Raw genomic sequence first — 72,033 nt, forward strand, 5'->3', positions numbered from 1 at the left:
ACCCTGAGCTGAAGACGAAAACACTACTGAGCTGAAGACGCTGAAGACGAAAACACTCTCCTCTCCACTGCGGAAACCCTAGTCACTGTCACCATTCGCCGTCGCCGGTCGCAACGGTCATCGCAGAGATGCATTCTCTCTCTCTCTCTCTCTCTCTCTCGATAGATTTAAGTTTTCGAGCTTTGTTTGGTGCTTTGTGTGAGCGTGCGTGTGTTTTTTTGGATATTAGATGTTCATAATTTTTGGGTGATATTTTTAATTTGCACACCACAGTTTCATGGATTTTTGCATGAAATCCCTACTTTGTGTTGGGCACTTTCTCTGGATTGCAGAGTCTATTGAACTGGTTTGTGAAAAAAAACCGATATGAGGTATCTGTAGTAGGTATTTGTTGAACTTGTTTGTTGAACAATATATGTAATTGTTCCTCATAAGTTGTGATTCTTGGATTTGGTGATATGGGCACCCAAGTTTGAGCTTGTCCAGATCTAGGCTCTCGGTTCTTTGGGTTTCAGGTAAGGTATTTGTGATATGAGCATTTTTTGTTACAAACTTCTTGTACATTAAAGCGTCTACAATCATATTTCCTAACAGATGCGCTAATTAGATTATAGGTAAATTACTCTTTTGTTTATGTTGGATCTGTTACACGCCTTATGAACACGATATTTCAGAAATATGGTGGATGTGCTTATAGTTAGAGTGTTCTGAAAAAAATTAGGGACTTGGGAGAGTAAACACATTGCAGGGTGGAGTTTAGAGAACCTTTATCTGTCTGTTGGCATTTGTAGCAATCACTGTGACCCTAATTGATTATTGGGTGTATAGCTTTTTCCCAAATGCGCAATTCTCTCTCTCTCGGATTCTGCACTACATGTTTCAGACATAATAAATTGTGAAACAGATATATAAGCTGATCTTAAATTGCTGGCCGAGTAGAATTGGTATGTGTTGTGGGGGTGAAATCAAGCCTGTAACTGATTAATTCAGGTTTTCATGGAACTGAATCTTGATTCTATATTCTCTCAAGTGATAGAGAAAGCATAGGACCATGGACACAACATTTTTGCTTTGGTGTTAGCAACTAGAGTAATTTTATGCAATGTGCAGTAGGATCTTGAGAGGGTAGTCTTGGTTTTTTTCATTTTGAGAATATGGTGGCCGGAGGTGGCGCCACGGCGGTGCAGCAGCGCAAGGAGTGCCGCAGCTTGGTGATGCGCGTGGCAGCTAACGGCGGCGCGGTTGGGGCTGAGATTACAGGAGGGTGGTCGTCGGTGGCTGGGGAGGACGGTGGGCAGGGCGGTGTCGTGCACGGCGGCACGAGGCGGCGGGGCTAGGTGGATGAAGGAACGGACGGAGAGAGGGAGGGGGAGAGTCGTGCGGCGTGCGGGAGAGGAGAGGAGAAAAAGAAAAGAAAAAAAAGGAAAAGAAAAAAAAGAAGAAAAAGAAAAGAGGAAAGAGAAAATGTAGGGAAAGAAATGAGGTCCAATCCTCATATCTTGGGTCACAAAAATGATTCAACGGAAACGATTTTAAAACAGGAAGTAAAATAAAATAATTCAAACGTAATGATTAAAATGAAAATAAATAATTAAACCTAACAGTAAGTTAATTTAATATGAAAAACAATTTAAATGTATTACAATAATCAATTATAAGAAAGCACTTCAGAATAATTTTCACAAAATTAAAATCATAAAAATAAATCCACTAAAAATCCAACCAATTTTAAAACAAGATAATAAATTTTTAAATTAACAACAAATAATCTTTCAATTAAAAATACACTAAAATACGGGGTGTTACATCCTTCCCCCCTTAAAAAAATTTCGTCCTCGAAATTTGTATGGTCAAACATGACGCTAAAGCAGGATAGAATATACAACCCAAAACACGCTCGAAATGATCATACCATCAACCACTCCCAACAAGCATGAGTAATGTTCTCTCAAGTCTATTTCCATAGGCAATTCCATTATACTCGCATTAGTCTACCAATGACACATCACGTCTATTACTCCTAAGGCAGCCATGTAATCCAAAATCTCTATTTCCGTAAAAACATTAATACAACACTCAGCAAAACCCAATGATTATTAGCTCTATTCAATAATCTATACTAACCTGAATTGACTCCTACGGTATAACTTCCAAATCTTCATTGTATTCTACTTTTGGTAACCTGATGGTCACTTCCAAAGTTAATCATCAAAAAACATAATTGGTACAACTGAGTGATTAGTCTCCAATTATAAGTATCGTCTCAAAAATTCAAGTCACGACTAATTTCTCAAAATCAACACAAAATTTGAATTCCTAATTACAACCAAAATATCACGCTTCTGCTGTGCACTCTGATAATTCGCCACATGCATAAAATTTATGTCCTCATAAAAACAACACCATCGAGTACAAGGTAGCTCCATACCTAATGATCAAAAAACTCTTATCACATTTTGATAGAAAAATGCTTGATCTCCCAAAACGAAGAATTATTACACTCTTTCCTTAAACTCACCAAGAATTCATTCCTGAATCTGCACCAACTATTATCCTTAAATCTGATATGGATCTAATCCCAAAACCTGCCACTAAAATCTCGAACTAATAACAATTATTATCCAAACTGGACAAATACCTTCAATCCTCAAAGAAATAATCCCCTTGAAAATTCCCATATCAATAACTCAACTTCGATCAACCCCATAATAATGGTCACATACTAACCAGTCTCCAAAATAAATCAAGCTAGCACACCAAGCCTGCAGAATTAAAAACTTAAATCTTATTTCAATTCAGTCCTTCAAATCTATAATTCTAAAACCTTAAATTATACCAGAATCATTTTCCGAAATCTGTAAGATCGATGAACTTATATCCAATAATAAAACAATCGACTCCTGAAACTTTCAAAATCTAAAATATCAAATGATAACAATCATTTCCTGAAGTCTGCAAAACCTTAAACTTTTGGTGAAATTCCCGTAAATCTATCCTTAAAGTTTGTTGAACTTACAATCTTCTATTCTAAAGCCTCGTGTCATACATCCATGAAATCGAAAATCTCAAATATCTTACTCCCAAAAAGATCACCCAGACCATGCCGTTTCTTTCAAACCTTGATATTGTAAAAGCACACCAAGTCGATAAAAGTTCAAGCCTACTCTGCTAAATATAACAATAGCGTTCGCAGTCGTACCATCTTCCTGCCATAACTTAATCCTTAACCCGCTTTTCAGCTTCGAACGAAACGAACAAAATAAAATAAACTTAATAAATAAAATAACATAATTTCAATTCAAATAAAATAAAATCAAACAAAACCAAATAAATTCAATTTAAATAAAATAATTTAAATAATAATAATAATAATAATAATTAAACCTTTAAACTTTTTTGGTACTGCACATATGGTTTTACCCATTCTTAACCATATCTTTAACCAACTCATATAATCCTTCCTACCATCAAATATTGTAAACTCGACATCGCTCTAAACTCCAGTACCTCTTTAAAATCTAAACCACAAAAATCTAAACCTTAAATCTTAAAAAGATTATCTCTTATAGTCCACAAAGTAAGCTTGTCGGATCTAAAATCTCTAAACCTCAAAATCTCAAAACTCAATCATAAAGTCTGCAAAATTTAAAACCTTAAATATTCACAAAATTAGCTCTTATTCTATACAAATCTACACCTCAAATCTGAAGTTTCTTCCTAAACCCACGGATATCCAAAACTCAAATGTTTTTAGTCTGCAAAACCTCAAACCTATCATTCGGTCAAACTTAGGTCAACTTCAAAAGTTAAACCTTAGATCATTTCCAAGCATGTCCTGCACCCTACAGCATAAGCTTACCGGATCTAAAACCTAATATGTTATAAAAATCATTTCTTAGAATTTACAAAATCTAAATCCTCAAATCCCATCAAAATCAATCATAAGGTTTTTAGAATCTCAAACTTAAATATCCACATGATTATCCTTAAATTCCTCAAGTTCCTATACACTGAAAACTTTACATCCTATGAACCCACAGAAATCTAAACCTCCAAGGTTTATAGTATGCAGAATTCAAACCTGTCTCTAATACCAAATGTAACGCCCCAAACCCGGTTGGCTTGGAGAATCACTACCCGTCACTTGAGAACATGTTTCCCAACACAACTAAAATAAAACTTCAAAACTTAAATAGTAAAACTCAATCTCATGTACTCTAAATAACCACATTGAAAACTCTACAAAGTCATTACTGCAGCAAAATAAACTAAGGAGTCCAAAATCTCTCGGTAGTCATAACAAACCAAACTAATACTTTCATAAGTCTTACTAAAACCCAAGCCCAAGATATAATTAAATCTAAAAGACATTAAAACTAAAGGACATCAGAATTGATTCTTCTAACATCTTCTCCCAGCTTAATCATTCTCACCAACCTAATCCAGGTCCTCAGTTGGACTCTCCACATCATCTGAAAAATATTATGAAGATAGGGGGTGAGTTATCAACAACTCAGTAAGTAGAGGACATATGCTAGCGTGTAAAACATGCGCATTTACAAAGTATAGCATGCAGAACAAAATATTTTCTAGAGTTATCGTGCAGAACAGAACATATTTTCAAAAGTAACAGAGCGATGGTTTTAAGACACGTAAAACCCATAATACTTTGGCATAACATAAACTGAGTATCATCATCGGATCAAAACAGAGCATCAAACAGAGCAGAGATCATGTTTCACCCCCGTGGTAGGGTTGTACTAACCCCGGTGGCCAAACCAGGCAGAGACAGAGGTGAAATCTTTCCTTTATTCTTCTCGGAGCCTCAAGTGTGCACACAGGAAAGACCACAATAAAACCACTTTGATTCCAAAGTGGATGCACTCAGAGACAGAGAAGTTGGTACCAACCCAAACAGAGCATCGCATAACAGAGTAGAGCAGAGCAGAGTAGAGACAGAGTCAGATACAAAATCAGTACACCATGCCAAAGGTTTTCAGATGCCATATCCAAAACAAAACATAATACCAGAACATAACCAGGTCATTCTTACATACTGAAAACAAAAGTCGGAGCATCTTTATAAATAAATGTACAATTTTTCAGAATTCTCAAATATCGCTCTTTTTCAGATTTCATAGACATCATAACAAAATTTAGCTCATGTCTACACCATGCATGTCAGAAAATAATTTTCCTTTTCCACACAGATTTCATGAGTATGCAAATAAACGACCAAGGCTGGTTTTGTTTTTCCCAAGTTCTCATTTCATCACAAAATATGCAAAGTTTTCAGAAAATGAACATCAGTCTCAATAATTAGTGTAAAGCCTAGCATAGGAACCCTGCTTACTTGAAAAACTTAGTTTTTCAGAATTTTCCTAAAAAATGTCGAGTCGAATATAAATCGTCACCTATAAAAATAATCACATAATTTTCGTAAGTTTTCAATCAATCACGGATTTCGATATTTAAGCCTAAGCTTCTAAAATAACCTATTTTAATATCTCAACACTTAAAACCCTCATAATCGCACAATATATCATCACTTCCTAAAAAAATCACCAATATTTACCATGACTAACGTCAAACTCAAAACACCAATATTTAAACCCGAAACAGCCAACAAATTTCATAGCATAAACCAATCTCACACAAACAACTCCATCATCCAATCCAACAGACCCCCTTACTCCTCGGACTCAGTCCGGCACAACCAACAAATTCACAGTAAATATGAATTAGCGCAGAAATATATTTAAATCTCAAAAGTTCTTTGGAAAAATACTTACAATGCTATAACATAATTTTTGAAAGATCACGGAGGTGCTAGAAGCGGCAACGCAGCAACAAAACAGTGCCAAATGCACTGTGGCCGTGGGTCTCAAAAATCCACTTTTGAACGGGTGCAAACGAAGACCCGAGATTGATAGGGTAGGGCTTAGGGATGTTGGTGTAGCTAGTGGTGGTGGTGGTTGGCCGTGGGTGGCGGCGTAGAGGGCGGTCGAAGGCTAAAATACCCAAAACAGAAATGTTGATGGTGGGGCTTAACCGGTGACAGATCGGAGGTGGGGTTGGGTTCATTGGGTTGCTAGGAGGTCGAGGATGATGTGGTGAGAAGATGGTGGCCGGAGGTGGCGTGACGGCGGCGCAGCAGTGCAAGGAGTGCCGCAGCTTGGTGATGCGCATGGGAGCTAACGGCGGCGCGGTTGGGGCTGAGATTACAAGAGGGTGGTCACTGGTGGCTGGGGAGGACGGTGGGCCAGGCGGTGTTGTGAACGGCGACGAGAGGCGGCGGGGCTGGGTGGATGAAGGAACGGACGGAGAGAGGGAGGGGGAGAGTCGTGCGGCGCGCGGGAGAGGAGAGGAGAAAAAGAAAAGAAAAAAAGGGAAAAGAAAAAAAAGAAGAAAAAGAAAAGAGGAAAGAGAAAATGTAGGGAAAGAAATGAGGTCCAATCCTCATATCTTGGGTCACAAAAATGATCCAACGGAAACGATTTTAAAACAACAAGTAAAATAAAATAATTCAAACGTAATGATTAAAATGAAAATAAATAATTAAACCCAACAATGAGTTAATTTAATATGAAAAACAATTTAAATGTATTACAATAATCAATTATAAGAAAGCACTTCAGAATAATTTTCCCAAAATTAAAATCATAAAAATAAATCCACTAAAAATCCAACCAATTTTAAAACAAGAGAATAAATTTTTAAATTAATAACAAATAATGTTTCAATTAAAAATACACTAAAATACGGGGTGTTACAAAAGGAATGAAAAGCAGTAGCATATATATGAGAGCCAAAAGCTCAATTCATGAGATCGAAAGGCGTGGTCCTGGGGAAGGAGATGATAGTGATAGTACTGCACTTACTTGAGAACATGGAGGCGGGTCATGACGATTTTGGTTGATTTTGATCAGGAAGGAAGGAATTTCTTGTAACAATAGGAGATAGACACGGTTTGGATGTGAGAAGGTTTGATGAAACCACCACACTTTGAAGTGGTGAGTAATTTGTCATTTATAGCAATTTACATATCGTATGAAATAATTACATATCAATTACAATTAATATGAAATGTAAGAATGAAAAGTATATACAAAGCAATCTCCTAGAATTAAGGTCTGAATTAACTCACATATGTCAAGCCTTAGATTAAGGCAGAGTATCCTCAACACCCCCTAGCAAGCTGAGCGTTGGATTGGAACAGACGTGAAGCTTGGATCTGAAAATGTCAAAAAGTGGTCGAGGAATACTTTTGGTGAAGTGTCGGCAACCTGTAGGTGAGAGGGAACATACTGAGTGCGAAGTTTGCCAGCAACAACAAGTTCCCAAAGGAAGTGGTAGTCTAACTCAACATGCTTAGCCCGCTTATGAGAAACGGGGTTGGAACTCAAAAATGGCACTTTTGTTGTCGCATAAAAGAAGAGACTGTTGTGGAATGGAGACATTAAAATCATGAGGGAGATGCGTAGCCAAAGTAGTTTAACTGCAGTGTGCGCAAGAGCGTAATACTCAGATTCACAGCTAGAGCAGGAGACAGTAAGTTGCTTCTTGGCACTACAAGAAGCCAAGTTGTCACCAAGGTAGAACAACGAGTGTCAGGGCAGCTTGCCTAATCTGCATCAGAGTAAGCAACTAAAGCACTAGGAGTAGTAGATGAGCGAAAATGAAGGCCAAAATGAAGGGTGCCCTTGACATATAGTGAAGAATATGCTTAACAGCAAGAAAATGATCCTCTATTGGAGTGTGGAGAAATTGGCTAACAAAATTGACAGCATGGGCAAGGCCGGGCCGTGCAATGGTCAAATACTAGAGGGTACCGACGAGAGACCTGTAGAGAGTGGGATCCGAAAAAGGTGTACCATAAGTAGATAGGTACTGCGCAACAACCATGGAGGTGTGGACCAGTTTACTGTCAAGTAAATGAGCTCGAGTAAGAATATCTCGTGCATACTTTAGCTGACTGATGAAGAGACCATCTGCAGTTGTTGAAGCTTCAAGACCAAGAAAGTAACTGAGAGGGCCCAAATCTTTAGTGGCAAACTCATAATTGAGCTTGCAAGTGAAGCTCTTAAGAAGAGATGAGTTGTTGCCTGTAACAATAATATCATCAACATAAAGAAGCAAATAGATTATGCCAGACTGCTTATGGAAAATAAAGAGAGAAGTGTCAGCACAACTGTAGGAAAATTCAAGTTGAACAAGAAACGAGCTGAAGAGCTGAAACCAACCACGAGGTGCTTGTTTGAGACTGTAGAGGGCTTTCTTCAACTTACAGACATGATTAGGAAAGCGAGGATCAATGTACCTAGGAGGTTGCTCCATATAAACATTTTCAGTGAAAGTACCATCGCATTCTTGACACCAAGTTGGCAAAGAGGCCATTTGTTGGTGACAGTAATAGAAAGCACAACACGAACAGTGGTAGCCTTGATATAGGGCTAAAAGTGTTAGTATAATCAAGACCAGGTACCTGAGTATAGCCTTTGGCAACAAGGCGAGCTTTGATACGCTCAACGGATCTATCAGGCATATATTTGGTCCGAAACACCCATTTGGAACCCACAATGTTTGTGTTAGCGGGTCGCATGACCAAAATCCATGTGTGGTTATTTTGCAAGGCATGAACTTCGTCATCCATAGTCGTAAGCCAATCAGGATTTTTAGCAATAGATTTGAATCCTTTAGGTTTAGTAGATACAAGCAAAGCAAAAAGAAGACCAGAGGATCCCAAAATACAAATATTTTCCAGATGACGAGATTTAAAAATACCAGCTTTAGCTCGTGTGACCATAGGGTGAGAATCCAACGGGAATGCTGGAGCGGGAGTGAGATCTGTAATGTGAGGGTTGGTGGCAGACTCAACTGAAGGCGAGCTCGGGGCCGGGAGCAGTGAAGAAGGACCTACAGGAGAGTCAGTAGCCTGCAAAGACTCATCCACTAGGTTACTACAAATAGCACACGGGCTAGATCCAGATGGAGTAATGGGTGGGGAATGGTTCTCGGGAGAAGAGGGAGGTGTTTCGATATGGAGCATGCTGGGTTCCAAAAAATTGGAAAAGTGAAGAGAGGATATGGGCTGAGACTAAGATTTATCTAGAAAGGGAAAATGATTTTCATCAAACTGGCCATGTCGGGTGATATATAGCCTAGAGGTGGAGGGATCAAGGCAATGAAAACCTTTATATGAGGGACTATAACCCAGAAAAATGTATGGAATGCTACGTGGGGAAAATTTGTTAGGCATATAATCACACAAGCAAGGATAAACACGACAACCAAAGAGATTTATTAAAAGCTGAATGTCCACGCTCTAGCATATATAAGCTGCCATCTCTCTACTGGTTCTTCCCGTTTGGCGATTCTAGACGATGAAAAGATTATTAGTAAAAGTAACAGATAATGGAAAATCAGAGGTTAATTTACTAATTGACAAGAGATTTTATTGAGATGAGGAACAACCAAAACATCAAGTAAATGAAGATTTGGATTTGGAGAAATAATACCCGTATGAGTTATGGGTAGATAGGCACCATTCCCTACAATTACACAATCCTTACCCTTGTAAGTATTTGAGTGATCCAAAATAGATGGGTCGGTGGTCATGTGGGCCAAAGCCCCAGTATCCAAGTACCAATCTAGGGTTTCACTTTCAGAGACAGAGCAAAAGTGATTGAAGGCCTCGGCAATGTGAGTAGAAGACTCATGGCGTGCGTACTGCTAGTTGCAGCGATTAGTGTAGTGTCCTTCATTGTGGCAAACTTGGTAGGGGGTGCGACCCCCATGACCAGAGGAGCTGCGACCATGCACTACAACATAATTTATCTTTTGTGACAGAGGAAACCGTCACCAAAAATTTTCAAAACTTCACTAAAGATATGAGATGACGGTTTGAAACCGTCACCACGACCGTCACGTAATGTGCATCACAAAAAATAATTGGTGACGGTTTATTGTTGAACCGTTACTTTTTAGTGACGGTTGGAGGTGTTTTGTTTGGTTGAACGTTCAAATGTTCCCTTTTTTGTGACGTTTGAGAACTGTCACAGAAAATAACATTCGGATGTTCAATTGAACGTTTGAATAGAAACCCGACCGATTGGCGTTCGAATGAGAGAAGTTGACGTTCATTGATTATAGTTCGAATGTATCATATTTACGTTCGAACGTTTATCCGTCTAAACATTAATTATAATAAACGTTTGAATTTAAGTTCGAACGTTAACAGACCAATGTTTAAACGTAACGGGTTTAACATTCGGATGTTATTTCGAATGTAAGCGAAGGAGCGTTCGAATGAAAGCGGTACATTCGAAGGTTTGTTTGAACGTTAATCATCTAATCATTCAAACGTTTTGTTCGTTTGAGGGTCAATATGTTTTAACGTAGAGGCCTACATTTGAATGTTACCATACAATTTTATGTATTCACGTTCGAACGTTGATTCAAATGTGAACCAACGTTCGAACGTTTTTAATTTACATTCGAACGTACAAATCAGAAATATTAATTTCATAAAATTTAAAAACATATCAATTGTATCATATTACATACCATTAATTAACAACTGACAATGTCTTATAAAATTTTAAAATTAGCTATTAAAACTAGCCAACACTACTGTTAAAATTTATTTCTTCTTTTTTCCTTGCCCGCCACGATTCTGTTGCAATGACATAACACGCTTCATTTGCACCATCATCTCCCATTGCACTTGCTCTTCGACTTCCCTGCATATTCTTTCCTTCTGGTCTCTCTGTTGGTCTTGCAAATGCGTCTTTAAATGAGACTGACATTCTAAGAGAGACTCTAACTCTTGCTATCTCGACCTCATATCCTTATTTTCACGTTGTGTAGCTTCTAAATCTTTGGTAAGATTATTAATTTGTGAAGTCAATGAGGTTGAGGATGAACATCTATGCTTGATAGATCGTCTCAACCCTCTTGTCATACTGGACTGCGGCCCGAGCACTAAATGAATTAATACAAAGATAATGTTAGTATTTAAATAAAGGAATATTAGAAAAATAAATGAATTTTATAATTTTTTTAATTATCATTTTTTAAGCAAGACGGTGGAATGATCTTTGATTACGCCCAAAGAAAAATGTGGTAGTTGTGGCACAGCTTTAGAGTGTCGATTCCACAAAGAAACAAATTAAAAGAACTGTAGAAGGAAGAAAGAAACAAAAGAAAGAGATTAATTGATTAATGGAGAATAAAAGATTAATTTTAAATGTAAATTAAAGTGAAGCAAAGTGACTAACTAAAAAAGTAATCAAGTTTGGCAAACAGTAAAGCGTAGACAATCCTTTGCACAAATATGATTTTTTAATTATTCTTAATTCATTGAATAATTCAATTGAGAACTCAATTCCTAATATTCCCAACCGGAAGGTATAGATTTATAAACCAAGATTAAACCAAATGTAACCCTTTGAAAAATCATTCACCACTTTTAAAATACATAAATTATTATCACTATTAAGAAAATTCAACGACGACAATATACTCAGGAAGCTATATTGTAGTAAAGAATTAAATCAATATAGATAAATAATTGATCCAAACATAATCAAAGAGCTAATCCATTCAACAGAAAAAGCATGACTAAAATCATAAACATAATAAATTCTATGATTATTCAAAGAAGAAAACATCAACAATGAATTGAGAATGATAAAACAAAAGGGTTTTAGTAATTGAAAATCAAATACATAAATAAAAAATAAATTAAAAATACCATCTAATGTGCAAGCTCATCTTAGCCTTACTTGAGAATTTAGTTACCCATAAATATAATGGATAACAAAAATCTCAAGAGAAAAATAGAGCAAACGGCGGCCATGAAAATTAATTTTAGATCTTCCTCCTTCAAACTGAGCTGTCTCCTCTCTTCTAAAGTTCCCAATTTCGTGCCATTGATATGCTTAAATAGGGTAGGAAAGAAACCCTAATGTTTTCATATTCGCGCACACAAAATTACCTAAATTTTAGGAGTCAACTTGGAAGCCACGTACGCACTTCAGGAGTTCGAATTTGGAAATGCTTATTGGAGACAACTTTGTATCCCTTTAAGATAGCTTTCCAGCACATTAAGAATTGCATTAATTTGATATTTGAGCAAAAAGTTATGAGTAAAATACTAAAGTATGTCCATTCTATCTCTTAATGCTTTTTGGACTCTGATCCGAATTATTCTCAAACCCCATCATTATCCTTATTTGAAGAGTCCTACACTCGTTGAAAGTTTTTAAGTTGTTCCAACATCTTGCCCATTTGAAAGTCCTTTGAATTTGAATGGGTTTGGACTTGCTCTTTTATGAACTCTGAAATTAAACATAAAAATCTGCTTAGGAGTATCCCAAAGTAAAAAGAAACTCAATTCAAGAATACACATTAATTCCAATGATTTTTATTAACATTTTAGCATTTTAGTCTAATAATAGGGAATCCAAAACAAACTAAGAAATCCAATATCCCATCAAGATCAATCCACTTATAGCAATTCACAAAGTGTGTGTGTGTTCTCCAAGTTATATCCATCTTTTACCACTAACCTTGACACATGCAACATCAAGAACGTCTCAAACAAAAGGTTCAGCTCCATAACTCACGGGTATAGTAGTGTTTCTTTTAAGGGCTCTCTCTATGGAGTTGACAAGTGGTGTACACACAATCACATAGAGATTTCGGTAATTATGAACAAGCAACAAGTAAGCATTGATCTTATGATAGGAACACTAACAAATGAGAATTCAACCATTTTTTCCAAAAGTTTACTTAGGATCAGAACGGTCAACACAAAAGGTTATAGTGTGGCTTAGGTTCGGGGCTATATAAAAAAATGAAAAAAGATTCAAAAACTTCCAAGTACATACAAAGGGAATCGTATTAATTATCTCAGTAGACCACACTTCTCACTTGATGTACTCTCCAACCTTTCAAATCATCTAATAATGCCTCTTTTTCCTCTCCTTTTCTTTTTTCATTTTTTTATAATTTGCTGAACAATTATGTCACCCTGCTATTTTACTATTTCTACCCAACCTTGGTATTTTTAACTTTGAAGCTCACTCACTTGAACACCTTGTAACTCTTGTTCTTCCCTTTTCTCTCTCTCCTTTTTTTTTTATTCCATGCAAAAAATAATAATAATAAGAATTCCACATCTAATACACACTTGGAAATAACAAGGGTAGAAAAAACAAGTGTGAAGGTTTTACTCCAATGTGGAGAGGTAAGGATAATGTGGGCATATGAAAAGAAAAGGCTATATCTATTTATTGGCTCAAAGTTGGCTACTAGGGGTCTACGATGGAAAGGGTTGGCTTGAAAGGCTCAAACGTTGATCCTAAGTTGATGTTTGTCATATCCCTAGTATACCATCACTTACCACAAACCATGTAATGATATTCTCACAAGAAGTGCCCAATTCAACATATCAATAAACAGCTTATCACAATTTACTGCATTTCTAGGCTCTCAATCCTCTCTAAAACTCACATGAATACTTAAGCAAAAGAGTTCTCTAGCTACATGTGTCAAACCACCATCTTACCACAAACCTTAGATGAGTACATTAGAGGTTTTGTGAATGCCTCAGCAAAAATGATTATGGTGGGTTTGGTGAATTCACGAAGATGACTATGAATGAGAATAGGTACACATGTGAAAAAGATGCACGTGTGAATCAAAATTAACAAAATTTGACATATGAAAATATGCCACAGAGTTCCAACAAGCATTTTAAATACTGAATTTGTACCACCACCCCCAACTTAAATAAAGCATTATCCTTAATGTTTAAGAATCAAATTTGAATGGGGAGTAACTAAAAAGGATCGAATACACATGATGAGTGATGTGGGTAGCTCGTTAAGCACCAAAGATGGTAACCTGAAATGACAAAATGAAGCTAATCTACAAACAAAAGCAAACAAAATAACAACAAACAAAAAGGAAAAGAAAGAAAATAAGAGAAAACAAAAATAAAACAAAACAAATAAAGAAAAACATACCCGAGTGGTGTGGTCAAGGTTGATAGACCAGATCCACAAGTGGAATATCTTCCACTTCCGAAAAATGCCTATCAATTAATATTTTAAGGTGATGGCCATTTATTTTAAAGATCTGGTCATCCTTATGGTCCTCTATTTCTACCGCCCCATTTACAAAAACATTATTCACTATAAAAGGGCCGGTCCACCTAGACCTAAGTTTTATTGGGTGCTTATGGAGTCTAGAATCATACAAGAACACTCAATTATTAGGTTTAAACGTCTTCCTACCAGTATTTTTATCATGAGACGCTTTCGTTTTAGCCTTATAGATTTTAGAGTTCTTATAAACATCATTTATCAACTCTTCTAACTCGATTGACTGAAATTTTCTACACTTATCCTCATTCAATTTAGAAGAAATACTAACAGGGGACGTGTCATCTCGGTCATAATCCATGCTTAGGACCTGGGGGCAGTGGCTTCAATTGCAATTTGTGACTATCCATGCTTGACGGAGCTTTTCACTTTTCTTAGACAACTCCTCAAATTTAAATTGCCAAATATGTGGGCCATAATCCTGAGGTTCATAAAAAATAGCACAAATATTAACAACATCAGAAGAATCATTCATAGTATCAAACTCAGAATTAACAAGAAAATATTCAGGGGAATCAGAATCATGAGTTGTGTGAACTCTCTTGTCTATGAGTGTGTCAATCATGTATGTTTGGTGGCACTCATTATCCTCCCTGGGATGATTATTGATGTGGAAAATATTGATCTCTATGGTCATGTTTCCAAAAGATAGTTTCATTAGCTCATTCCTGCAGTTTATAAGTGTATTAGCAGTAGTAAAGAAAGGTCTACCTAATATGAGAGGAATCTTAGAGTCAGAGTCAACAACCGACTGAGTATCCAAAATTAAAAGATCAACAGGGTAGTAAAACTTGTCAATTTGGATCAAAACATCCTCAACTATCCATTTTGGTTTCTTAACTGAACGGTAAGCCAATTGAAGCACAATAGAAGTAGGCTTAATTTCACCCAAACCAAGCTGCAAGTAAATGGAATAACGTATCAAATTTACATTAGCTCCTAAATCTGGCAACGTTTGCCCAAACTCATGATTCCCAATATTACATATAATGGTTGGACAAACAAGATCCTTGTAGTTAGGAGAATTCACTGCTCAATTAGAGCACTAACTTGCTCTATTAGAAATGTTGTCTTCTTAACATGGTGTTTCCTCTTAACTGTACACAAATCTTTGAGAACTTTTGCATAAGTAGAAACTTGTTTAATAACATTCAAAAGAGGGAGATTGATCTTTACCTACCTGAGGTTCTCCAAGATTTCATTGCAAGAATTCAAAGTTCGCATACCAGATTTTAAAGCCTGAGGAAATGGTACCTTAACTAGGCTCTTGATTACCTCGGCTTCTTTGGGCAACTCAGCACTATCCTTGCTTTGTTCCTAATCAACATCCTCTGGCTTATCAATTGTTGGGATGTGTGAAGACTTACCACTTTGCGTCACAATGGCAATGATCTCCTTCAAATTTCCTTGAGCCATATGTTGACCTTGGGGTATGGATTGAGCTTGAGAAGGGAACTTGCCATGCTAATGCACACTCAAGTAGCTCATCAACTTGGATACTTGACTCTTTATCTCTTTGTTTTCTTCAACAACCTGCATGATCAAATATTCAAAATTTTGATTAGTTTTACCCTGTGCCTCAATAAAAGCGTGCAAAGTATCTTCTAAAGGACTCCTAGAAGATGAAGGTGCATGATATGGTGCAGGATATGATATAGGAGGTTGTGCAGGCAGCTGGTTTTTAGACTTCCAGCTAAAATTGGGGTGATTGCACCACCCCGGATTATAGGTATCAAAGTAAGGTGTAAAAGGCTTCTTGTACATACCTAAGGCATTGCATTGTTCCTCATACATCCCTCTCATCTCAGAAAGTGTGAGACACTCTTGGACAAGGTGATCTACCCTACCACACACAAAACATGGTCCAAAAGACTCTGCATGATTAGTCACTTGTGTTCGCTTCAAGTCCTTAGTCTTTAACACATCTAGCTCCCTAGTGAGCATCTCAACCTTAGCCTTTAGGCTATCCTCTTCCCTGAGATGGTAAATTCCACCACCATTTAGGTTTCCTATAGGTCGTGACCTGCTTTCAGTAGCACTAGGTCTAGTCCAAGTGTGAGTGTTTTTAGCAAGCTCATTGATGTATTCTATGGCCTCATCAGGATCTTTATGTAAGAACTCACAATTACACATCATCTCCACAAATTGACGCTTTCTAGGTGTAAGTCGCTCATAAAAATAACTCACTAAGCACCAATTCTCATACCCATGGTAAGGACACATACCCAACAACTCTTTAAATCTCTCGCAAGACTAATACAAAGTCTCATTGTCCTTTTGTGCAAAGGTGGAGATTTGTCGTTTTTAAGCATTAGTCTTATATTGGAAAAAATATTTATTAAAGAAGGCCTGAGTCATCTCATTCCATGTCCTAATAGATCGGGATCTCAGTGAGTATAGTCAACTCTTAGCTCTATCCTTCAAAGAGAAATGAAAGAACTTATGTCTTACAATGTCATCAGTTGCATTTTGACAATGAAAAGTCGCAATTACTTCCTCAAACTCCCTAATGTGCACATATGGACTTTTATTTTCCAAGCTATGAAAAGTAGGGAATAACTTTATCATCCCTGTTTTAAAATCCAGTTGGCGAGTATTAGCTGGAAACATGATACATGATGGTGTGGCTATGCGTGTAGGGTGAAGGTAATCTTGAAGGGTCCTAGTGGGTAAATCTCCGTCTTCACTCATTTATTCGGGACTAGATGGATTGTCAAATAAAGGGTTTAAAAAACTTGAGTCTGACTCTTCCACTGGCCTACAAGCAAATCTACCTAAGGTGTCTCTATATCTATGCATGTAGGTAACAAAATACTAAAAACTAAAAATACTATGAAAAGAAAGAAAAAAAATAATGCAACAAGCTAAAAGGGGGAACGAAGTTACCGTATTTACAAACTACTGAAATAAAAACCTATCTAGCAATTCTTTTACCATCTCCTCGGTAACGGCGCCAAAATTTGATCACAACTAAAAAATAAGGCAGTAGTTGTAGCACAGCTTTGGGGTGTCGATTCCACAGAGAGACAAATTAAAAGAATTGTAGAAGGAACAAAGAAACTAAAGAAAAAGATTAAATGATTAATGGAGAACAAAGATTAATTTTAAATGCAAATTAAAGTGAAGCAAGGTGACTAACTAAAAAAGTACTCAAGTTTGACAAACAGTAAAGCGTCGGGAATCTCTTGCACAAATATGGTATTTTAATTATTCGTAATTCATTGAATAACTCAATTGGGAACTCAATTCTTAATATTCCCAGCTAGAAGGTATAGATTTATAAACCAAGATTAAACCAAATATAACCCTTTGAAAAATCATTCACCTCCTTTAAAATACATAAATTATTATCACTATTTAGAAAATTCAACAACGACAATATACTCGGGAAACGATATTGCAGCAAAGAATTAAATCAATATAGATAAATAATTGATCCAAACATAATAAAAGAGCTATTCCATTCAATTGAAAAATTATAATTAAATCCATAAACATAATAAATTCTATGATCATTTGGAGAAGAAAACATTAACAATGAATTGAGATTGATAAAACAAAAGAGTTTTAGTAATTGAAAATTAAATACATAAATCAAAAATAAATTAAAATACCATCTAATGTGCAAGTTCATCCCTACTCGTACTTGAGAATTTAGTTACCCATAAATATAATGGACAACAAAAATCTCAAGAGAAAAATAGAGCAAACGACGGCCATGAAAATTAATTTCAGATCTTCCTCCTTCAAATTGAGCCGTCTCCCCTCTTCTGAACTCCTCAATTTTGTGCTAATGATATACTTAAATAGGGCAGGAAAGAAGCCCTAATGTGTTCATATTTCCGCACACAAAATCACCTAAATTTTAGAAGTCAACTTGGCAGCCACGTACGTACTTCAGGAGTTTAAATTTGGAAATCCTTGTTAGAAACAACTTTGTATCCTTTTAAGATAGCTTTCCAATGTATCTAGAATTGCATCAATCCGATATTTGAACATAAAGTTATGATTAAAATACTAAAGTGTGTCCATTTTGTCTCCTAGCACATTTTGGACTCTAATCCGAATTACTCTCAAACCTCAGCATTATCCGTATTTGAATAGTCCTACACTTGTTAAAAATTTTTAGGTTATTCCAACGTCTTGCCCACTTGAAAGTCTTTTGAATTTGAATGGGTTTGGACTTGCTCCTTTATAAACTCTGAAATTAAACATAAAAATCTACTCAAGAGTATCCCAAAGTAAATAGAAACTCAATTTAAGAATAAACATTAATTCCAATGATTTCTATTAAAATTTTAGCATTTTAGTCCAATAATAGAGTATTTAGAGTGCACTTTCATACACTCATCAACCTTGAACCGGCACGATGATGGACAGTCAGAGCGGATCTTTCATGTGCATTTATAGAACTTAAGTGCGACAAAATATATTAAGAATGTTAATTGTAATATGTATACATATAATATATAGAACGAATATAAATGTAAATAATTAAAAGATATAAATATAAAATACCTGATAATCTTGAGATGCGAAAAGATTACAACATTTTCTCCAATCATCTAACTTCATCTGCTGGAAAGGAGATTGCGTAACCTCTTCCAACGTCTCAAACTTATTGAAGTGGTCATGACATCGTCCCTTGTGATGTTGAAATAGTGTAGCCATCAATTCATTCACGGTTCTCAAATCCTCGCTACAGCCAAAGTCGAGGTCGAATTCATCCTAACAAGTGAATCAGGTCAAAAATATGATATACTAATCTAGGTGAAAAAAGATGTACTAAGAATTAAACTCACCAGCACACGACTTCGAATGTGTTCCTTAATCTTATTCGGAACATCTCATCATAAGCGCACATAAAGTGAAGCATAAGCTCAAACTACTGTGCCAATATAGGAGGAAAACGCTATTGCACTATCATCCACTCCTCCAGTGGAATTATCAGGAATTGTGATCTTGAGTTTTCTGTGCCTTCTATTTTTCTCAAGATAGATGCTACGTGTATAGCCACGACTACGATGTGTAGATACATCAACTACATGATAATAGTATAATTATACTTATATAGTTATTGAGCCAAAAGTATTAACTATATAATTAATTATCAATGACAATATTTACTTACTAGTAGGTGTCGACTGGTTGTTATTTTCTTGCGTGTTAACTTAATCTTCATGAGCGGATTCCTTGAGTGGGGAGTCCTCAATGGGTTCGGGATTTGGACTTGGCGGAGGCACATTTCTTCATTGTTATTTTGGTGACATTCTTGAAAATAATTAATTATATCAAAGAAAATTAATGAGAATAAATTATGAAAATTCAAGATATTTTATAGTCACATATATGAATAAAATAATTAGTACTTTTATTCTTCATCTTCGGATATATTTTCCATGCTTATTTCAGAATCTCCCTCTATAACATCTTCATCATCATCATGCACCTCTTCTTCATCCTCCTTATCCACCTCCTGGTCGAATTCTAATTTGTCTTCATCTGCTGGCTCTTCTTCTTTTTCTTCCTCCTCACTTACTTGAATTGAATGATCATTTAATACGAACGGGTCGAGATGGACAGGTGGGACATCATCTCTACACAAAGGGAGCAACTCGAGTGCACCGAGGTCAACAAAAAAGTTAATACCCTCTCCATCTTCTTAGTATGCCTCTACAATCGGAGTGTCATTTTCATCTCTAATATTTTCATAATCTACACTCGTTCCTGCTTCATATATATTTCGAGAGACAAATTTTTGTACGACTCGCCAAGTTATCTCTCCACTATCTTCATCAGCACTTTTCATTGGATCAATCCAGAAATAAACTTAGGTAGCTTGACAAGCCAATACGAATGGATCATCTTCATACCATTTAGATGCAGTATTAACACTCGTAAAGTGATTATCCCTATGTATCGAAACCCGACCACCGCCTAAATCTCATCAAACACATTTAAAGATATATGTTACAGATCCACCAAGATATTTCAATCCGATAATATCATGTATGACACCATAATAGTCAATATCATATGTTCCATGACTCCCCTTGACTAACACACCAGAGTTTTGAGTCTTTCTATTACGTTCAAAGTCCAGAGTATGAAATCTATAACCTCGAACCGTGTATGCAGTGTATCAAAGTGCTTTATTTGAGGGACCGCAGGCCAATGCATACAATTCAGAAGAAATTGATCCGGGATCACGAGCACATTGTTCGAAAATCTAACAATTGAAATAATATATATTTATTAAAAGTTACACAGAGTTAAAAGTTTCAAAATATAACATATATATAATTTTAGTTCAAACACGTTCTTCAAACCATCCAAGAAATTCTTTCTTGTGTCTTGCCGCTATATTTTCTACGCCTTCCATCCTAAGTTTGTCCATGTGCTCACTGTTATAGATAAATGCAAAATAAGTATATTTTGAGCACAACAACTATAGTTAAACTTCAAGAAAACTATAATTATTCGAAGCATGGAACGACATACCTGAGATAATCATCAATCTCCCGGCAATTATTTAGCACATACCACTAAACTTTACCCAACTCTCCATCAATTAAATTGTAACCCGTTTGTGCACCCAAGGGTCGTACATTCTAGGAAAACACTGATAGCTCACGAGGAGGCGGAGCAACAAGATCAGCATTTTGCTCTTGACAATTACTGTCTCAACACCACGAAGATCTAGAGAGCAAAATGTTAACCATTCATTGTGTATATAGGCCTCTGCTATTGAACCCTCAGCTCTGGCTCTATTCCCAACAATGCGCTTCAATCGACCCAAATATCTTTCAACTGGATACATCCGACGAAACTGCACCGGTCCACCGAATAGTACCTATCGCTGTAAATGTATTGCTAAATGGACGATGACATCAAAAAATGATGGTGGAAAGATCTGCTTGAATTTACATAGTATAGTAGCAATATCTTCTTCCAATTTCCGGAACACATCTCGATTTACTAGCCGAGCGCACAAATTTTTAAAAAAAATATAGAGTTTGGATATGACGACATGTACATTAGAAGTCAGCTTCCCACAAATTCCCACAAGTAATAACTTCTGCAAAAATATGTGACAGTCATAACTTTTCAATCTACTGATTTTCCAGTCATCAGGACTCACACATCTACCAATATTTGAAGCATAACCATCTAGTAACTTCACACCTTGCAACCATTTGTAGAAGTCCATCATCTCCTCCCTCGTCATAGTAAAACATGCATGCTGCATGACCACCCTATTGCCTTCCACACGCAAATGTAGATTATGTTTAATTCTCACTCTCTTAAGATCTTTTCTCGTCTTGATCGTGTCCCTTGTCTTTTTGTTAATGCTCATCAATGTACCCAATATATTATCACAAATATTATTCTCTATGTGCATTACATCCAAACTATGTCCCAACATGCAAAACAACCAGTATGACAAGTAAAAAAAAATACTACGCTTTGTCCAATTCAATTCTGTTGCTCCTCATTTTCTCTTGATCTTTCCCTGACTTTTGCCAAAATTGTTCGCTCTAACATGTACCAGTTGTTCCACTATCTCTTCCCAAACAACTATTTTGGTGCAATTCTATCCCTACTCTCCCATCAAACTTAGCACATTCTTTTCTACATGCATGATTTGTTGATAGATAACGTCGATGACCCATGGAACACAACTTCTAAGAATATTTTAACCACTCACTAGTAGTTTCTTTATTACACATCGGACACACTAACTTCCCTTACGTACTCCAGCCGGAAAGATTCGCATATGCAGGGAAGTCATTTATGGTCCACATTACCCCTACATGCATTTGAAAAGATGTCAACGTGGATGCGTCATAAGTTCTAACGCCTGTTTCCCATAACTCTTTCAGCTCTTCAATCAACGCCTATTTCCCATTTATGTCAATATCATTCCCAGGTGATCTCGGGCTGGGAAGAAGTAAAGTTAACAAAAAGTTGGGCACCTTCATGCACCTCCATGGTGGAAGATTGTACAAAATCAACACTACGGGCTAAGTGCTATAACTTTTACTCATATTCCCAAAAGGGTTGAATCCATCGGTTGTGAGTCCCAAGCGCATGTTCTGAGCTTCTACCTAAACTCTGGGTATTGATTATCGAAAGACTATCACACAAGTGAATAGGCTGGGTGCCTCATATATGCGTCATCCTTGACTCTTTTCTCCTCGTGCCACCTCATATTCTGAGTTGTTTTCTTACACATATATAGCCTTTGAAACCTAGGTCTCAAGGGAAAATACCACAACATCTTAACCTGCACATTTTTTTTACCCTTCCACCTTGACTCTCCGTATACAGGACATGCTTGTTTCTCCTCGTTCTCCTTCCAGAACAAAACACAATCATTCTTGCATACATGTATGGACTTGTACTCAAATCCTAATCCATTTCTCAACTGTTTCGCTTCATAAAAGTTTTTGGGCAATGCAAACCCTTCGGGAAGCACATCGTTAAATAAGTCTAATACCATGTTTATTGTTTTCGTCGACATCCCACACAATGACTTAATGTGAAGCAACCGTACAATAAACGACATTTTGGAATGTTTTGTATGTCTTGGATGAAGTTCACACTTTGCATCTTCCCACATTGAAGCGAAATTTTCACAATCAGTCCCTCTGCCACTTCAGGCATTGTCATCAACCTCATCCATAAACATCCCCGCTCCAATGTCACCCAGCATCTTTTCCATCTCATCCTGCTCATAATCATCATCCATATGCAGCAAATAATTGTGATGATCGACCAATACATCTGCTAACTGTTCATACAGCTCACCATGCAGTACCCATCGGGTATACTGTAGATCCAGACTATTCACAAATATATGACTTTCTACATCATCCAACCTTATTGCACATAAATTTTTACACCCTCGACATGGACACTTAATGTAACCACGACAATCAACAGAGGCCCGTGCAAAATCAAAGAAGGTTCTTACTCCACGTGCATAGGGTACGCAATCCTTTCCAAGTCTATCGCCTAGACGCATCCAATTTTTGTCCATTTCTAAAAGCATCTATCTATTAATAACACGTACATAAAAAATTCACATGCATGTCATGCTCCAATTCTCATTGTTTTTTTGATAAGGTAGTTGGTTCTATCCCATTCGAGATTATATTATCTATATTGCATAAATCTCGTCACTCTACTATTTTCCACGTTAGTAGAAATTTTGGCAACACCTCCCCATAGTTCTCTAAGTATTCATGTTCAAATAGAAGAATTGTGATTCTATGAACAGTATACCCGACGAACAGTAGAGGAAGACATCGAAATTTCATATTTAACGTGGAAAGTATGAGTAATAAAAATGTGCAATACAGATAATATAGTCCAAACTGTCCACACTAGACAATTCAAGAATTAATGGACACATAAATATATACTAATTTCGAAATGGGTCTAAGGTTATTTATGCAATGTCACACCATATCTATCAAAAAACACTACAAACAATATCTCCATGTTATTTGAATTAACAATGTCACCTTCTTGTAGTGTTATATTGTTAAACTAGAGAGAGATGGAAGATTATGTGAACAAGTTTCCTATCAGTACACAACGAGAGAATGATCTTGAAAAAATGTCTAAATTTTAGTCTAATTACTTAACCGTCACAAATTGTTCGACATTGACAACTCTCAAGGCCAGAGAAACTTTGAAAGTCAAGCAATTTAACAGACATTTCTTCAAGATCATTCTTCCTTGGGGTGTACAAGACTCGAAATTTGTTCACATATTCTTTCATCTCTCTCTAGTTTAACAATAGAACATAATAGGAACATGACATTGTTAATTTATAAAAAAACAAAAAGAAATTAATAGTTATGGAAACGAAACTTCAGATTTTTCAATAGGTAATAAAGTTTTTTATAGTGATTTTGGATTGGTTGTGGTTATCCTATACAAAATACTATAATGATTGATTTCGGATTATTATTCCTAAATTATAATTTTAATTGTTATTATATATCTTAGGACATTGTTAATTGATACTTATGTAATTTTAATTCTTATTATATAATTGTTATATATAATTTCAAAGGATATTATATAATTTTAATTATTATCATTCATAAAGTATAATTTTAATTGTTATACTTAATTGAGTGAGTTATTTATTTATATAGACAATAAATATATAATTTCTATATAAGCATTTATTTGATCCTTATTTATTTACTCTCTAGTTTATTATAAATAAGTATCTTTATTTATTCCAACTCTCTACTTATTTGGAAGGTTCAACACTTTTTTTCTTGAAGAGAATTTTACTTTATTTATATATATATATTTAATAATATAAAGGTTTGGAACCTCACAATGGTAAGAATATTTAATAAGTAATTATTAATTATAGTTATTGTATGTATATATTATACTTTATATATAGTTAAGTTATATACTTCTTTTTTCTTTTTTCTTTTTTAAATTAAATTTTATACTATAGTTATAATTTGAATAATAATAATATTCTAACTAAATTAGTATGAATATATTATATATACTTATTAAATTTTTAATATTAAGTCTCATATTAAATGTATATTAAATATTTTTAATCTTTACTTAAATTAAGATCCTAAACTTATAATTTTCTTGTTCAAGAACAAAGTGAAAAAACACAAAAAATTATTATATCAAAAAATTCACATAAAAACTGAAAACTAAACACAATATATTTCTAACCATATAAACATATTTAATAAAAATTCAAAACAATAATCACAATATTTCAAATCCATATCACAACAACAACAACAATATTCCCACAACAATATTTATACACATTAATTCATCAATGAACACCATAAACCCACAAAATTCACAAACAATAATCACAATTATTTCAAGAGTAAGCATAAAATCACAATAACATCTATAAACATATTCCTAAACTTGAGAAATATAACTAACACTCACAAATTCTTCAAAACCAAAAAATATTATATCAAATTTTTTACATAAATCCAAAACCTAAACACGATATATTTGTAACCATGTAAACATATTCAAACAAAATTCACAAATAATAATCACAATATTTCAAATCCATATCACAACATATTTACAATATTTCCATAATAATATTTATACACATATTAATTCATTATTGAATACCATAAACTCACAAACTATACAAACAATAATCACAATATTTCAAGAGTAAACATAAAATATATAAACTTATTGCTAAAATTTAGAAATATACCTAACACTCACAATATCCTCTTACAAATCAAAAGCTTCCAACTTGCCAAAACAACCAATACTTCAAAAAAATACAACACTAACTTATTAGAAATATATATAACAAAAACACAAGAAAAATATCATAAAATTCAAGAAAATATAAAAGAAAAATAGTTTTTCCTTACCAAAACTCAACTCAACTCTCACTCTAACACTCTCTCACTCTAACTCTCTCTCTCTCTAACCCACGATCCTCTCTCACTCAACTCTCTCTCTCTTTAACCCATGAAGACCCTCTCTCACGTCTCTCTCTGTTGTGAGCATGGGAGAATCACTCTAACCCTCTCTCTCACGTCTATCTCTATTGCGCGCATGGGAGAAGCAACAGAAATGAGTCTGCTTCCTCCCGTGCACGGATTCATTCAATCATAAAATTATTAGATAAAATGTTCAAACGTTAAAATTGTACGTTCGAACGTTATATTATCCCACCCAATTTTTAGATGATGTTCGAACGTTAAAAAACTCGTATAAATTTTCTGCAGTGAATGTTTGGACGTTTTCTATACACGTTCGAACATATCTTCCCACACTTTTATTTTCATATTTGAATGTTAAGAAATTTAGAGTTCAAATATTTATAAATTCCCAGTGATTTTCATTCACTAATGTTCGAACGTAAAATTTTAACGCCTGAACGTTTCAGATCATCACAGAGGTGCCTAAATCGAGTGGAAAATTTTCCACACTTTTATTTTCATGTTTGAACATTAGAAAAATTTACATTCAAATGTTTCCTCTCACGTTCGAACTTAAATTTTTAACATCCGAACATTTCAAATCATCACAGAGGTGCCTAAATCGAGCGAAAAATTTCCTGCATTTTTATTCTCTTGTTCAAACGTATTATAATTATAGGTTCGAATATGAAAATTTCCTCTCATACCTCCATTAACATTCGAACGTTAAATTGAAACGTTTAAACGTGGAAAGATCATCACAGATATGAGGAAATCGAGTGGGAATATATTATTAACGTTCGAACGTTGAAAATACACGTTCGAACGTTAAATTGAAACGTTCAAACGTGGAAAGATCATCACAGATATGAGGAAATCGAGTGGGAATCACAGATATATATTTGGGCATCATCTTCAATCACTTGTGAATATGTTGGAGAAAAATGTTCATTTTTAGGATTATGTTAGATAGATGCCAAGGTGAGTAATCTGGACTATATATAGTATATAACATGCTATATTATATACTATAGTATATAACATACTATACTATATTATATGATAGTATATATATGCTATATTTTATATATATATATAGTATGATAGAATAATACTTTAAATGAAAACATAATAATATAGTATATATACTATACAATATATATGAATCAATAATATATAATTAATAAAACTAACAACAAAATTTATATATATAATACACTATATATAATATATACTGTATATATATATTATAATCCTAAACTTATAATTCCCCGAACCTGTGTGTCAAGACTCTGCGATTTGGTGTCAAAAGATCTAGTGTCAAAATTTTGAGATTTATTCCGAGATACTGATATAAGAACAGATCTGAGTGTATGATAACTAGAAGGTGCGAAGCCAATATTTGAGTATTTCTCTGGTTGAACTTGATGACTTCAAAATGAGAGTATTCTTCATAAACAATTTGATTATTCTCTTCTTTAATCGATTGATTAGTAGATCTAAAACAATGTAAAGAAAGGTATATTAATCTGTATTTTCTCTAAATACTCATAATATTTTTCTTGAATATAATATTTTTCTATTTACGTAAAAGTTGAGAAAAATACAAATATTTTGTGACTGTGTTCTTCTTTCATATAATCTTGGTTGATATATTATTTGTTAATTTTAAATTATTCTTTATTTAGTGTATATATTTGGGCATCCATCTCCAACAACTTGTAAATATATATAGTGTATTATATACATATGCGTATTATATATAGTCTATATATAATAATGTATATAATACATTATATATATAATGCACTATATATATACTATATACTAATAATTTTCTGAAATAACATCATCTGAGGGTCATAATTTGTATGACTTTCAACTTCATCCAACCCATATTCATACCGTTCATAAATTTATGACTTTCAACTTCATTCAAACCTATCGCACACAAATTTTTACACTCTCGACATGAACACTTAATGTAACCACGACTATCAGCAGAGGCCTGTATGGCTGTGACTCACTTAATGGACACTAATATCAATGTCTGAAGATACGTACAGCTCACTTCATAGCCACAAACACAACAAATGAAGGTACGCAATTATAACGTGATCACCAAGCTAGCTAGCTAGTCAGTTCTCTATATATTTATTACTTGTTAAACAATCATGGAGGAGGTTTGAACATTACTTTGAAAACAAAAGAGATCAATCATTCCACTAAAACTGTCTTGCTATTTACTGATCCAATGGCCAGCCCCGTCTTTGATCTCATTCTATAACAAAAAAGTATTATACTTTATATATAGTTAAGTGTTTTTTCTTTCTTTTTTTAAGGTTAAGGTTTATACTATACTTATAATTTGAATAATAATCATGTTCTAACTAAATTAGTATGAATATATTATATATACTTATTAAATGTTAAATATTAATTCTCATATTAAATGTATATTAAATTTTTTTAATCTTTACTTAAATTAAGATCCTAAACTTATAATTTTCTTGTTAAACATATTTAATAAAAATTCAAAAACAAAAATCACAATATTTCAAATCCATATCACAACAACAATATTCTCACAATAATATTTGTACACATATTAATTCATCAATGAACACCATAAACTCACAAACTATTAACAAAATTTACAAACAATAATCACAATTATTTCAAGAGTAAGTATAAAATCACAATAACATGTATAAATCTATTGCTAAACTTTAGAAATATAACTAGTACTCACAAATTCAAAAAAACCATTTAATTTAATTGTCATTCATTAGGGAGAGTAATTTGATTCCAATTAAATTATTTAGGAATTTGTACACTAGAATTTTGGGTACTAGATTGTAATAATAAAGTATATTGTTTTGGGCTAATAATATGAGCTTGTGGTTCTAATGTTGTTTTCATTAGTTTATAATGGATCTTCTATATATATAATATATTATATATTATAGTATAATATATAATATAATATTAGATATATACTATACTATATATATAGTACACAATATATATAATATACTATATAATACATTATATATATAATACAAAGTATATATATATATATACTATAATATACTATATATATTATAATATAATATTATATATAGTATGCTATATGTTATAGTATACATTATAATATATAACATATATTAAAAATATAATATATTATAGTCAATATTTTGAAAAATAAATCGAAAAACGATCGAACGTACAAAGAATTAAGTTCAAACGTTCGTGTATAGAAGCCCAAAACAAAACGGCAAAACGTCATTATCACTGTTATCTAATAAACAATATGTAGTCCAAAAATATTTCTTCTCTCCCATTCTTTCTTTCTCATTTTCTATTTTATTTAAATTTAAAGTATAAGTGTTGATGCCCTTTTTCAGTAGGGCCAGAGTCCAACAATACACTCGAATGACCCATGATGATGGCTTGAGCATTAATAATAGTGTTTGGATGCTCCTCCATAAAGTAAATAATAAACAAAAGGTAAATAAAATGTAAATAAAAAAAGATAAAAATTTACGTGATTTAGCATAAAAACATACATCTATAAATTATTTGAGGTAAAATCAATTATGTTTTGTTATTATATAGTTTCTCATTACCTCGTATAACTCTCGATATAATAGAGATACTAGGGTTAAGGTGAGGTTGAATTAGACGCTGCCCTTGTAGAGATCTAGAGAGTGTCCTGCATTTGCGGAGATCCACTCTTTATAGAGAGGTATTCTTCTACTTTCTTTATAGTAACTAAGTTCTACTTACTTTAAGTCATTTTCACATTTTTATATGTTAAAGATTTAGTTTTATCTGATCTTTCTTATCTTATTTATTTCTTTTATTTTTGAAAGAATAATGATATCTATACAATACATTTCACAACACATGTTTTAAAATGAATGTCTTCTTATAAAATGATGTTAATTTTATAAGATATTTTATAAAAATGCCCCTCATTTTAAAATATAATTTTGTAAAATATTATGAAAAGTGATGTATGTTTATCCATTTTCTTCTTGAAAATAGGTTGATTTATTTCATTTTATGTCCAACACTAAGGGATGTTTGGAAATAATTTTCATCCCATCTCATCTCATTTTTTCTAAATATTACTTAAACACAAAGACTTTTAAACTAATTATTATAACTTTTTCAAATTTCGAAACAAAAAATAAAACAACTCAAATTTTTTTAAATCCCTAAACAAAAATAATATTAAAAAATTAGTAGCTCTACAGCCACCATTAGGAGCACCGCTTGTTTGTTTTGTGTTTTTTTTTTCTTTTTGCTTTTTTTTCACATGTACTTTTTTAACACATTTAAATATTAAAAAAATTACAACATTATTAAAAAACTCTTATTAAGTAAAAAAAAAAAAAACAGTAAAGATACTAGCGAAAAGAATATCATTTTCTTAAAAAATTATATTCTAACAATATTTTAATTTTATAATATTTTTATTTAACTTTTTACCTACATTTTTTAAAATTTAATAAATACTTCATTTAAATTATTTTATTACTTTTCACACAATTATTCTCCCATATCATTCCTCACAGGATTGCCTACCAATTGCGACAAAGGAAGTACAGTAGAAATTCCAACTGGCCCGTAAAGATTATGATTCCGAATACTTTATCAATGACGTTACAGGCTAAAGCACGGATAAAGATGATTTGAATGATTTATGTTCCCAATGCATTTGGAATCTCAGGGCGGCTGCTTTAATCAGAAAAAAGAAATGAGTAGACCCCAAGATTAATTCAATTATTGGGGTTATGATCATGTGAACTTCTTTTAGGCATATATATATTTGAGTGCGCAGGTCATCATTTCTGCAGGACCGATCATCGTCTTCCGGAGTCTACAACAGCCAACTGATCAGACTTACTAGTTACTAGCCGACAGATAATTTCGGAGAAAATCCCTCGCCCCCCCCCCCGTCCACCGTCGTAAGTATTAATTATCCGTTTACATGAGAGTGATGAAGTTTAAGTTTTAATCAGTTTAATTACCTCTTTTCTCAATGCAAAATGATAGACTTATAATATAATTTATATAACTATAATTTCAATAAAATATATTTTTAAAAATAATTTATAAAAATAACATTTTAAAATATGATTACAAAAATAGTTGTACGTATATATTTTATTTTTGTCATTTAACATTTCGGATCGGAGAAAATGGTTGCAGACGCATACGCAGGAGGAGAATATTAGGCGGGATAAAGAGTTACATATGGCAATTGAGGGATTGTACAAAGCTGTGCGAGACGGTGATTTGAATAAGACAAGAGAAATTCTTAACTCTCGATCTGAGGAATGCAATATGATAATCACAGATGGAAACGAAACGGCTCTTCACATTGCTCTTCACATTGCTGTTGCAAATGGACGTGTGAATATAGTGAAGGAGTTGGTGGATCATATGTTGTCAGACAGCTTGGAAATACATGATAGTAACGGTCACACAGCTCTAATCAGGGCTGTCGTGTTTGGAAATAAGCCAATGGTGGATTGCATGCTTGAAAAAAGCCCTGGTTTGATCAGTATTAGAAGTTCCAGAGGGAATAATCTTCCCATTGTTATGGCTATTGATTTCGGGCAAATAGAAATGATGCGCCATTTGTTTAAAGCTAAAGATTCTATTCCAGATCTGGAGATTCAGGACCACAATGGTGCTACGCTTCTTACTTGTGCTATCTATGCCGGGACTTTGGGTAAGAACTCGTGTTATATATACTATCTGCATGGTAAGAGGAGTGTTATAGTCACAAAGTAATCTTATAAATTGATGTAACTTTATATTATTTGTCAGATCTACAAGTTTATAATAAAAATAATTTTATAATTTGATAAACCACAACAACCTACGACAATTTATAAAATTACTTTTATATAAACTTTTTATGGCTAGAATATTTCTCATGATCTGGTAATAGAAATTTTCCATGAAATCTTATACAAGAAATTCTACACATTGACATGATTTAGTGTGATGTAAGTAGAGTTAATTTATTACATTAAGTCACATCATATAAATTTTTGAATAATGCTAGGCTGCAGTCCAGTACTGACCATCTAACATAAATTCATCTTCTTATTTTTTTTTCAATTTTTTTATTTACAATTTTTTATCATTTTTAAAAAATTTTTAAAAATATAAAAACAAATATCAATACATTAATAGTTACTTCTTTAATGATTAAGTAAAAAAAATTAAAATCTAAGAGGTGTCTAAATAGCATTTTGCTAAATTTTTCAGTGTAAAATTAAAACTTCTAGCCCATTAATTACAGTTATTATCTTGCCATATATTTCATCTGAGATCTTGGTAATATAATTATAATAATTCCTTTTTGACCATTTTTATGCATGTTCTGTACATGATACGCCTGGTACGTACGTACGAAAAAACAGATATTGCTTGGAAATTAATCCAACAGCGCCCACATTTGGCACTGGCTATTGACAACTATGGCGAGTCAGGAATCTTAGCATTGGCCTCTGTGCGTCAGTCCTTCCCAAGTGGGAGACAGCTTGGGTTTTGGAAACAATGCATCTACTCCTGTATTACCACTCTCTCCTTTTAATTCTCTTGCTTTACATTTTGTAATATTCTTCAATATTAATGGCTCATTTAAAAAAAAAACCATCAAGAATATATATTTGATTACTTTTTCTTTGTAACTAAAAAAGAAATCAAGATCCATAAGAATACTTAAAAAAAAATAGAGAAATGCTTTAGTGGCTACAAAGAGATCTCATAAATTAAACTAATAAACTAATAATTTGATTTGATTTGTTAGATCGTAAAATTATTGTTCTCGTAAAATAGATCAAATATTATATATGAATTAGCTATGTTGGGTAGGCAATTCCTTACCCAGTTCATGGCCAATCGACGTAGAAGGTGACAAGTCGTGTTCCTGCTCATGGTAAAGCAGTGAGAGGATGAGAATCTTAAGGTGACCTCACCCGGTTTAACAAGGAACACTTAACCCTAGACAACCAAGACGAGAAAATAATGTTGGCTACACTCTTGGAAGGGATATTGTCAAGGAGCCCTCTATGGCCGAGTTGACAAGGAGGACGTCTCCAACATTGCGGGAATTCATAAATTGGGTGAGCAACTTTGTTAATGTGGAGGACACATTGAAAGCACTGATCAGCCCAAAAAGATATGAGATGGAAGAGGCAGACTGAAACACGAAAGAGACCAGTAAGGGCATCAAAGGATGGGAAAAGAATGACAAACTGGAAAACGGCCACTGTGAAATGAAGAAAGACAAGGACTCCAGAACAAGGGCTTCAAAGTAACTCATTAGAGCATGCATGTAGAAGAATATGAAGAAGTCCGATCGCAACAGGACAACAGCAGCAAGCAGAGTAGTTAAGACGTCGAGCCCTACTGTACCTATCATGGAATGGTTGGCTGCTGAACCAAAAGCTACCGTGATGGCCAATGCCAAGTCAAAACAACACAAAGGGATGAGAGGTTGAGATACTTTCCTCCCAAGTCGCAAGCCCCCACCCAGACTACCGACCAGGGACGTGCCCCTAAAACCGACAGGGTGTAGCAAAATCAAGAGCCCGAGCAGAACAAAGGCTTTAAGAAGAGAAAGCTCCCCCCACCACAGTTCTTATAAGTCCAACCAGCCACTTGACGAAAATCATGACCATAGTAGGGGGTTCGTCAGATGTGGCATAATGATGTTAACCAGAAAAGTTCACACCAAAAAGGCACGGTATGTGGAGGTGTTTACTATTGATCGGCAAATGAAGCAAGTAAAGGCCGAGGTGGCAGCCTCATTAATATTCACTTAGGAAAACCGCGTGGGCGTGTTGAACTTGCACGACAAAGCTCTAGTAGTAACCTTGCTCGTCGTCAACTACACAACCTGTAGGATTTTAATTGATAATGGGAGCTCAGCTAATATGATATCTTGTTTTGGGAAGCATTCCAAGAAATGGGCTTAGGATAGGGCAAGTTGCGCCCTGCCTCAACTTCGTTGAAGGGATTCGGTGCAAGTGTGTTTGTGTGTGTGGTTAGTGTGCAGAGAGGCGCACGGAGGTCACGAGAGGGGGAGAGGCCGATGGGAAGGGAATGAAGAAAGGGAAAGAGCAAAAAGGGAAAAGGAATTAAGGTTTTGTTTATTGGTCAAAACAACGTCCTTTTATGCTGGCCGGCTGAAAGACTTATAAGGGCTTGGGCCTTAGTTTGGGCTGGGCTTTGCATAATATAAATCTAAGTAGTTTTAATAAGATTTTATTTTATTTTTTTAAAAGTATAAATGGTATCTTTCATTCATTTACTATTAAAACAATGTTAATCATTATAGTTTTTCTCCCTTAACACAGAGTTCGTAATATGCAAGGGAACCTCTTCTATCCACACTAACTCTTCATTACATTTGAGTGCCAATCTAGCAAGTAAATGAGTTCTATTATTAGCCTCTCTATAAGTAAAGACAACAACCAACTCGAATTGTCAGCAAGTAATCTTCCAGTATCTTCAATCAATATTCCATAATCTAACCATATCTCCTATTACTTTGGTATCTTTGAATATCACCTGTGAATCCCCCTCCAGAACAGTATTGGATAGACCCAACTCTAGGCATAAGACCATGGCTCTCCTCAATTCATATGCTTCAACCATTACAAGCTTCATGACAACATCTATTTTTGAACAAAGACAGGCTAAAATATCTCCTTCTGAGTTTCTAACAATTACTCCAAATTCCACTCGCTTATTCTTCACATCGATGGCTGCATCCCAGTTTACTTTATTGACTATGGTAGAAGGTTTTGCCACTTTATCACATCCATGTCCATATGACTAGGTTGTATATGAATTTTTACTACTATAAATTCATCCCTGCTCTCCTTAGTAGCACATAGCACTCTCCTCGGGTTCTCAAATTTCTTCTAAAAAATCTGTGAATTCTTTCGCAACCAAACTCACCTCATAGTACATGCCGCTAGACCTACCTCCTCTTCTTCCAAACACAGATTTATCTTTTTCCAAAGTTCCATAAACTCCACTTTTGTATTATCCCATTTATAGACTGGACTCCCATGTTCTGCCCATACATCCGTGGTAGTGGACAACACCACAGAGTATGAGTGATGGTTTCCACTTCTCTCTCACATATTGGTGTCACATATGCGCTTTTATAATAAATTTAGTCTTGTGGGGATTAAGTCATGGCAAGCCTTCCAAATGAACTGTTTTACCACCCCTATACATTCAGCTTCCATATAGAATTCCAACAAACTTCATCAACTGCCACAATTGAAGTCTCACCTTTTCCAACCTGTATCCTTGAGTGTTCTAAGTGATAAGCACTCTTAACAGAGAAGACCCCTTTATTAGTATAACCCCACATCACTTTGTCTTCTGCTCCCAGCCTATTAAGAGGATTGCTACAGATGGCATCAACTTCATCCATAAGGAAGATATCTTCAATCAACTTTGTATTCCAAGTACCAGTACTTACATCAATGAGTTGTTGGACACATGAAACTTCAGGTAGAATTTTTACAGGAGATTGCACCATATGAGTTAAGGACGATGGCAACCATCTATCCTTCCATATTTTAATTTGACTCCAATTCCCCACCCTCCATAGAAGTAATTCCTTGATCAATCCAATAGAGTGCCACAGACTCCTCCATATCAAAGAAGGCCCATATCCCAGCTTAGCTTCCAATAGTCTTCCCTCTTAAAAGTAGTTTTCTTTCATTACCCTTGCAATAAGAGAGGAAGGGTTATTGAAAATTATCTAACATGCTTAGCCAACATAGGTTTGTTGAAACTTTCATAATCCCTAAAGCGCTACCCTCCTCTCTTTTTTGAATCCCCCATTTTATACCAACTTCTCCACAGTATCCTTCTATCATTATGCATATGCCCCCACCAAAACCTTGCCATGATTGCTGATATATCTTTTCATAACCTTTACGGTAGCCTAAATACACTCATTGAGTATGTAGATATTGCATGGATGACTGCCTTTAACAAGATTTCCTTCTCAGCTCGTGAGAGGAAATTATTCTTCTAATTGTTAACTTTAAGCCATACTCTCTCCTTCAGATTTTTGAAACTGTTATACCTCGATCTCCCAACTATAGATGGTTGACAAAGATACTTCTCATAGATGCCACAAGTAGTCACTCCTACCACCTGTTGTATATGTAGTCTCTGGCATGGGGGTATTGGAACTAAAAAATATGGTTGTCTTCTGTTTATTCAAACTTTGTCCCGAGGCTTTTTCATAAGTAGTTAGCAACCCTTAACCCATTCAGAAATTTTTGCCATTCCAAAGATGACATAATCATCAGCAAAAGGTAAATGGTTTACCCTTGTACCTCCTCTTGTCCCTGCTAACCCTCTTATTTCACCTCTTCTTTCAGCTGATTCAAAAAGGGAGCTAAGTCCTTCAGCACACAATATAAACAGATATGGAGAAATTGGGTAACCTTGTCGTATTCCTCTTGAAGGCTTCATAGTTTTTCCAGGTTGACCATTCACAAGGACAAACTATGTTACTAAGGTAACACACTCCTTAATCAAGAAGATCCACTACTCCCCAAAGCCAAGCTTCCTCACCACAGCCTCCAAAAACCTCCACTCAATTCTGTCATAGGCTTTTGAAATGTCTAGCTTTAATGCCATGCTTCCTATCTTCCATCTTTGTCTTGTTTTCATGGTATGCAAGGTTTCATATGCAACCATGGCATTGTCTGTGATCAATCTGCCTGGTATAAAGGCACTTTGGCTCTGAGATGATAGTTGGAAGGACTCCCTTCAACCTATTAGCTAGCACTTTTGAAACAAGTTTGTACAGGACATTACACAGGCTAATGAGTCGAAATTCACTAGCTACTGTAGCATTTTCAACTTTAGGAAATAAAGCAATATGAGTAAAATTAAGGGAACAATCCAACCCACCCTCTCCATTCAAAAAAGAAAGAATAGCTTTACCTACCTCTTCCCCAACCACACTCCAGTAGGTTTGGTAAAAGCAGGCCCCATAACCATCAAGCCTTGGGGACTTTAAAGGACCCATTTGTCTTAATGCAGCCTCCACTTCAGCCATAACAAACACCTTTTGCAGCTCAGCATTCATAGCACTTGTAACTTTTGGTTCAACACCTCTTAAGCATTCTTTTATGGCTTCTCTTGAGGGTTTGAAGATGTACAAATGCTTTGGAAGTACTAAAAGAAGACCTCCTCAACACCTGCATGTTATATCAACCATCTATGCTGGGAGTCTTTAATTTCCTTGATCCAGCTCTTCTTTCTTCTTTGGCTGGCACACACATGGAAGTACTTGGTATTCCTATGTTGATACCAAGTTATTTTTGCCCTCTGCTTCCACTTTAAATTTTCATTCTCAAGAAGCAGTCCCAACTCCTTCTACAATGTTTCAATAGCAGTAGCATTGTGTGGACCCTCAACCTCCTGTTCATACTTTACTTTCTCAGTCATCAGCAAGATTTCCTTCTCTCCATCCCTATCTTTCTTACAGCTCCACCAAGTTAGGTCTCCACTGCACTTCTTCAGCTTACCCTGAATTTCTTTTAGGGTATTTGGTGCTACACTACTTCTTCCCCAAGCTTCTTTTATAATTCTGCCCCTTTCATCCTCCAATGCCCATTTTGCCTCAAACCTGAAGCGTCTCTTTCTAAATCTAGCATTGAAATTTTCCTCTAGCATCACCAATAATAGAGGCTTATGATTAGATTATATAGCTGTCAAAGTCTCCACCACTCTTTCTCTGAAAAGGTCAGTCCACTAGGGATTAGTAGCATCTCTATTGAGTCTTTCTTTAGTAAATGTATCATCTGAGTGTTTATTACTCCAAGTATATTTCATTCCCCTCCACCCCAAATCATACAACTCATTACCCTCTAAATATTGTCTAAAATCTTCCATTAACCCATCTGGTCTTGCTTTACCCCCTACTTTCTCATATTGAGATATGATCTCATTGAAGTCTCCAACTACAAACCATGCTTTCTCTTTGGAAGGTTTCAGAAGTGATAGCAAATTCAATGTATGTTTCCTTCTGCTAGCCTCAGGGTGGCCATAAAAGCCAGTAAACACCCATTGAGTCATCTTCTCTTGCTGCAAAATACTAGCACTAATGTGGTGCTGAGAGAAATTAATTACTTCTAACTTCACCTCCTGACTCCACAAAAGAGCTAGACCCCCACTACAACCTCTTAATTCCACAACAAAACAGGCTACACAATCCAACTTCTTTTTAATAACCTCAAACTTGCATGCTAATAGTTTTGTCTCCATGAGAAAAACTATATTGGGTTTCTTATCCTTCACCAATAGGTAAAGGTCTTGAACTCTCAAAGGGTTCCCAAGCCCCCCGCAGTTCCAACTTAGGATTTTCATAATACTTGACGGGGCTTACTTGCAACCACCGCCACTGCCTGAGAGGGCACAATGACATCAGTGACTACAATATGCCTTCCTTTTTTTAAAGGGCTTTCTTCATTGCAACTATTAGATAATCTAAGTTTACAACTATCAGACATTAAGCTCACATTAGTATTACTTGCAATTCTACCTTTTCTCTTCCACCATCCTCTACTTACTACTCCACATTCCTCTTCTTGCACAGATGCTTACTACTACAAGCCATTTGGTTGAGTTTGGACCATGGGACTTTCTTTCTACTGCTTTGTGGATCTTTGACTTTTTTCATTTATGCTCTATTTTATAAGCTTAGATACAACCTGGTCCATTATCCTCGTCCCCTCCTCTTGTCTCTCCATCCTTTCCACAAACACTTGGTTGTCCACATCCATGCCCCCTACCCGTCTCACCACTTTCTCCATAGGTGCCTCTTTTGTGTCATTAGAATTTAGCAAACACTGAGCTGAGCAGTTAGTTGATTTCCCTTTTGTGTCTTGAATCATCAACCTCTAGATCAGATCTTGCATTAGATTCTCTTTCCCTTTCCACATTTTCCTCGTAAGCCTTCCACTCACCAGGTCCATACTTGCTTCTAACATCAGGTTGTTTCCCATTTGTTCTTTTAGACATGCTAATTGCACGAAGCCAAACTCCATACTGAAGTTTCCCCCCCTAATTAACAACTGTGTTAGCTCCCAAGTTACTACATCGCTTTTCACCATGGACAATCATCCCACACTTAAAACACATCCTAGGCAATTTTTCATACCATAGTGGAACCCAAAGCTTTTCCCCAAGCAAGTTAACAGTTCTTCCCCTAGCAATTTCTTTATTTAGATTCATTCCAATTCTGACTCTCAAATAGCTCCCCCACCCAGTGACATCCTCTCTTACATCTACACCCTTCACATTGCCTATTGTTTCTCCAATTTGTTGTCCAACTTCCCAATTCATACATGCTAAAGGAAGATTATTCAATTGATCCTAGAATTCCCTCACTGTCAAAATTCATCTTATGAGGAGTAATAAATCCATCAAAAGTTTTTAGTACCAACAACCAGTTATCAAACAACCAAGGTCTCCCTTCCATCACTCTCCATTTGTCCTCCTGGCTTTCAAAACTTATAACAAACATGCTTATACTGATCTCCTGAAATTGGAATGAGCTGCCGATCTTCCAGATCTTAGCTATCGTCGATCTGATAACCTCCTTCTGTAACACCCCGTTCCTGAGGGTCCGGAGAGTTAACTCATATAACCTGATAATCAACTCTAACAAGGCTAGAGTACTTCCAAATTCAAGGATATATATATATTTTCTCAAACCTCAAATCAAACGTAAATATTTCAATTAAATAAACTATATAAACTCATCTATCTAATTTTCAATCCAGCAACTCAAATAAAAATCAACTCTTCTTCATGTCTCAAATAACAAACTAGAAATAATGAAACATTAACATAAGTCTCCATAAACCGTCTAAATCCACTGAAGCAAACTTAAGAAATATAAATAACTTCCAACATTAACATTAATACCACGAAATACCCAACAACCATTCACTGTTAATCTTCTCCATAAACTCTAATACTGATCCTCAGCTGAACCATCAATGTCATCTGAAATATTATGGAGATAAGGGGTGAGTTATCAACAACTCAGTAAGCAGAGGACATATACTAGTGTGTAAACATGAGCATTTACAGAAATCCGAATGCAGAACAAAATATTTTCTTTTAGATTGCAGAATCAAAATAATGTTTTCAAAATGCAGCGTCAGAACATATTATCAAAAATGTCAGAGCGATAGTTCGAAAATATTCATAATCAAAATCCCTTTGGCATAGCATAAACTGAAATATCACATCTTATCTTGTCATATCAGAACAAATACCATGTTTAACCCCCGTGGTAGGGTTGTGCCAACCCCGGTAGCTAACCGAGCAAAAACAGAATGTGAATCTTCCCCTTATTCATTCTCGGAGCCCCGAGTGTGCACATAGGAAAGACCACGCAGAAAACCACTTTGTTTCCAAAGTGGGTGCACCAGAAACAGAAAAGTTGGTACCAACCCGAACAGAGGCCACAATTTTACACCCGTGGTGAGGTCAGAACGGAACAGAAACAGAAACAGAATGTTATGCCAGAGGTTTTCAGAAATCACATCAGATCGTATCAGAGTACAGAAAATCTTCAGAACAGAACAAAAACCATATCACAAAATAGTTTATGCACAAATTTCATATTCGCTCTATTTTTCAAAGTTCAGAAATAGAATGTCAGAAATAAGCTCATGTCTACACCAGTCATGACAGAAAATAATTTCTTCTTAAACAGAATCTCATGAGTAATGCAGAACAAATAACTGAGGCAGTTCAAATTTCTTTTCAACATCAAATATGTCTATTTTCCAAAAATAACCTCAGCTCATTTTATTTTAAATACAAAGTCTAGCATAGGAGCCCCGCTTACCTGAACTTCTTAGCTTTTTCGAAATTCCTCAAACGTCGGACAATAATTAATCGTCACCTATAAAATAATCACGTAATTCTCATAAATTTTCAATTAATCACGTATTTCGATATTTAATCCTAAGCTTATAAAATAATCTATTTAATTCCTCAAAACCTAAAATTACCAATCATCACTTTCTAAAATCGTCAATGCTAATTTAATACTATGACTAAAACATTTAAAAGTCAGACCTATTTACTAATGAAAACAACTTATGAAGCTTAATACTAAGTAATATAATTATCCCAAAATATTTTAAAATAAACCATGACTATTTTTAAATAGACTAAATCATATCTAAAATGTAAAAACAAAATTACTCCAATATTATTTACTCTTAACATAAATCTTCACTTAATAACATATTAAAAATAGTTTTCTGTAATCATAAATAAATAATGGTGTACTAATACAGAATAAAAAAAAATAAAAGCCCATAATATAATATGCAGTGAAGGGCATTACGGTAATTCATTTTATACCTTGCAGACTAACCACAACAAAACCTACGTAACTGAAAAACATGCACGGCGGAAACTACCCAAGGGAAACCGAGGCGCGACTGGCTGGCTGGAGGGACTACAGTGGTGCGGCAGAAGAGCAGGAGCGCGGCGAAGCCTCCATCGAGCAGCGCTGGGCACGAGACAAAGAGAGGGAGAGGTGAGCGAGAGAGGGCGGAGAGAAAGGAGGGAGTAACCGAGGGAGGTACTCACCGTGAGGGTGCTACGACTGGGGTGGCCTGAGGGTGTTCGGCGCCCTTATCCGCGCGGGTGGCGACGGCCTGGAGTGGCTGGAGCGGTGCGGTGCAGTGCAGTGGTCAGTGGGTGGGACTCTGTTTCGGGAGGCCAAAAACAGGGGAATAAGTTGTTGAGTCTTCCGAGAGAGGGGTGGCTCGCGGTGGTGGCTTTCGTGGGGTGGAAACACCACGCGGTGGAGCTCTCGGTGGAGGGTGAGTTGCAGTGACTTATGGTGGTTGGACAACTGTGATTTTCGGATGTCACAAAAGGTGGAAGTCAAGGCGTGAAACAGAGGCTTCACGGGCGCTGGTGGCAGCTTCGCATGACTGGGCAGTGGGCTCGGTGGTTTCGTGTGGGTACAGCGCGGACGGTGCTTGGCGGCGTCGCGGCACGCGGATAAGCTTTGGGGTGCTGCACGACTCGGGGTGCGAGGAACCGAGGGGATGGAGGCTGAGGAGGAAAAACTGGGCTAAGGTTTCGCGTAGGAGGGCAGCGGCGGAAGCATCTTCGAATACGTACGTATATAAATATATAAGTGGAGGAACAAGAAAAATAAAACCCTAGAGAAGTAGACGTGAAAGCGGATGGAGATGCATGACATGAACGAAAAGAGAAAAAAAAAAAAAAACTTACGGGAAATAAGAGATAACACCGAAAGAGAAAGAATTAAAAATGAAACATCCGGAAAGAAATAAAAAAATAAACGGCCAAGACTTCTAAATTAAAAGAAAAGAAAAAAAAACGCTACTCAAAATCGTAAATTAAGAACTTAAAAAAAAACAATCAAGCTATAAAAAAATAAATAAGTAAAAATCTAAAGTCCAATTATACCAATTTTGGATCCGGGTGCTACACCTTCCCCATTCTACGATTAGACCACAACCTACACATCAAACTCCACTCCCCTTTTTCTGCTACTGTCTCTAAGTTCACCGATCCAATTTCAATAATAGAATTCTCATCCTCAGTAAGACTGATGAACTGATCCCATTTATCCTCCAAATCCTCCATCCCTTCAACTTTAATCACACAATCAGACTAAGGGGAAGCTCATCCTCAATTGTCCTAAGAACAACGGGACTACCACTCCACCTATTCTCTCTCGTAGAGAGAGCTTAGAGGCGACTCAACATATCATAGTTTTGATAAGAATTCGTTTCATGTATCTGACTACAAGTATCCTAAAATTTTTGGTTTCAAAGGTTTTGGTATTTTACTAGACAATATTAAAATATACTTAACTCGTAAAGTTGATGCAACCTTAATTTGTTTATTCTTTTATTTTTTTTTCCTTTTTTGTCGTTATAAGGAAAAATTGATCATTCAAAATCTAGATTATTAAAAGTTCTACCATATTGTTAATTGGATTTGTTCACTTTTTCTAAAAAGGTATGTGCATTCCATTGGCTCCTGCAATCAATGACCAAGCTGGCCAAAGCAATCGAGAAGCAATTAACAGATCATCAGGTATACTGATTTTGTCTTAGCTTACGTTCCCATAATTTTTGCTTGTAATTTGGCCAACATTTTCAGATTTTCTTTTGTGATAATCTCTGATCTATTACTTGGTATATAAAATTTTTATAGCATGGAATATTATTCCTTTGAAGCCACATCATTTATTCCTTTCAAACTAAACTTATTTAGCCTAAGAGCAATGATCGATACACCTAGCTAGCTACAATATTATTTCATTTTTACAAGTTTTTTATAATTTTTTTTTACTAAATAGAGGGCGATTATGTAAGAATTTGAAACTGAAATAAGAAAATTATTATTTTTATGAGGCAGCACTGTCACATTGGTTAATTGTAAAATAAGATTAGTGTTAATGACCCAAGAAATGAAAACACTAACGAAAAGACATCTTACAATAACTTAAGACAGCCATGCATGCATAACATGAAAATATCAATTAGTACATTATGCAGTAACTGGGTTAATTGGTTAATTGAACTAAGCATTAGGGCTTTGGGGGCATGACTAATGCCTATGACGAGGTTCATTGTATTGGTTCATTGTATATATATATTAACACCTCAAGGGATGGCCTACTATGATTTGAGCCTATATTTTAAAACGACTAATCAATAATATAATTAGAGTCTTGTTAATTGAAATCATTACAAAGAGTAAGAATTTCTCATTCTCAAGTAATGCGGGATCTCATACACCACCTACATTTATCACTTAATATGAGATATTACAAACACACACATATATAGATATATACATATTTAGATTTATATAATAAAAGTTCCTCACTAATCATCAGAAACTAACGTGAACATTCAACCACTGCGAATTAGTATGTAGAAAAAGAAATATTGTGCTAGCTTTCTTTCGGTAAAAGTTTTCTAATATCTATAAGCTGTAAACAAATGTTATTAATGTTTTATTATTTGCATTACTGTCGGCAACGTGTTGCTATCTAGTTTCAAGAGTCCTCGACTTCTTTGGTATACCCTGTCCACTCCATCAAAATCATGCACTGATTTTATTTTTAAATCTTTTTCCTTTTTATTATTAATTATTTATAATTTCATCTAGTTAACTAATTGACAATGTCTCGATAATTGTCGAAGGAATCTGCACGCAGGAGATCCATGACCAGTACTACGATAAACTTCTTTCTGAAATGCTTCAAGTGATATCAGAATCAGAAAGTCAACAACTTGAGGCTGGCCTAGTTTATGATGCCATTAGCCGGGCTGCCGAGAATGGGATGTTTGAGTTCGTTTCAAAGATGCTTGAAACAGATCGACGATTTTTATGGACTGAAGACGAAAACAAAAGGAACATATTTATGCTTGCTGTCTTGCATCGTCAAGAAAAAATCTTTGGCATTCTATACCAGCAAGATACGACGATGAACTACTGTTTGACATGTTTAGATCTCTATGAAAATAACATGTTACATATGGCAGGGATGATGAAAGAAGAATATGCCACCAGGATTAATCAAATTTCAGGGGCAGCTTTACAGATGCAAAGAGAGTTACAATGGTTCAAGGTCCCCTCTCTCTCTCTCTCTCTCTCCCCCATGTTGTCCGCCTAGCATGCAGGATCTGCTTGCATGAGGCGAAAGGAGAGGATCGAGCTTTTGCACCAGCTCCGTGTTGGCCTCCTCTTTCTTCGGCCATTTCTCTAGCTAGCCAGCTTTTAAGGTTTTTTGTTTTAGGTTTTTGTCTTTTTCCATTTAGAGGAATTTGAAGCTCAAATCTAGTTATCGCCCTATATCCATTGCATGCATGATATGCGCCCCTCAGGCAACCTTCTGATGCCATTCTCCACCGTGTGCTAGTTTGGGTTACTTATAAGGATCCCAGTATAACCCTAACTAGTTTTTTTATCTTGATTAATTTATCCATATAGGTTAATCTTACTGAAAAGAAGGCAAGGCATATATCCTTCGTTCTCTTATTAATTCATTGGTGAAGAAAACCCCATGAAATAGTTCCATGAGAAAACAAATTAGCTAAAAAAGTAGTTTATAAAATGACTAACTTGTAATCAGTAGCCTTATACCAATATTGCTTGAGATTTGTGCAGTCTGGTCGTGTCATACTCCCAGATTTGGAACAAGACTTAATTAAGATTCTCTTAAATTCTTGTTCGAACTTGAGTGCCTCAAATGAAACCGAAATAAAAATATGAAGTAGGCTTCCAACAAGCTAGACTTGACCTAAGTCTACATTAATTTTTCAGCTTCATGGTACAGATGAGAAAGAAACATGACCATTAATGCCACATTGAACGCCTATATATTACATGCAGCTGAAATATTAGTCATAATATATTCTTCGAATTCAACTTCATGGCAGCATTCTTGATCTAACAATTTCTTGCTAACAAATGCAGGAGGTAGAGACAATTGTCCTTCCCAAGTATAAGGAAAGTAAAAATAAAGGTGGTTTAACTCCCCGACAACTATTTACGAAGGACCACAAGGATATGAAGGAAAAGGGAGAGAAATGGATGAAAAATACAGCAACGTCATGTACGGTGGTGGGTACTCTCATTGTTACTATTATGTTTGCAGCTGTCTTTTCATTTCGAGATGATAACCAAGGCATGGGCTTGCCAAAGTCCTTGAACAAGTTTTTGTTCAACATCTTCATAATATCCGATGCATTGTCTCTTTTTTCTTCATCGACTTCAGTCTTGATGTTTTTGGGAATCCTCACATCACGTTATTCAGAAGAAGATTTTCTTGAGTATTTGCCGAGACAGATGATAATAGGCCTTTTGACTCTCTTTTGCTCTATTGCGTCCATGATGATAACCTTTTCAAGTGCTCTTTTAATCATCCTACATGAGCAATTATGGATTGCAATTCCTCTCATTTGTTTGGCTATTGTTCCAGTCACGTTGTTCGTATGGATTCAATTCCCAATTCTTAAAGACATGATCATTTCAACCTACGGGCCAAGCATCTTTGACAGGAAAATGAAAAGTTAATTAATATAGTTGATCCATTGTGTAATTATGGTACTGCTTGCAGCAGGAGATCATGTATATATATTTGTTGCATGAATTATTGGCATATATATTAGCCAAAACCAAATATTTGTTCCTTTTCGTTGGACCGATAAGTACTGATGGATTTCAACATGTTTATCTTGCATATATTGTGATTAATTGTGTTCGACCGATATATTATCATTCATCAATTAATTGATTATCCAACTATTGTGATATGTAAACCATTTTACATACATTGATCATGTACTATTCATTAATTTTGAGAAACAAGAAAATATGGAGTAACTAAGCCCTTAGATTGATGAATATCCATACGTCAATTAATTCAATGTCAAAAAGAAATTGTTCGTTGACTTCCGCGATAATTAGTTTCATGTGGATGTGGTTGAGAGAGAGAGACATATGCGCATGCATTCCGTAATATGCACACCACTAGTTTCATGTTAGCTGTCGCTAGCTCTCGAGCAAGAAAAGAGGGAGAAATGAAGTTACTGGTACATAAGACATTTTTATTTTTTTTTTATCTCATGAATAGAAACTTATAAATGCTCCCATAATGGGAAACCTTTATATTGTGTTTGAAGTTATTTTGGGAGATTATTTAAACCCAGAAAGGCATACTTCAACATGAAAATAAATATTCAAAATGAAGCATGTATGCTCCGTAAATTAATAAGAGGTCTTTTGCATCTTGAATTACTCTCCAAAAAGGTAGACAACTAAAGTATATATATCACTTTTACGAGCAAAGAATCCATAAGTCAAGTCTAAGCTGCAACATACCGGTAATAAATAGTATTTTCTTTGTTTTTATAGGGGCTGTTTGACTTGCTTCTGAAGAATCTGCCTGATCCATAGAACACTGTAAATTTCATGCAAAATAAACCTTGTTTACTACTCGATCTACAATGGAAAAATCTGGCAGTGGTCAACTAATTTAGATGAAATCTGAATTACAAATTATTTTCTCTCTCTCTCTCTCTTGTTTTTTTTTTTTTTTTAATCTATAGGTAATGTTGGAAATTTAAACCTTTCTTCCTTCTTTCATAGTCTCCAACTCTCCATACCAGACCGCATAGGTCAATTCCGACAAACCACGTCCAAAATAGAACTACCCAATTCCAAGTATAGATCGACCCCTTGAGAATGTCTATAAAAAAGAGATTCACAACATTAAGAACAAACAGGCAACATAAAAGAAGATCAGTACCTAACAAAATCAATGCAGCAATAATCGCTCTAACATAACAAAAGCATTCTTAATGCTTTGTTGAGCATATAATGGGCTTGTAGGCCTGGGCGCACAACGGTACCCAAACGGGATATGGTGTATGCCATCGCAACCATCACTCATGACCCATCGAAGTCTAGTAGTGTAATACCTGAGTCCTACTACGTAGGTCCTTACGTCATTTTATTAATTCTTTAAGTTAAATATTTTGAGATAAAGATTTTTATTACTTCCAATTATTTTATTTTAAGATGAGTATGTTTTATTTTAAAATATGGTTTATTAAAATAAATCAAGGGTATTATTTTTAAGACTTTGAAATATTTTTCCTTAAGTCCTTCAATTTTATTTATATAGAAAATGGCCCAATTAATCTCTACCATTGGATTGGTAGGTAAAAAGCATTCTTGAGGTGGATTCATCTCCATCATCCATCTTCCAAGCTTAGATGATAAGCTTTGATCAAGGCAAAAGTTTCCTCCACCCTTTCATCCGTATAAGGCTTCTAAGGAAAGCCATTAAGCCTTTGACTCATAAGCTTCCCAAGGAAGCTATTGAATTGACTTTACCTCACACCTATCGTCCAAAGCAACACCAAAAGGTAAGAGTTGAAAATCAATTTCCTTTCTTCCCACTTACCTGTCGATCTACACCCAAGGAAAATGGAAAACTTCATCTTCCTCTCCAAGCAAGCCATAGCCAACCTTCACCTATTTCCTTCCTCTTCTCTTTCCATCTTCAAGAAAGCAAGTTCATCTCACCACCTTCAAGCCTTGTGACTCCATAGCAAGGGAAGAAGAAAAGTATTTTCTCTCATCCTCTTCAAGCCATACGAGTATACTCCCTCCCTACTCATTTTCGGATTTTGCCTCAAACCTTGGAACTAAAATTTGATTTCGTCTTCTAAATGGTGAAATATTGAAGGTAATAGACTTTTAAATTATTCCCTAGTATGATTTACATGTGGGTTTCAAATTTCACCATTTCTTACCCATGATGTTTCGGTTTTGAGGTTTAAAACAGTGATGTTGTGTTGCTCTTCTTCCACACGGGTTTACCACTATTTGGTCCTCCATCTTGCCTCTTGAAAGGGGCTAACAGCTTAAGGTAAAATCCTAATTTGACTCATTTGATTTTAGTGTATTTTGGAAGCTTACTATGTTGTTTTAGCTTATGTTTTGATGTAGTTAATTTCCTATATTGTAAATAAATATGTATGCCCTCTTTTTGGCCCAAACCAGATGGTATTATAGTTGTTTTGCTATGTGTTTTCCTATATTTCGAAAATGCTATTTTGTTATTGAACTTGGTTTAATCATAGGAGATGATTATAGTGATTTTAAATTATATATGTTGGTATCATGTGCCTTGTGTTGAGATTTGGTTGGTAATCTATTTTAGGATGCTAGAGGTTTGATTTAAAGATTTTGCTTGGTCTTATAATTTTATATCTTGCTTTTAAAGGTATTAAGTGAGTAAATAATAAGTTTAAGTGTTTAAAGGTTTTAAAGTTTCTTAATGGGTAACTTTGCTATATTTTATGCTACTTTAATTTTAATTGGGGGTTTTATCTAAACTAATTAATATATTGCTTATGTGAATGGGTTATAGCTTAATTAATTTAGATATAAGGGATTAATTGTGCATGAGGTATTATGATATGCAAAGTTGTCCAAGTATTTCTAAGTCTATGTCATGCATTAAAAATAGCCCATTTATGTTGTCCCTCGTTTGGTTAAATTCTACCTAACTCAATAGTCCAAAATATTAATGAGTTAACCTTTTTATAATGAGGGACTACAAGTTGATTAAAGGGCATGTTCCCTAAGCTTGTTTAGCCTACTTGAATAGCCTAAATCTATTTTAAAGCCCATTGTCGAGAATTCCAGATTTTTATCTCCTAATGACCATAACCCAAAGCGAGTTTGAACCAAAGAAACCCTGCTCGAAGCCTATAAGTTCTTAACTACTTTTCATGTAAGCTTTTAAAATAGCTTTTCCATGGACAGCTAGCATGTCTTAATACTTAAGTTATTTCTCTTACAAGTTGAGGTGAGGAGTAGTCAATTGGGTTAATGTTAAGCATAGAAATGACGTTAGATTGTAATTTCGTGGCTTTCCCTTTTAAAGGAAGGGCTAAAGAATATTATACGAGTATTAACACGCTTATGTTATTTATTGGAATAGGAATATTGATGAATGAAAGTATCAAAGAGTATAGACGTAAGTAGCTATGACCATACTTCTTACACCAAGTTCTCTTTATGAAAGAATGTCTCTCTCTCTTATTGCAAATGTTCTTCCAAAGAAAAAGTAAATGAATATAGTATGTACAAGCCCTTCCTTGATAGCCCTTGTTAAGCACCCTATCGATTATAATTGTGTGTATGTATAAGGTAATGCATGCATGTAAGTTCTAAATCATGAGATTTCCATACATGCTCTCAATAAACTTATTGATTATTCTTATATATAGTATAGCATGAAAATATATCTTTTTCATAAAAATGCATGGGCATTGGAGTAAGAAAGATGATGAAAATGTTTTGATTGCAAAAAGGGAAGGAGATGAACGTCTCATGCCTTATGCTTTATGAGATGCTCTAAATGACGCGAAGAAAACGTTTTAAAATGTCCCTATGAACTGATGCTTTCAATGACACAAAGAAAGTGTTTTAAAATGTCCCTATAAACTGATGCTTTAAATGATACGAGAAAAACATTTTAAGATGTCCCTATGAACTGACACTTTATGAATGCCATGAAAAATGATGTTTAAGCTCATGCTTTAAAAATGATGTTTCTTCATGAATGCACTGTTAAATGAAAAGATGATGTTAAGTTCATACTTTTAAATAGCGTTTTCGATGAATGAACTGTCAAATGAATTGGATTGAAATGACTGATATGAATGAATGAAAGAAAGAAATGAATGAATGAATGAAATAAATGACTGAATGAATGAATGCTTTAATGTATGAAACTATGTAACGGCCATATGAATGAAAAGGGTACCAAAGGAATGGGCAGATTGGAATGCTGGGTAAGTAGTACTGGTAGTGCACCCAGTGCTACTTCTGACTGAAAAGGGATTTCCAACCTGTGGCCACGGGTGGAATCCAGGTCCAAAGGAAGATCGCTAACCCCAACACACGGGGCGTAATAGTGTGTACCGGCCAAAGAAAGTAAAACGTAAATAAAGTTATTTCTAAGAAACGTTTATGCATGAAAGCTAAGAAATGTTTATGCATGAAAGCTATGAAATGTTTATGCATGAAAGCAATGAAATGTTTATGCATGAAAGTATGACTTATTCCTTAAACTATTATGCATGAAAGCATTGTCAAGAATAGCGAAAATGTTTATGCATGCATGTTTCAAAAGAAAAGAATAGATGCCTAGTATGTTTATTGCATGGTGTACTACTTACTGAGTATTCGACTCATTTTTGTGTTAAATGTTTTAAACGTCCAGGTAATGATGAAAAGGCTGGGGAGCAAGGCATTACTGCAGAGGGAGAGGCAGACGCTTAGGACCTTCCCTAACTAGGACAGTTGTGTTACGAATGATGGGTTATGTTATGTAAAGATATTTTAATTTGGGATGGACTCTGAGAGTCTCTTACGGATGAATGTTCGAATAGACTGTCCATTAGGTGTTCCCTTTTATTAAATGAAAAATTTAGAGTGCACGTGTGTCATGTCCATGTCGATCGCATGTTATTAGAAAAAGAAAGAAAAGAACAGCCATGTAAGTCAGGATTTCATCCTTCCTGGGACGGGGTCGTGACAAGTAGATTTACATTTCTACTTTGTTGTTTAATCGCATGATTTTGTCTTCATAAAAAAATCAACTCTTCTTTGACAAATTAGGACTTGTTACATTTAAGACTGGCCAGAACCTAGGTATACTCGGACAAAACTCAGGTTTCAAACCCTGGCCGAAACCTGGACTGAGTTGGTCCGAGTCAGACCCAAGCTGGAAACCGGGTGGATCTGGGTTTTTGAAAACTAGAAATCCATTGAAACCTTTTTTTTTTTTTAAGTAAAAGGCTTTATTTTGTTAAATTTTTTTTCTATGAAGTCAAGTTCATGAAATGCATAATATTTGTGTTCTAAAAATACTAAATGCATGTAAAACAAAAAACAAATCCAATATTCATCTATGCATGCATCACAATGCAATCCACTACATATTACACTATTGGTATTTATAAATTATATTACCAAACACAAAATTACAAGAAATGAGTTACAAAATCAGCAGCACCGTCTTCCCATCAGTGATTTAATCTCACACCAAATAATAGTCCATTGTCAATTCCTACAGCCAAGAAATCAAAAAGCTCATTAACTAGTTTTGCATATAGTTATATTCAAATAGAATATTACAAGAGTATAGAAAATGAGTATAAAAATGATGGTTTTATGTATAAAGATTGCAGCACCTCAAAATGGTCTTGAAATTAATGACGATACATCAAAATAATGTCAAGAAATGCACTCAAACAGTCCTAGCTAGCTAAAGGGTAGTCATAGAAAATGTGCATATCAGATTCAATATCACCCAAAATAGTCCATTGTATGCTTGCAAATGCATGTGCTAGTGTTTGGCAATAATGTTTTATAAATACAATTGATTAGGTGCAGCAATAATGTTTGGCAAGAATCAAACATTTTATATGAGTTGAACTCAATAGTTTTCAATGAATAAAAGTATGTAACCAGGTTTAAAAGATAAAAATAAAAATAAAGTAACAAATGCATAATTCAAGCAAATGCATATAATAATAAAATTTATTCTTTATTTCAACATAGAACTTCCCAAGACTCTAGTTTTTCTGCTTTTATTAATTTAATTTTCAATTTAGAAGGCAATTAATTATGATTATCCACCATTGTTCTTCAATTATGACCATGATATCTAACACTGTTTTAATAGCTTCAATTGGGTTAATTATGATTTTCCTTCTCGAAGGACAGAAAATCCATTTGGATTCAAAGAGCTAGTTACTAGTGTGTGTGTGTGTGTGTGTATATATATATATATTGGGATTGAGGAATTCAATGAAGAAGCAACAATCTGATCTGGCAACTTCATCTTCAATGCTATCAAGGGAAAGACAAGATTTGGATATCCTATTTATAGTTGAAATTAATGTTGTAAGTGAAGGCCATGAAATTTGCTAATATATTCAGTCAACCTAATGCACTTATATATACTGCTTTACATGAAGTATAAATCCAAACAAAGAAGAAGTGGCTTTTCGGCTTTAGTAGGTTGGTCTGAAAGCTGGCTTTAGCGAAAGCGGGTATGGAAAGTTGGATTTTTTTCTAGGGAGTTGAGAATTCGAATCCAACGGCTGAGAATAATAACAGCTATGAGCAGCCCACATATATTTTTTAATGCGCACACATATATGTTGATCATACAAATAAAAGAGCTGGTTGATTATGCAAGAAGAAAGCACTTACTCTAGATTTGTTTTCAGCATGAATGGGAAGAGAGACTCACAACAGCCTCTGTTGAAGATGAAGCTCAATAATCATTTAAAAAAATATTAAAAATTGAGTTAGACAATAAACTGAGCTAGATTGGTATTAAAAAAATATTTCAAGTTACAAACTTACCTTCAAGGTCCATCGACTGTACATATTCTTCCAACTCCCAACTGTCGACAGGTTTGGTCTTTAAATAATTTTGGGTGCAAATGAGGGCTTCAATAGTCTCTGGAGATAATGAACTCTTAAAAGGATCCAATATGCTTCCTCCAGTACTGAATGCAGACTCTGAGCCAATAGTGGAAGTGGGTGAGGCTAACACATCACATGCTACCTGAACAAGGACAGGATAATTGGTGGCATTAACTCTCCACCAATCAAAAATATCAAAACTGAGTGATTTTTGTGCATACCCCTTCGACAAATACCTTTCTTGTTCTGATTTAAATTCCATAAACCCTTGCTCCTGAATGTATTTATCTAACTTGCTATCAAATATAGTCAAGGTAATAGTAGAAGTAGAAATAGTGTTTGGCCTCCTTTGAGACACATTAGAAATCCCCTCACTAACCACACGAAAATTGTTATACTGCTCAATCAAGTGACTTAAAAAGAGTTTAACCTTGGTCTCTATCCTATCCGCCAACTTATCCTCCTCCTAATGTAATCAACAGTAACTTCATTAGAAGATACGTTATCAACTGTGACGGTCAAAATCTTATTAATCTCCCAATCATGTAACCCCAAGTCTGACGATCTCCCAATAGTTTCGCCCCTATAGTTGGGAATTTGGCAAAATTTTATTATATTTTTTATGGAATATCCAGTTACAATCAATAAAATGCGCAGTAATGCACATGTAGTTCTTATTTTACACTAATGTCCAAGTATTGGTGGTTAGACAAATTCTTTAACTGTCTAACAATTTCTTTAGGTGTATATTCTCTTTGTCATACAGCTGAATCCAATCTCGTTTTAAAGTGATTCGGGATGGCAAAGTAAGTCAATACTCTAAATCAGTCACGAACTCAACAAATCTTTCGTGTTTCACTAGCTTAAAAGGCAATTCATCTAATAAAAAACTTAGCGTTTGGCACCCTAAGTTTTTCTCCATCATACTTCACAAGACCTTGTGAGCTACACACTCTTCCCTCTACATCCCTCTTAACACTAGATGATTGACTTTTTTCAACTCCTTTAAGTCTAACAAGGGAAGTTTTACATGCATTCTGGAGGTGGTGTATCATAGATGAAGTATCATTCTTGTAGTGACAACTGTATAGCTTAGCGCAATAATTGTACTTAGCTTTTTGGGTTATCGTTGTCAATAGGTTGTACTTAGTAAAGTTTTCCCAAACCACCGATTGGTTACTAGGTATTTTTTTTTTCTTGGGTAAAGGTGAATGGAACAGGTAGACTGTTGTATATATGTGAATGAATGAGTTGGAAGACTCTCATGCTCCTCCACATCTACTGGAATAGATGAGAAGTCACCACCAACCCATGGGTTATACCAACATTACAAATAACAGAATCTTCTTCTATTTGTTATTAAGTAATAAAAACCACAAAACACAATATAATACATAATCAAACACTAATAATTGTCCATATAATATGAAATTGCTCAATAAAGCCCATTTTTCAAACAGTTCAAGTTGAAATAAATAATCAAATACTAATAATTGCCCATATAATATGAAATTGCTCAATATAATATGAACTGTTCAACAACACAAAATTGCTCAATATAGAGCTAAAAAAACAGAACTAAGTATGAAATTCCAATCCAAGCGTCATTGATTTAGTGGATTACACGTTGGCATGCACATATTATAAAGACAAGAAAAGGCTCATTGATCTCTTGTTCTCTACAGAAAAAAGAATCACACAGTATATCGACCTCCCACCAGTAGTACTTATATATAGTTAGAACTTTTGGGGGGAGAAAAAAAAGAGGTCATAATAAAGTTGGATATCAAGGCAGCTATAACTCAAGACATCAGTATCACATTGCCAAGGGGGGGAGGGGAGGGCGGGGGGTGGGGGGAGAGAGAGTAAAACGTGTATGAAAGTCTCTGGTAAATTAATGTAACAAAATGCAGTAGAACTCATTGTGATCTTCCAGCAGGAAATTAATTAAGAACCAAAAGAATATCAGTACTACATCATGCCCTGGAAAGAAACGTGCCAGTACTGTATAATTTATAACCATGGGCATATATATATATATATATATATATATATGGATATGTGGTACATGCATCTTCCTTTATCCGGTGCACTCTTTTCGATTTGAAAATTATTATATAGAGTTCATGATCATATAGTACGTATTATATATAGCTATACTATATGTGACCATTAACGCTTTGTCGACTTATCACATATTAAATATAAAGATGTCAATTTTTAAGTGTACTCAAACAAGATTTTCATGTGCATGAGCATGCATGAAAAGGATCTCAACCATTACATGTTCAGATAAAGACATGATCAACTTTTTAGTGTCCATCAAAGATTTGCATGTACAGGAGCATTAGAGGATCTAAAGTACTACTCAAAGTAAGAAGCAGTATTCAGGATTCATTAGGATGATCAGTAAATAAATGCATAGGAAAAATAAAGGCAATTATCATCTATGTTTTTTCCTTAAAAAAATAAATAATTAATTGTGAGCAATAATACGTCAACATAATGGAATGAGAGAAAAATGAGTAATGTTATATATCATATTCTTATCTCACTATATAAAATTTTTTACTTTTAATCACATTTATATCGACATTTTTCTTTTAAAGAAAACGTCAAAGTTTGATATACAATATCATCACATCCTAATAGGATAAAAGTAGTATGAAAGCGTGGCATCATGTATAATTTGTGGAGCGCAATATAATAAGGGCAGTATAAAATCTAATTCTTTATATAAATATTCGGATCAAGATGCTATAGAATTTAGAGTGGAAGAAAGATAAATTTATAGATGCATGAAGTGAGTTTATTTTACTCTAAATGTAATTCAATCTGTTTCGACGATGATAAATAATCAAAAGAAGCATTTTTAACATATAGTTGTTGTCCACATTATCACAGCCTGTCCAATTCCTTATCTAAAAACATACGCAATGATCTAAAAATGTCCTGTGCAATTCCTGAACATGCAGTAATCTAAAAATGGCTTGTCAATAATTCATTAGAGCATGATAATGCTCAGGATTGATGCAACATATTTGAGCTAAACAAACAGCATCCCAAAATTTACTCATTGTGTTTATGCTAATTTCACAAATTCTGTGATCCCCCTGTATTTACGTATATTTTGATTAAGTAAATTATTACATTTATTAAGATTATGAACTTTCTTGTTTTAAATTTCAGATGATTTAAGTTATATTATTTTAAGATTTTTAATTGTTAATTCGATGTGTTTTCTTGTTATTAATTATTGTTCATTATTAAAATTGTTCTTTAATTTAAATTAGTTGTTTGTGGGTTTTAAAATTTATTGTGTTGTTGGATTTAATTATTTTATTTTACGTAGTCTTTGTGTTTGAATTATTTTATTTTACTTGCTGTTTTGAAATCGTTTCCGTTGTATCAATTTTGTGACCCAAGATGTGAGGATTGGACCTCATTTCTTTTCCTCTCTTTTTCTTTTCTTCTTCTTTTCTTTTTCTCCACTCTCTCTCTCCTCTCCCGCGCACTGCGCGACCTCTCTCACTGTGACGCTCCGACTCCCACGTACTAGAATGCGAGAATCGTGACGTCGGGATGATGACAACACGGGTCACGCATCCCAACGAAATGTGCTCAAGTGTGTGCAATATGCAAAGATGCACAAGTAAAGTCGCAGCAGATAATATAAATAAGTCAACTAAGTACCAGAATTATTTAATACAAATATCCAAAATAAATTATCTTTAAAAGTTATACAGTTATCCCAAAATATAACACCAAAGGCAAATACATAAGCAAATAATAAAGCACAACACGATACACGAGAGCAACTCCAAGTCGCTCCTCCAACGGAACCCAAGCCTAAGGTTCGTCATCCTCATCTGCATCAAAATCTGCGATACCGTAAAACGGTACTGCAGGTAAGTATAAACCAAACAACCCTCAAGATAAAAACGCATTAAAGCAACCAACTAACAAATTTCAAAACCTCATTTTTCCCGGAAACGAGTATTTTTCTAACACATGCTAAAAATCCAATTTTTAGCCAAAACGTAAAATCCAACATTTTCCCAGAAAATGATTTACACAAAAACCCAACGATTTATCAGACACTGTAGGCGAGAATCACAGGCAGGATTATACGACCATCCCTACTTACCTCCATCCCTACCGCATGCACCGTAGGCGGGAATCGCAGGCGGGACTCTACCACCATCCCTGCTTACCACCATCCCTATAGTTCCTTTCCACACAATGAATACATATCAGAGCACTGTAGGCAGGAATCACAGGCGGGACTCTACCACCATCCCTGCTTACCACCATCCCTACCGCATGCACCGTAGGTGGGAATCACAAGCGGGACACAACCACCATCCCTACTGCGTGCATCGTAGGCGGGAATCGCAGACGGGACTCTACCATCATCCCTGCTTACCACCATTCCTACCGCGTGCACCGTAGGCGGGAATCGCAGGCGGGACTCTATCACCATCCCTACAGTCTCTTTCCCTTTTTCTCAAACCAGACAATCCAAACATTTCAAACATACTCAAAAATCATTTCTCACATGAAAACTCACGAACATGAATGCAATACACGAAAAATCCAGTTTTCCTTTACACACACGATCATGCGTGAAATCATGAAATGTACATGTACTGACACTAATCAACAACCATCGACAATGTCAACACAATACAATCACACAAGCAACTTCATTCTCCAATCCATCAAACCCCCGTACTCCTCAGACTCAGTCCGGCAAAACCAACCAATAATCCAATGCAGTGTAAAGTGTTAGTATAAAAATACATTTAAATCATAAGAGTTATTTGGAAAATACTTACAGTGCTATATAATAATTTCCGGTGGATCACGGAGGTGCAAGAAGTGGAAACGCAGCTGCAGAACAGTGCAAAATGCACTGTGGCAGTGGGTCTCAGATACCCACTTTTCAACGGGTACAAACGAAGACCCCAGATTGATAGGGTAGGGCCTAGGGAGGTCGGTGAAGCTAATGGTGGTGAAGGTTGGCCGTGGGTGGTGGCGTAAATGGTGGTTGAAGACCAAAAATACCCAAAACGGAAATGGAGTTGGATGTGCTTCACCGGTGACGGATCGGAGGTGGGGTTGGGTCCAATGGGTTGCTAGGAGGTCGAGGATGATGTGGTGAAGAAATGACTGCCAATGGTAGTGCGATGGCGGCGCGCAAGCACAAGAGGTGCCACGCTTCGTGTGGCGCGTGGGGGCTAACAGCAGCGCAGTTGGGGCTGAAGCCGGAGGGTGGTGGTTGCCGGTGGCTGGGGGAGTTGGGGAGCTGGGCGGTGTCGCGCATGGCGGCGCGAGGTGGCGGGACTGGGTGGACGATGAAACTGATGGAGAGAGAGGGAGGGGCTGGGTCACGCGGGAGAGAGAACGGGGGAGAAAGAAAAGAAAGAAAAAAGAAGGAAGAAAAAGAAAAGAAGAAAAAGAAAAGAGGAAAGAGAAAAATGCAAGGAAAGAAATGAGGTCCAATCCTCATATCTTGGATAACAAAATTGATCCAACGGAAACGATTTTAAAATAGTAAATAAAATAAAATAATTCAAATGTAGTGATTAAGATGAAAATAAATAATTAAACCCAACAATAACTTAATTTAATTCGAGAATAAATTTAAATACATAACAATAATTAATTTAAAGAAAGCACTTCAAAAATAATTTTTGTAAACTAAAAATCATAAAAATAACCCAATTAAAAATCCAATAATTTTAGAACAAGAGAATAAATTTTTGAATCAATAAAAATAATTCCTTCATTAAAAATACACTAAAATACGTGGTGTTACACTCCCTCTCTCTCCCCAAGCGTTGCTTCTCCTCCACCCAGCCACTGCCGTGTGCCATTGTGTGCCTCACTGCCTAGCCCACCTCCTTCCCCACCCACCGGCGACCCCGCCCCTGTGTTTTCAGCTACTCCAGTGCCGCGAAACTCCCCCACGCGTGGCTTCAAGCCTCACGGCTTTTGGTGCTTGCGCGCCGCCGTTGCACTACTGCTGGCCACCACATTTTCACCACACCATCTTCAACCTCCCAGCTACATAATGCACCCATCCTTGGCTCTGATCTGCCATCGGTGAAGCCCATCTATCTCCATCTCCAATTTGAGCATTTTGGCCTTCAACCGCCTTCTACGCCGCCACCATTGGTTTCACTAACATCCCAAAGCCCTACCCTATCAGTCTCGGATCTTCGTTTGTACCCATTCAAAAGTGTGTTTTTGAGACCCACGGCCACAGTGCATTCGGCACTGTTCTGTTGCTGTGTTGCCACTTCGTGCAGCTCCGTGATCCTTCAAAAATTATAATAAAGCACTGTAAGTTTTTTTCCAAATAACTTTTGAGATTTAAATGTATTTTTGCGCTAACTCAATTATTTATTGTAATTGATTGGTTTTGCCAGCTGAGTCCGAGGAGTATGGGGGTTGGATGGATTGGAGAATGAAGTTGTTTGTATGATTGGATTGTGTTGACATTTGTTGGTTGCTGGATATTGTTGTCGGGTCGTGTTCATTGCATTTGAACGCATGTTCATGTTTGTAACTGAAAATTGGATTTTCACATGATTGCATGTATGTTCATGTGTTCATTTGAAAACTGGGTTTTCATGTGAGAAATGATTTGAGTATGCTTGAAATGTTTGGGTTGATTGGTTTGAGAAAAAGGAAAAGAGACTGTAGGGATGGTGGTAAGCAGGGATGGTGGTAGAGTCCCGCTTGCGATTCTCGCCTACGGTGCACGCGGTAGAAATGGTGGTAAGCAGGGATGGTAGTTGTGGCGCCCCCAATCCCCCTTATATAAATGCACGGGGATCGAGACACCAGGATGGTGACAAACGGTCACACATCCCAACAAAGTGCCAGTGTGTGTACATGCAACGGTGTACAAATGAAAATAACGCAGCGGATAGTCAACTAAGTACCAGAATTTAAAATACAATTTAAATATCAGTACAGGTTTAAAAGTAGTTATACAGTCATCCCAAAATAAAGTTTAACACATATCCCAAAAATATGAATCGGTAAAATAAAATAACAATAATTGGTGATCCCAGATCACTCCTCGGGCGGAGCCGTCTCATCAAGCTCGCCCTCCTCCTCCTCATCTGCATCAAAATCTGTGTTACCACAGAATGGTATCGCAGGTAAGTATAACCCAAATAATTCTTAGGAAAGAAATGTATTAAATGCAACCAACATTCATGCATATGATGAAATATGCATTTACCCTCAAAACATCATTTCCCCCGAAAATGATAATTTTCCAACACACGCCAAAATCTCATTGGCCCAAATATTCGTAAAACATTTTCCCAAAAAATGATTTACACAAAATCCGCGCACACTACTTTCCCAGAAAATAGCCAATTAATCCATTATTAACCTATGCACCATGGCCTCCCCTAGGGACCATCCCAACGTCCTGGCTTCGTAGCGATGCTCGGTTCCGCTCCCAGCGCGTATGTAGCCAAGCACCCACTACGCAACGAGCGATGCCCGGTTCCGCGCCCAGCGCGTACGTAGCCAAGCATCCTCTAGTGCCTGCCAGCAGAAGGACCACGGAGTCGGTACGAATCTCTCGTCCGATCCCATTGTCGCCCGGCGACAATCCAGGGGACGTTACTCAGTTTATTCCGCTCCTGAGTAACCAGAGGAGCTCCACAGAGATAATGCCCCATCTCGGCTTGGGGTCGTGATACACACGCGCCCAAAAATATTCTCACATAAAATCATAACTTTCCAAATCACACATGAGCATGAATGCACTACACGAAAACTCAGTTTTCTTTACAAACATGATCATGCATGAAATAATGAGATGTACATGTACCAACACTAATCCACAACCATCAATATTCAAACCAATCAAATCCAACCAAACCAACCCAATCACCAATCCAACTGACTCCCGTACTCCTCGGACTCAGTCCAACAAAACCAATCAGCAGATTAAATACAGTGAAATGTGCTAGTACAAAAATACATTAAATTCACAAGAATTCTTTGGAGAAATACTTACAGTGCAATATAGCAATTTCTGAAGGATCACGAAGTTGAAAAAGACGACGTCTGAGCAACACCACAGTGTATTTTACACTGTGGCCGTGGGTCACAAATATCAACTTTTCAACGGAGACAAACGAAGACCCAAAAATGATAGGGTAGCGCCTAGAGAGGTCGGTGAAGCCAATGGTGGTGGTGGTTTGCCGTGGGTGGCGGCGCAAGGGATGGTTTTAGGCCAAAAATGTACAAATCGGAAATGGACTTGGTGGGGCTTCACCGGTGACGGATCGGAGCTGGGGTTGGGTCCATTGGGTTGCCAAGAGGTTGGGGATGAAGTGGTAGGAAGATGGTGGCCGGAGGTGGCGCGACGGCGGCGCAGTGGCGCATGGAATGCCGTGGCTTCAATGGGTTCGTGGTGGCTAACGGCGGCACAAGGGGGGCTGAAAATGGAGGGGTGGCTTCGTCGGCGGCTGGGGAAGACGGTGGGCCGGGCGGTGTCGACCACCGCCGGCTCACGGCTGCGCTGGGAGGGGACGAAAGAAACAACGGAAGGGAGAGGAGAGAGAGAGATCGCGCGGGAGAAAGGGGACCAGGGGGAAAAAGAAAAAAGAAAAAAAAAAGAAAAGAAGGAAAGAAAAAGAAAAGGAAAAGAAAAATAGTGGGAAAAGAAATGAGGTCCAATCCTCATAACTTGGGTCACGAAAATGATCCAATGGAAACGGTTTTAAAACAGCTAGTGAAATAAAATATTTCAAACACAATGATTATAATTAAAATAAATAATTAAACCCGATAATAATTTAATTTAATTCGAGAAGAAATTTAAATACACAACAATAATTAATTTAAGAAAGCGCTCAAAAAAATAATTTTCGCAAACTAAAATCAGAAAAATAACCCAATTAAAATTTAATAATTATGAAGTAAGAGAAATAATTTTTGCATAAATAAAATTAATTCCTTCATTAAAAATACACTAAAATATGGGGTGTTACAGTAGTTGTGTCCTGCCTGTGATTTCCGCCTACGGTGCATGCAGTAGGGATGGTGGTATAGTCTCGCCTGTGATTCCCGCCTACAGTGTTCTGATATGTATTCATTATGTGGAAAAGAACTGTAGGGATGATGGTAAGCAGAGATGGTGTTAGAGTCCCGCTTGTAATTCCCCCGCCTACGGTGCACACGGTAGGGATGGTGGTAAGTAGGGATGGTGGTTGTGTCCCGCCTGTAATTCCCGCCTACAGTGTCCGATAAATGGTTGGGTTTTCTGTAAATCATTTTCTGAGAAAATGTCAGATTTTATGTTTTAGCTAAAATGAGATTTTTAGCGTATGTTGGAAAATAATCATTTTCCGACATCACGATCCCCACATTGCCGTACGAGGGGGTCGGGGCATCACAAATTCAGAAGTGACTGCAAGGCTACAGAAATTGCCTCAAAGAGTACCAGTGAGACGCCCCCAAATTCCGCTCGGGATCGGACGGACATTTGAAGTGTCAAGACATGCAACACAAGGTTACCTGCCCCCGTTCATGACATATAAGATGTAATATTCCTAACATGCATATAGCATTATGCAATATTCGCAGCGGATAATTTTTTTTTCTTTAGCAATACTATGCTCCAAACTAAAATATCTCAAATACTTAAAACATACTCCATACTTAACGACATACTAAACAACTAAGATCACAATAATAGTCCATAAGGTTGTGATCAAAAGAGTGCTGGAGATTGAACTCCACCAATACAAGTAGTAATCTGAGGTAACTATTGTAATACCATCTACGTCGCACCGTCGCTTAGTCGGCCGTTTCCAGTTGGTCGATTCCCGGTTCTCCTTCAGATCCTATAACAAAATCTACCATTCGGGGGGAATGGTAGTTGGGACTACCATAGTGAGATTTGATTACAAATCTCAGCAAGTTAACAGAAAACTTCCACACAGGTTAATGATGCATGCATGGCAGTAAAAGCATCAAAGCATAATCAAATCATAAGTAGCATAACTTGACATACAACATAACATAACTGGCATAACTTAAACTGAAACTGAAGCTTAGCATGAACGTGACTTGAAACATAGCATGAACGTGAAATTGAAATATAACACGGACTTAAAACATAACATGAACGTGAACATGCATAATTTGAACATGAACTTGAGCATGACATAACATAAATGTGAACTTGGAACATAATGTAAATGTGAACATAACATAACATGAACTTAAAACATATTCTTGTCTCATGGGATTACTATGATTGCGTGAACGTAAACTTGAACGTAACATAACGTGAACTTGAAACATGACTTGAACGTGAAATACATGAACTTGAAATCTTATTCAATAGGCTTAATCATTAAAGTGACCATATGGGTGCTACACAGGTCCCCTTGAGCCGTGTGTCCCTGCCGATTACCGCATCACATCACAGGTTTCTATACCAGCTGTGAGTGCGTTAATACGTACTCCACAGTTGTTGTGGCCCCACGTATTCTACGTGTCACAATTGCTGTGTCTCACGTAGTGTATGCTCCACAGTTGTTGTGGCCCCATACTTCATGCTCCACAGTTGTTGTGGCCCCATGACTTATTTGTTTGTGCCACACTTGCTGTGGACACACGTAACGTAATGTGTGGCACCATCGGCGTTAGTGCCTGGCGCGCTCCGGTGACCAGCTAATTAGGCCCCATTCGCAACCTGTTGACTGTACTTTGTCAACCCAGGGAATTTCACACCTATTTAGACACTCCAGCGTGAACAAAGGAGTTCCACTAGGATATTACCCCATCCTAGCGCTTAGGGTCGTGATTGACATGAATAACTTAACTGGCATACATGACATTTCGTAACGTGACGTAACATGATCGTGACATAAAAGACAAAAGTCCTGACGTAGCATAACATGACATGAACATAAGATGACAGACATGACATAGTTCAAGACATAAATGTAACAGAATACATTTCATAACATGGCATACATGTAACATGCAACATTTCGTAACATGGCATACCATATAACAGACAACATTTCATAACATGGTGTAACATGTGACAGTGAATCTTACATGACATGAAATACATGTAACAGATGGCATACTTAACTTAACATGACATGCTTGCAATGTATAGGAATACGTGACAGAATATCTTTTGTAACAGATGAATAATTCATGACAGAATAAATTCTGTGTAACAGATAAATATGTAATGACTTGGCATGGCACATATGATAACATGCATACATACAATTTAGTTCCCTTACTTATCACTCATACACATTAAACTGATAGTAAGTTAAAAGCTAACTTACCTCGATCGTCGCGTTCTACTAGAATAAAGCGCGAAACACGAGGAACTGTAAAAGGTTATTCTAAAAGTTAGAAATTAATTACTAACAATTAGAAATGTGAAAAGAGACAACTTAGAGTAAAATTACCATTTTACCCTCTACATGTGGGCAAATGACCATTTTACCCCCTAACTTAAGGATTTGATATCCTAATTCCAAAAAATTACCAAAATTTACATTCCTCATGTAAATTTTGTCCCAAACTCAAATCTCAACTCAGAAAAATTTAAAACCAATCACAACTATGAAAAACTCACTATGGCCGAAACCTACATAGGCCATTTGTCTTATTTTGGTTGCAATTCTTTCAAGTTCCAAAACTCATGAATAAACCAAAATCTTGTAACAAAGATCTTACTATCCTAAGTTTAAAAACACCCTTAAAACTATCCATTAAGAAAAAGCTAATTATCAATACCAAACTTTTTGTAAAAAGACCCAAACTTTTTAACAAAAAGTAAACCTTAAATCACAAGTTTTGACCTTAATAAAAACATCTCCAAGAATTCCAAAAAATCAAATCTTACTTCTAACATATTCATAACATCATCCTAAGATCAAACATGCTTTAAATCATCAAACAAAACTCACCAAAAATCACAAAACAACACTTGGAGTTTTTGGTTTTAAACTTAGTCCAAAACAGAAACTGCTTTTCCCAACTAACTATGATCAATCTCTTGATCCATGGCTTAAAGACATGTGATCTTCAAACTAACACATCACATGGTTTAAAAATGTGTCCTAAAGAAGATCCAACCATCAAACTTAAAATCACAAGGCTAAAATTTAATGAAACATGGATCTAACTCAAAAACATCAAAGTTTAGGCCTAACAGAAATCCTCTTGCATAGAAAATCATATCTTTAAAAATAATACTAGATATCTTCGAAATAACATCCTAAAATGTATATAAGAGGCTTAGGATCATCATATAAAAATATCAAAGCCTTTGGAATAAGATTAAACCACGAAATATTCAAACTTTCACAAAACAGAAACTGTTTTTCCACTTCCAGTTTTCAAGTTTCTAACTCTAAGAAAATCTAACATCAAAAGCTTTATTCATGCAACAAAACCTCAATGAACATTCATAAACACATGTTAACAACACTCCATAAAATTTTCGGACCAAGATAAGTCCATTAGCTTGGTCAAAACTTCCAAAACATAACGTACTCTCCAGTTTCACGCCCAGAATGACCTTTCCATGGTTAAAAATACTTTTGACCAAGCAAATGAGAATGGAATGAGACTAATAATATATCCACGGAAACTAGACTCAAAGACGAACAAATTATGTGAAGGAATCATCGTGTGAAAATACATACAAAGGGTCGTAAATGGCCACGTAAAAAGTCCTAGAAATCTGCCCGAGAGAGCTCTTTTGGGTTTCTCTTTAAGAACGGGAGAAAGAAGTGATAAACTTCTGGAGTGAGAACTTATGGGCTTGAATGACCCTTGATTGGAGGTGGATATGTGACATAAAGTGGAGAATAGAGAGGGGCAGAGACTGCTTGCAGCAGCTGTGAAAGATGGAGGTTGATGGAGTGGATTTCTCCTTCACATCAAGGCACTATTGGGTGCAGCCAATGGCAGTGGATGGTCTGCCATGTGGGGGAGGAAACTTCTCCAAGAAGCTTTGCCAAGGTGGCCAATTTCGTGGGCCTTGGTGGGCCCCACCAAGTGGGCTTCAATTTGGGGTTTAAAGGGGGTTTGGTTAGGGTTTGAGATGCTATCAAGCCCAAAATCAATTTTTCTTGGCCCAATCAAATTCCCAAGGTTTAAAAGGTTGAATAATGATGTCATAACAAGGATTTGATTAATTAATAGCATGTGGAAGTGATTTAATCAAGTGATTAAACACAATGCTAGAAATCGGATTAAAAAGGGTTTGGAGGCCAACTTTAGGGTTTGGGAAAACCATTTAGGGTTTTGGTTTCAACCAAGCTTTTGGGGTTTCAATTGGATTCCAATCATTTAGGGTTTTGCTAGGGTTGAAACCCTCTTTGGTCTGGCACAATTTGGTTGAACAGATGAAACACAACTTTGCTTAGGTGGCATGATCTCACACCTTGATTCCTTCACAAATCTATCTAATGGTTCTTCTTTGTGTCAAGTGTCTAATACCATTCACTAAGTGTGGCTAAAATCTTGCCAAGTGTCCAAATAAAACTTCTCTAACCTAATTTGGACATTCCACACTGTGATTTTGAAAACACTGCAATGGGTGCGCTTATCGAGGTTACTATTCACTCCAAAAAAATACATAATAAACTTAGTACTAAAAATTCTAAATATTCATATTAACTTATAGTGAAAATCGTTTAACGAAATTCAACCCCGAAGTGCCCCTAAAAATAATTTCACAATTTTCAACAGACGTTTCGTCCGGAATTATGAAAATAAGTTATTGCGCCATAAAATCCTAAATAATCCTCTGAGTCTAATGGCGTAGACCATAACGCATTCTGACACTTCTAACTACCTCAAATAATTAAACTCATATTACTAGCACCATAGTGAGTGATAATACTGACTATGTTGACAGACTAAAACCTATGCGATTGGTCGATTCGTAAAAACTTATGGGGTTTTCACGAGATTCCTAAAGTCAATAGAAATTCTACCAATGAATTTCTAGCGGGCTGTTACACCCTCCCCTCCTAAAAAAAAGATTTCGTCCTCGAATTCGACGTAAGTACAAACATAAAATACGCTCAAAAGAAGAAGTTGCTTACCAACTTATTGCCAATCACTGGATGCCTTATCATGCCCAAGGGGCAGGTCTCGTTCTTCTTGTGGTAACGCCTTCTTCTCGTAGCCAACACTTTTCTTATCTATAACCATCACATGGTTATACAAAGTAACTATCACTATAACATTATGGTATAACAATCCCAAAGATTACTGCCTAAACTTAATGACTTCTAGACTGACCTTCTAGGATACTGAATCTTTGCTTAAAAGAAATCACTATTCTCTTCACTATTCAAAGAATTATCCACAACGTGTATATATATCTACCCTTCTTAACTCTCTCTCTCTCTCAAATCATAACAATTTGTACTGGAATCCTTCCACAAGGTAGGTCAAGTCGTACCAACATACTCTCTAAATCTAAAATTTCAAGTATTCATGCAGTTCAATTTGGAAGAATTTAATCCATACCCAACTGAATTCACATTCTCTATTTCCTCATGGAATTATATCTGCCTAGGACAAACTTACTCCTTCATAATCACCACGAATCGTTCCTCCTCCTAGGTGGTACCTTGATAAACGATCAGCTATTAACCTCAACTCAAGAGTTTCTCTCTTATGACTAAGAAAGCTCTTCTATCCATCATGAGCTACCTCTTTTTCTGACTCTAATCCAAAGAATTTGATCCTATTGTTCACATAAATCCTTAAGACAAGATTTTACTTCCCATATAAATGTCTCCAAAATAAGGGCAATCCTGGTTTCCACAAACACGGTGCTTTGCCAGAAATTATTTATTCGCGATTGGATAAAACTATTATCATAAGTGAATCCTACTAAGGCCAAAGTTTCTTCCACACACTTTACTATTCCGAACATAAATTTCATTGTAACCTCATAATCAAAACAAACTCTAAATACGTGGGATACTAATTCATCAACCTTGAATATCCTTCCTCGTACTACTAAAAGGTATTACATATCTACCCTGGTATGAATAAAATTACTCCCAATGAGAAATGTTACTCTTACCACCTGGAAATAATTCAAAGTACGAACTGAACTCTCGTGCAATACCACAATCACTAAAAGTAGGGCCTCGCTTGAATGAAACTGCGTACAAGTTATAAACCTCAATGATTTAACTTACCCAAAGTATCAATAATGCAATAGTACCATCAATTGCAATCTAATCAACCTTAAATAAGCTAAACAATATAGAGCTCTTAGAAAAATACCAGTGACGACGCCAACTCCTTTAGTTCCTAGGGCGTCAGCATCTGCGTCTCTAGAAGTACCTGCATACACTTAAGCTAGTACTGGAGGTCGTGGCTTTGGTTTGGAATCTCCAATGGGAACAGTTCCATTTCTCCGGCCTCTTTTGGGACAATTTCTGATCAAGTGGTCAGGTTGGCCACATCTGAAACAGAGTCTTAAGGTAAGTTTGCACTTGCCTCCATAGTTCTTTCCTGACATCCCACATATTGGGTACGTGGTTAGTATTGAGCTTCCAATCTCGATGCTTTTTCCCTTATCTGGTTCGGTAGACATCTTCTTCATTTCTAGATTTTCTTCAGTAGCATACAATGAAGTTCTCTTTCATTCGGTATTAATCTGGATCGCTAGACCTCTCTGCTCAGCCTCTGCTATCGCGGCCACGTTTACTAACTCTTGATAATTCTTTATTCTTAGGCAAGCTACTTGGCTACGGATCCATGGCTGAAGTCCAACTTGAAACTTTCGTGCTTGCATCCTTTGAGTAGAAATCAAGTGTGGTGCAAACCTTCCAAACACCATAAACTTAGCGCCGTACTGCTCTACGGTCAAACTGCCTTGAGTTAAAGTTACAAACTCCTGTGCCTTTATCTGTTTGACAGAATCTGGGAAGAATTTGTTGTCAACTTTTCCTTAAATCTCTCCCAAGACAATGCATCCAAACTTCCTAGTTCCCTAACTAGAAGCTGCCTTTGTGTACCCCACCATAGTCCAACTTCTCCTTAGAATAGGTATACAACATATAGAAGCTTATGGTCCTCAGTACATCCACAGATCTCGTATGTCCTTTCGAGATCCATAATCCATTTCTCGACTTTTAGTGGCTCTTCATTACCAGAAATGTTTGGATAATCATGGATCAAGAACTTCTCACACAAACAATCCCTGACTTCGGGTCTAGGTACATGTGCTTGCTGATGTTGCTGTTGTCTAAGCATGTCAGTCAACAAACGTACAGCTTCAGCTAATCCTCCATCCATCAGGGGATTCTGATTATCCTAATTTGTGACCCCCTTAGGGTTTTGACGTATCCTACCTCGAGTCATGTCACTTCCTAAATCACATGAGTACACGTGTTACAACCACATACTATCTCTTATACTTCAAGAAATTCAAGCCTAATGAAGACTACAATTTCAAGCCAAATATTTGGTGCATTTCCTAAGGACATGTGGATTTAATCCCAGAGACGTATTGCTCTGATACCACCCTGAGACGCCCCCAAATTCCGCTTGGGATCGGACGGACATTTGAAGTGTCAAGACATGCAACACAAGGTTACCTGCCCCCGTTCATGACATATAAGATGCAATATTCCTAACATGCATCTAGCATTATGCAATATTCGCAGCGGATAATTTTTTTTTCTTTAGCAATACAATGCACCAAACTAAAATATCCCAAATACTTAAAACATACTCCATACTTAACGACATACTAAACAACTAAGATCACAATAATAGTCCATAAGGTTGTGATCAAAAGAGTGCTGGAGATTGAACTCCACCAATACAAGTAATAATCTGAGGTAACTATTGTAATACCATCTACGTCGCACCGTCGCTTAGTCGGCCGTTTCCAGTTGGTCGATTCCCGGTTCTCCTTCAGATCCTATAACAAAATCTACCATTCGGAGGGAATGGTAGTTGGGACTACCATAGTGAGATTTGATTACAAATCTCAGCAAGTTAACGGAAAACTTCCACACAGGTTAATGATGCATGCATGGCAGTAAAAGCATGAATGCATAATCAAATCATAAGTAATCATAGCATAACTTGACATACAACATAACATAACTGGCATAACTTAAACTGAAACTGAAGCTTAGCATGAACGTGACTTGAAATATAGCATGAACGTGAACTTGAAATATAACATGGACTTAAAATATAACATGAACGTGAACATGCATAATTTGAACATGAACTTGAACATGACATAACATAAATGTGAACTTGGAACATAACGTAAATGTGAACATAACATAACATGAACTTAAAACATATTCTTGTCTCATGGGATTACCATGATTGCGTGAACGTAAACTTGAACGTAACATAACGTGAACTTGAAACATGACTTGAACGTGAAATACATGAACTTGAAATCTTATTCAATAGACTTAATCATTAAAGTGACCATATGAGTGCTACACAGGTCCCCTTGAGCCGTGTGTCCCTGCTGATTACAGCATCACATCACAGGTGTCTGTACCAGCTGTGAGTGCGTTAATACGTACTCCACAGTTGTTGTGGCCCCACGTATTCTACGTGTCACAATTGCTGTGTCTCACGTAGTGTATGCTCCACAATTGTTGTAGCCCCATACTTCATGCTCCACAGTTGTTGTGGCCCCATGACTTATTTGTTTGTGCCACACTTGTTGTGGACACACGTAACGTAATGTGTGGCACCATCGGCGTTAGTGCCTGGCGCGCTCCGGTGACCAGCTAATTAGGCCCCATTCGCAACCTGTTGACTGTACTTTGTCAACCCAGGGAATTTCACACCTATTTAGACACTCCAGCGTGAACAAAAGAGTTCTACTAGGATATTACCCCATCCTAGCGCTTAGGGTCGTGATTAACATGAATAACTTAACTGGCATACATGACATTTCGTAACGTGACGTAACATGATCGTGACATAAAAGACAAAAGTCCTGACGTAGCATAACATGACATGAACATAAGATGACAGACATGACATAGTTCAAGACATAAATGTAACAGAATACATTTCATAACATGGCATACATGTAACATGCAACATTTCGTAACATGGCATACCATATAACAGACAACATTTCATAACATGGTGTAACATGTGACAGTGAATCTTACATGACATGAAATACATATAACAGATGGCATACTTAACTTAACATGACATGCTTGCAATGTATAGGAATACGTGACAGAATATCTTTTGTAACAGATGAATAATTCATGACAGAATAAATTCTGTGTAACAGATAAATATGTAATGACTTGGCATGGCACATATGATAACACGCATGCATACAATTTAGTTCCCTTACTTATCACTCATACACATTAAACTGATAGTAAGTTAAAAGTTAACTTACCTCGATCGTCGCGTTCTACTAGAATAAAGCGCGAAACACGAGGAACTGTAAAAGGTTATTCTAAAAGTTAGAAATTAATTACTAACAATTAGAAATGTGAAAAGAGACAACTTAAAGTAAAATTACCATTTTACCCTCTACATGTGGGCAAATGACCATTTTACCCCTAACTTAAGGATTTAATATCCTAATTCCAAAAATTACCAAAATTTACATTCCTCATGTAAATTTTGTCCCAAACTCAAATATCAACCCAGAAAAATTTAAAACCAATCACAACTATGAAAAACTCACTATGGCCGAAACCTACATAGGCCATTTGTCTTATTTTGGTTGCAATTCTTTCAAGTTCCAAAACTCATGAATAAATCAAAATCTTGTAACAAAGATCTTACTATCCTAAGTTTAAAAACACCCTTAAAACTATCCATTAAGAAAAAGCTAATTATCAATACCAAACTTTCTGTAAAAAGACCCAAACTTTTTAACAAAAAGTAAACCTTAAATCACAAGTTTTGACCTTAAAAAGAACATCTCCAAGAATTCCAAAAAATCAAATCTTACTTCTAACATATTCATAACATCATCCTAAGATCAAACATGCTTTAAATCATCAAACAAAACTCACCAAAAGTCACAAAACAACACTTGGAGTTTTTGGTTTTAAACTTAGTCCAAAACAGAAACTGATTTTCCCAATTAACTATGATCAATCTCTTGATCCATGGCTTAAAGACATGTGATCTTCAAACTAACACATCACATGGTTTAAAAATGTGTCCTAAAGAAGATC

At 35.9% G+C, this 72,033-nt stretch overlaps 1 protein-coding gene and 1 long non-coding RNA gene across 2 annotated transcripts; both read left to right on the top strand.

Annotated features, from left to right (window-relative positions):
• The first annotated feature begins 30,461 nt into the window (after positions 1 to 30,461).
• Positions 30,462 to 45,994, top strand: LOC109004070. Its single transcript, XM_035687083.1, has 6 exons — positions 30,462 to 30,621; positions 30,866 to 31,391; positions 32,092 to 32,241; positions 42,755 to 42,832; positions 43,951 to 44,378; positions 45,227 to 45,994. The coding sequence occupies exons 2-6, from the start codon at positions 30,911 to 30,913 to the stop codon at positions 45,824 to 45,826; spliced, it is 1,737 nt and encodes a 578-aa protein (XP_035542976.1). The 5' UTR covers positions 30,462 to 30,621; positions 30,866 to 30,910; the 3' UTR covers positions 45,827 to 45,994.
• Positions 45,995 to 47,612: 1,618 nt separating this feature from the next.
• On the top strand, positions 47,613 to 50,930 carry LOC108999022. Its single transcript, XR_001997409.2, has 3 exons — positions 47,613 to 48,005; positions 48,105 to 48,188; positions 50,556 to 50,930. It is a non-coding gene; the product is annotated as an uncharacterized LOC108999022 (long non-coding RNA).
• The last annotated feature ends 21,103 nt before the right edge of the window (positions 50,931 to 72,033 follow it).

The sequence above is a fragment of the Juglans regia genome, unplaced genomic scaffold, assembly GCF_001411555.2.
Source record: "Juglans regia cultivar Chandler unplaced genomic scaffold, Walnut 2.0 Scaffold_653, whole genome shotgun sequence".
In the NCBI taxonomy this organism is placed as follows: domain Eukaryota; kingdom Viridiplantae; phylum Streptophyta; class Magnoliopsida; order Fagales; family Juglandaceae; genus Juglans; species Juglans regia.

Excerpts from the sequence above, each read along its gene's own strand:
- LOC109004070 (XM_035687083.1), top strand. The coding sequence starts at position 30,911 with ATGGCAATTGAGGGATTGTACAAAGCTGTGCGAGACGGTGATTTGAAT. Across the intron at positions 31,392-32,091 it reads TATCTATGCCGGGACTTTGG|ATATTGCTTGGAAATTAATC; the intron begins GTAAGAACTCGT and ends ACGAAAAAACAG. Across the intron at positions 42,833-43,950 it reads AGCAATTAACAGATCATCAG|GAATCTGCACGCAGGAGATC; the intron begins GTATACTGATTT and ends TAATTGTCGAAG.